This window comes from Pagrus pagrus (genome assembly GCF_965226575.1).
Source record: "Pagrus pagrus genome assembly, chromosome: 5".
In the NCBI taxonomy this organism is placed as follows: domain Eukaryota; kingdom Metazoa; phylum Chordata; class Actinopteri; order Spariformes; family Sparidae; genus Pagrus; species Pagrus pagrus.
Window position 1 is genome coordinate 33406810 of NC_140189.1, and position 71000 is coordinate 33477809.

Consider the following 71000-nt stretch of genomic DNA (forward strand, 5'->3'; position numbering starts at 1 on the left):
AAGTCATTGAAGTACATAAACTTACTGCAAGGGGACAAGGCTGCACATAAAGCTGCAGCAATCCTGAGTCCATTTTAACGTCTGTGGTGTGTTTTCCTGTTCCTGTGGTCTGATGTGTTATTTCACGATGCACTCGTTTGCACAAAGGTTTTGCATAATTTTGAAAATATACTGTAGCTGCGTTCTCATTGTTGACGCTACCACAAGATGGTGCTGAAACAAGACATTTTCAAATCCACCAAGTAATACCAAAATCCAAATGGATTGAACGAAGCAGTTTATCTTTAAGATCACTGTATCACCCAATAAGATGCCATAAATTAGCACCAGACAGCAGAAACACATCTCAATTATTCGGCGATAATACTTGCAGAAAATGAGTTTAAGCCAGCTACATTAGCATGTCAACGTCCAGTTATTATTAATAAGCATGTTATGTCGTAATATGTTAAAATGCTGAATGGTCATATCCAACAGTAATCCTGCTGACAAACCGACCAACAGACAAACAAACGGACACAGGTATCACAGGTATATCCAGGCATCCAGTGGAGACTCCAGGAAGCCGTTCTGCAACAAGCCACGAAGGCTGTTTCCTCCTGGTTTCAGTCTTTGTGCAAAGCTAAGTGAACTCTTGGCTCTATCTTCAAGCCTAATGGACAGATCAAAGTGGTATTTACCTTCTCATGTAACTCCGAGTGAGAATAAGCATTTTTACCAAAATGTTGAACTACTCCTTGAAGACCTGACCTTTAATCTGAGTAAGAATCTAACAAACAGCAAAGCTGCACAATTTTCATCCAACAAACAACTTGTTTTTTTCTGGTGCGCAGGAAGTCTTACAGCCCAACATGGCTGCAAATGTGGAGGAAAAACTTTGTGTCTTGTTAATTTGCTGTTTGTAAAGACATGAAGACAAAATCTATGTAGTGAAGTAGGACTATATAGCGACAGTGTTGAGTTGTCACTAACAGTGTAACTACAGATACATCAGAGCACCTCTGGTTTTGACTTGAGTTGCAGTTTGATGTGAGATCAAATATAGGACTGTAATAGCAGCGAATTCAACATCAAATACCGATACAGGCCATCTGTCACTCTCTCTTAAACACATATATGCTAAAATACTATGTGCACACTGACACATGAGCCTCTTGTCAAGGTGAAGCTTTAATCCAAAGGGATTTGACATGTGCAGCTGCAGAAAAAAGAAAATGCAGTTTTATTATGTTAGACTTTGTTTATATCTCATTTCAAATACAAGGTGGCTTTTTCCTTTTAGCAGCAGAGGGAGAAAATCAATAGGCAGAATAATGATGCTGTTGTCTCTACTGCTTCCACGCCTTTACATTCACTGTCATCAATTTACGACACAGCCTTTAGACCTCAACCTCGGTTTTTATTCATCTGCTCTCTTATTTATTTGTAACAGCTGCAGGTGTGGGGGCGAGAAAACATGTGTGCGCAGCGTTTGTGTGATGTGCATGTGTGTGTGTGTGTACTAGAGTTGTAGAAGCCAGGAAGTGTACTGTAGTAGAGACAGGAAGAAGAAGAAGAAGAAGCTATTGCAAAAGTAGAGAGGAGGAAGAAGAAAGAGAGGAGGTATTGAGAGAGATCTCAGGAGAAGGTAAAGCGTTTTTTGGGCTGGGGGAGGATTTCCTGACAGGCCTCGTCAGCTCACTACACAGCTGTGAGAAGGAACGGGGGGAAAAAGGGCTTTGGTTGCAGAGGTTGGCTAGTGGTCCTTCTGCTCGCCAGCCTGCATAATGATGGGAAAAGAGGAAATGTTCTTACTCCGAGCCGAAGATAAAAGGATTTGTAAGGGTATGTAAGTACAGAAGAGGAGTCGAGAGAGCGATCAATAATTAATTTACTTTCAACAGTCAAGGGCAATTAACACGCTTTTTTGCCCATTACCCGTCTAAAAGGGCCGACTCTGTGGCTCTAGCCCCTAATCTCGCTGACCATTGTCGCAATCGAGGATTACACAGCTAACAAATCGATGCACACACACACACACAAACACACACACACAGACATGGAAAACACGCACTCCTCTTAACGCTGGAGACTTGGATTAGAGGCCGTTTTGTATAGTTACAAATGTCGAACATGCAGGATTTTGGAGCATTAACCTCCGTCCAGAAGAACAGGACGGTCGAGCGAGTCGCTGTTTGTTTTACAAAACAGTGTTGTGCCTCCATTATCCATCACGAAAATGCGATTGCAAAAAATGTAATGGCATATCAATATCTGATTTGTCCTGAATATGTAGAGCAGAACGCTAAGGGTCTCTGTGGTGCAGACACATTTTTCTGGGATGTTTTACATTTGTTACACCGGCAGCATGGTGGGAGAGATTTTTCAAAAGAAGGTGAAAATTCATTTCTTTGTTCCCTTAAATTGTTTGAGTTTTCCAGAAGAATGAATCTTTATGTTCTTTATAACCTATCAGAGGCATATACGTATAGGCATATATGTTGCCCCCCCTGGTGAAAGTGTCTACACACTCGGTGTGTATGCATCTCGAATTACGATCCTTCATATTTCAATAATGTCCTGAATTCTGAAATATTTGTCCTCTGAGATCATCATCCTAAGCTCTCGCAGCCAGTGAATGATTTTCGAGATAGAAATCTTCACTCCACTCACTCCACTGCGTTCATCAGCACTTCTCATATAGAATATGTTGCCAGGGAAACACCATTTACGCATGATGAGCTGACCTCAGAGGCGAGATCAAACTCTGCATAAGAAGCATATTTGAGCAGCTTATCCTGCCCCAGTATTACCTGATGTAAATGTGTTGCAGAATTTTATATATATATATTTTTTTTCAAACTGGGTCAGAAAAACCCAACTTGTCCAGGGACGCAGGCTCAGAGATGGATGATACCCAAAGCTTTGGGGAATAGATTCAACATAGGCCGGATTGTGGAGCTGTGACACCAGTGATTACTGCTGAACCGGCAGCAGGCAAAGCTCATTTAACTAAGTTACTGCCAGGGGATCTTTTTCCTGCCCAAATTGAACATGTGTACCAAAAATGACGAAGGGGGGAGGATGAGAGCTTTTTTTTTTTTTTAAAGCAACTCACTTTCACACGCACACATTGCTGTTTCACCAGATGGGTCAGAGGAAGAAGCTGCCAGGAGCAGGCAGGAGTTCACTGTCTTGCCCAAGGACAAATCAGCATGGATGGAAACATTGCTTTGTGGATCACTATAATATAATATGGATGAATCTCTGTTTATCTTTCCTGTATAATACGAACCTGAGGATGTTTGTTTTATAGCCAAACTATCTTTTACCCATTTTACAGTCTCATTCCTTCCCTCGGAGACTAATCAGATTTTGTTACTATTAATTACTGGCTGCTGTAAATGGAGGGAGGCCATTTATTACTGGTGGCTCTTTTTTTAAATAAACAAAAACCGGTGCCATCACATTTCTTTACAGTCCATTAATCATACACAAAATGCAAAAGCAAGCACAAAAACTGACAAAAACCCTGAAGATGATGTTGTGGACCGAACGTGAAAGTAGATTTGTAGTATTTAAAGATGACTTGTGGTTCGTTGAAAATGTTTAAAATAATTAAGAAAGGATTTAGCGGCAGGCTCAATAAAGAAGCTGCTTATATGCTCCGTTTAGTCGAGATCCATAAAGGCTTTGCCCTGACCTGCTTTTGATCTGCTGACATTTTGCAGGCTGACTCATAGCCTTTTTCACTTCGCACTTCACTCGTATGTGATATTTTGTTTCTTTCTGTCTCACAGGTTGTAGCATGATGGTTGTCTGCAGCCTGCTGATTGTGATGCTGCTTTCCTGGTGAGTTCTCTTGACTAATGCATTATTGAATCGATGCAACTGCCATGTCAAGCAGCAGTAACTTGCAAAAACAAGGTTCTTGAACCAAAAAACAAAATTGTTGATGAGAAAATGTCAAATATATAGTGAACTGATAGACAGATATGGGAACAACAATATTTCTTGTGATGAAGCACACAGACAAATTAAGAATATTATTATTATAACCAGTATTTACGTTTGTTGTTCAGCAGCGACCTCTAGCGGCGATGGTAATGATTACGGCAGAAAAGGAGGAAGTGAGGAGAAGCAGGAGGCTGAGGGTGGATGGTCGAGTTAAACAAACACAGGACTGTCGTTCAGGAGACAGCTGTTCCTGTCCAGCGTGAAACCAGAAGTCAACAGTGAGCTCTTTTAACTTATGAACGTAGTGAAGTAACGTCACATACTTACTTAGGTAAAGGTACTTTTTGTTTCTTGTTTCTTCCTGAACCTAACCGACCTGCGACTGTACAGCGAAGGTCCAGTACATGCGTCGCTGTTCTGAGAATGATGATATATGTTGTTTTTGAAGATGCTGACGATCGACCTCGTCGGTCGTTCTGGTGTGAGGATGTGTTTCATTCTTGTCATGCCCGTGCACGTAGTAATAGGTTTCTCTCTTAAGCAGATTTTTTTATTCCAATAATGATACTTATGTTTCCGAAATCAAGTCTAAAAAGAAAAACATTGAATAGCAGCTGGATATTTTAGTCCGTGACAGCAGCGTAGGCGCAGCAGCTGTCTGCCTGTAGATTACATCACTTTAGTAGAAGACGGCCATCGAGGACGAGCCTACTGTACTCTCACACTACAACTCAGTGAACTGCTAAATAAATTAGCTTACAGTGGTCGCTCACTTCATTGAGCAATGTCATTTTGCAAGTACTGATACACATAGTGCTTTTTTTTCCTTTTTTTAGTTGGTGCAGGGTCCAGGCAGCTTACTGGGGCTGCCACCAGTGTGTGGATTACAGACGTATTAGCGTTTGCCATTTTGCAGTCTGTTCACAGAGGAGGCTGGGAAACCTGCGACAGAACACAGAACCATATTTTAACACACTGGATTTACTTGTGATTAAAAAAATATTCAGCGTTTGTCAACCAAGAATGGTGAGAGACAGTCTAAAGCCATAACTGGTGAATCACCGTCAATATCTTGTCAGCTGCTCATTAGGTTCACACCCGTCCGTCCATTAAAATCCATGAAGTCCAGTCTTATATTTTTATGATAAACTGCTGGACATAACCTCCTCGGCATAAGTAACAATTCAGTGCGACATCGGTAAGTACTCGAAAGAGTGGGGATCTCATGGACAACACTGACAGCAGTAGCAGAAGTTGAGCCTTGTTTGGGTTGTAAAATGCTTCTGCATACTTGAACAATGTTCTGTTTGAAGCAATTCTGAGTGTCAATATGAGCAACAGCCCCTAATCCCAGTGTTGGCTGCTTGTAGACCCTTCAGCCGTCCCGTTTCCAATGAGTCAAGACAAAATTACATTTATTTGCAAAGCTGTCTCCATCAAACAAGTTTGTCACAAAGTGGTTTACAGAACAAAAGCCAAATGCCAAAAATCAATCAATCCAATCGTCATCATTACTGTTTTGCTGCGGTGACTTTTGTCATCTCTAATGTGTTTGTTTGACTTTTGATTTAAAGGACTAGTGTGTACGATTTAGTGGCATTTTGTCTTTTGGCTCACCCTCCTTTATGCTGGATGTTAAGAACCTGAAAGGCCCTCTCTAGAGTCAGTGTTTGGTTTGTCCTTTCTGGGCTACCGTAGCACCATGGCGATGCAACATGGCACTCATATTTCATTTCCCTCCCTAAATCCCCCTAAATTCTACACACTTATTAGATTTAGGTGTCTCCAGGAATACCAGTAAAGTCGACTGGCTTTTTCGCAGTTATTGTGCACAGCAATCCTCCGCGCTGTCGCTGCTCAGCCAACCAGTCACATATATCAAAAATAGCTCAGACAGTTGTCTCAGGTAAAGGTTGGAGGATGTAATGAGTCCACATGCACACTCATAACTGAACCCTTTTCCAATTAAAAGCCTGAATACTAAAGTAGTTATTTGCTTATATTTTTAAAGCATGATTCAGAGCTTTGCCCGGTTCGTGTTTCAGTTCATTGGTAATTCAGATGTTGTTTGTTTTGTTTTCAGACTCACATGTCGAAGGTCACCAGATGTCATAACTCAGATGCCGTGTTAACAAAACACGGGGCGCTGGCAGACTGATGTTATGTAAACATGTTTATGACAGTAATGAATTAATCAAACCATACGGACGTAATTTAAATATCGGTTGACAGTGATTAAGATAGTAATCCATGTTCATGTAAACATCTTTTTATATATGAAATAAATATAAATATTCATGAGTCACTACTAAAAATGGAACTCGTATGCAGCCTTCTGCTTGTTAAACTCATTTCAGAAAAGCTGTGGGTGCACACATGTGGGTGTCTGCGTGATATCAAGCCCCCCACTCATCAAATGAGTGGATTCCTTCTTCTGATTCAGACAGAAAGATGACAAGATTATTACTGACTCAGAGATACGGTCCACAGCGCCACGGATAAGAGCCTACCAACTGAGCCCGGCTTAGACTCCTCAGAGGCAGCCGCTGGTGAGGTGCTGCGAACGAGGAATAGTTAAGTGACACGTCTGTCATGAAACACAGAGGGAATCGGCACCTCCTGCAGATGGAAGGAACTATCTGCAACCTCTTGTGCCGCAGCCTCGTCCAGAGTGGTGTCATGTCCCCGGGTTTATAACTCCTGCACTTGTGCATAGAAGGTGGTACGAAAACATCAGTCAAGTGCACGGCTTGACTCTCCCTGTCCCCTTTGTGTGCCGTACAGGGGCTGGTGAGCAGGAGGTTGACAGTTGCCTAAGGCGATAGGGGGGGAATTGTAATGTGGATTTTTTCTATTTTTCTTTTTTTTCTTTTTTTTTTTTTTTGGTGATGGGTGGGTATATAAATAAATAAGACACACAGCTGCTATTTACAGATATCTTCTTTCCCTAGTGTGTGCAACAGACACACTCAGCGGAATCCAAATTCTCTCTACCAAAGCAGGAAGTGGAGGGTTGAAGGAGTGGAGGCTGCCGTCAAGAGTGAAGCTTTACTGCCTCCCAGTGGAAGAAGAGAGAATCACCACTGTCACAGTCACACTGGAGCTTTGGTTTGCTCTATGAAATATTATCTGTGGGAGCAAAGGTATGATGGATGGATGGATGGATGGATGGATGGATGGATGGATAGATAGCCCTTTCATGCATGAATTATTAAATCAAAATCATGCCGTTAACTTTTTTCTGATGTATTTTATTTTGAAGGAGTTAGGCCTTGGCATGCACCAAGAAATGTTAATTAACAAATGAAAATGGCTGACTGACGTGCTCTGGTGCTTTCTACAGTAGACTGATACTGGCATCGTTCAGCTGACATGGTGCTGAAGTCGTGGATGTGATTCATGTGGATGAGCGTTACTTGGTCGTTCAACATTATTGTTCATTTTATGAAGAGTATTTTCATAATTTCGGATGTGTGCGAGCCCCGGCTGTGGCCTTTTGATGCACCCTTATGCAATTTTTTCCCCACCGTAATTATCTTCTCTGACCTCATGCTGACCTCCTTCATTACATTGCCTTAAACCGCTTATGTTGAAGGCCATTTAGAAAATGTCTTTTCATTTGAGGCTTTATGTTCCCACCACTTTTCGACACAAAGTGAAAGCGGTTAAATCCTTTTATCAGAAAACCAGTCAGGTATTTTTTTTTTACTAAATAAGGGATGTTAGGAATACTTAAATAGAAATAATAATGTTCTTTTTTTGTGACAGAAAATATGCACCAAAGGATAAATTCTGCCTATTGAACCTTTATTTAGATCTGAATCTGACTGGAATTTAATAAAGCTATTCAAGTGAAAATTATATCACAATTTTAATAAAACATACAAAATAAGGCTGAATCGAAAAAGGCAGAATTTACCCTTACATCCACTAGAGAGGAGAGAAAATAAATGTAGCAGAAACATATTGATATTTTTTAATCTATTTTTTAACCTGTCTGGTTTCTGATTTAAGACGATTTAACATTTATCCCAGACGTATTTGGTGCATCTCCTCTTCCCTCTGCCATTTTGAATGTATGACGCCATAACTCAAAATGACAGAGATACAAAGATAATGTATTTATTTGGTTATTATTTACAGGAACAGTGCACAGCCTCTCAGCTGCTCCAGAGTTAGCTATAAGCCAATTTACATCTGGAGTCACTGGCCAAGAGACCGAGACAACATCTCTGTAATAATTAAATGGGATTGTGGACAAGGTTTTGGGGATCCGCCTCCTGGTGATCGGCACATGGTACTCCAGCTTACATAATTAAAAGTGCGTGCATGCATGAAAGGGATAGATAGAGATGGTTTTTCTGATTTTGTTGGGAAAAGAACTGAAAGGTGTGCAGAGCCCTGACCTCAGCCTTCAAACACCTTTGGGATAATTCAAAATGCAGACTGCATGCTGGGCCTTATCGCCGGACATCAGTTCCTATCTCTAGTAATGTTCTTGTCACTGAATGGGAGCAAATTCCAGCAGCCAGGTTCCAAAGTCTGAAAAGCCTAAAACTAGAAGAGTGGAGGCTGTTGTAGCAGCTTCCTGATGCCTCTGGTTTTGTGTTCAGATATTTAGTAATCACTTAACATACGCAGGTACGAGCCTGACTAAGACGACCTGGGTCGTGGAGAAGTGGCGTTACATGGTGCAGCATTCCAGCTTATGTAAGCTTCTGTATGCATGGCAGCCAGTTATGATTCATATAATTCACTTAGCATGCACATGTGGGGAAATAAATTCATATACGGTACAGGCCTATACTTAGATTGCTTGGTGAGCGTGGGCTTTGATCCATGCAACAGCCAACATGCTCGTAAACAGACGTCTTATCAAAGCCTCCTTTGATTCTGTGGCCAGTGAACCTAAGGCTACTCGTTTTAGGTCACACTTACAAGCAGCATTAGATGAGTGGAAACTGATGAATTCATTAAGTCAGTCCTCTGTTTGAACCCAATTTTGAGGCACTTTGACCTCATTCTTAATATTCCCATGTGACCTTCTACGCTACCCGCTGCATCATTGATAACCTGCATATGAATTAATTACTTAAACCAACACAATGTAACTTGTAACTATATGCTTTCTTCTGTAACTTCTGTAACTCCATGTTGATGTCAGATCACAATGAGCAAAAACAAACTGGCTGCAGATATTTAATAAAAGATTGTTGATATAAAAATGCTTCAAATACTCAACCAATCAAAAAATGTTATGCATCGCAAGTCCTTCACCTGAAGTTCCTGTACTTTTGGAAAGTACTAACCTCCAGGAGGGTAAAATAATGTGAGAGAGTTCCTCCAAAGGTTGTCATGATCCTGTTTTTGTTGTTCTCTTATTTCCTGTTTTATTTTGAAATTGTGCCCTCATGTGTCGTGTGTTGCTTTTCAGTTCCTCCCTCTGTGATTTTCCCTCCTCCCAGTGTTTTTCCGTTCCTTTCCCTCACCTGTCCTTTCCCCGCCTCCCTCCACCTGCAGCTCATCCCCTCGTTAGTGTGTCTGTATATAGTCTTTGTGCTCCTCTTGTCTTTGTCAGTTCGTTTTCTCCTGTGTGTCCCAGTGTTTCAGCCCAGCTTCCTCCAGTGCTATGTAGCGTTTCTCAGTTTGACCTGATGGTATGTACTAGTTTTTTGTTCCTTGTGTTTTCATTGATTTGTACTTTGCTTTTGTTGCTACTTTGTGTTTTAGTCTTTTTGACTCATTTCTGGTTTTCCTGGATTCTTGTTTTTTGTGTATCATTCAGCTTTTGTTTAATAAAGCTCTCCTTTAGTTCCTGAATCCTGTCTGCCTCCTGCGTGTCTCTGCATTTGGGTCCTACCCTTCTCTCGTAGTTGTAACGAAGGTTCCTATAGTCCCCAGGGGAAAGTTCCTGCAGGGGCGACATGGATTTTGAGTGAATGGGCCTGTATTAAAACTACATGTATTTTGATATATTTTTGTAACCTTAAAGCAACATTATGTAGAAATTGGCATTTTTGTGTGATTTGGTGCCCCCCCCCCCCCCCCCCCACCACAGTTTTTGAGTGTGCCACTGTTGTAAATACAAATCCCAGGTCTGCAACTATGTGTCAGGTGCTAACTACAAACAAAACTCATTACATCGTAACAATGTTATGTGTTGAAAACTTGTATGTTGAAGTAAACATGTATGTAACACTGTGATCCAACTCCTCACTGAAGGTACATAGTGCAGAAACAAGTGATGGGAGGGCAGAGTGGCTGAGACAGACACCATTCACTCTGTTACAGACACTATACCATCAAAATGATCCTGAAGCTGTTATTTTAAGGTAAAAGAAAGTTACATAATGTTGCTTTAAGAGAGAGCACATTAATGTTGTTTCTGACAATTACAGGTATCGGCTCAAATTATCTCTTCCATCTGTCAGGACATCAGGTTCAACAAATCCACTACTCGGATGTCAGCTGTTACCACTACAAGGTAGTAATCAGTGCAACAGGACCAAGGAAGGAAAGCAGGTTTTGCATAAATCAATACTTAACGCCGCCGCCAATAGATGATTGCGATCAGGCTGCATCACCGTTTTAATGAAGACTTTGAAATGGCGGGCGGAATCAAAGAAGAGAGTCTTCTTAATGGTGGAATAACAACTACAAGATTATTTAATAATTAGCCAGAATGTGATCAAATTTGCATCAGTTTTTACATCTCTTTGATGCAATAAATGAAATGTATGCTTGTTCTGTATGAGCTATATTATCAGGGAGGAAAATAATTAAATTATCCATCAGGAGATGTTATTACATTATCGGGCAGTTAATTACATTAACATATTTTATCACATTCTGTACTCATCATCTAGAGCGACTATAAATCTGGCACGTAATTGCTTTGCGCAGTGCACACACGTACACACACACACGCACACACGCACTTACAATAAATGGACAAATAATCTCACTGACCCAGGAGGACATCTGAAAACATCTGAGGCCTGAAGGATTTACTGTACCTGCGGTGAGTTAATTTACTTGTGCTCGGTTTACAGCTGAAAAGAGGAGAATAAAAATACAGCAGAAGTAAATCCAGCAGGCAAGGTTTACTCCACCCACACCATGTTGGATTGGTCTTACAGTTGACCTTTTATTAACAAAATGCCCAGTACCAATTAATCTTTCCTTATAAAGTTTACAGGCTATATAAGAGCGGGATATCCCTGAATTTAAAGAAAACAGCTGGCATCATGTGCACATAAAATATATATTTGCATCAAGTTTATTACTGAAAAATATCACATGAATGAAAAGACATAAAAACTGTAAGAGTCTGAGCTCGCTGCCATGATTGGAAAACTTGTAGTCATGTCTTTGTAAAGTTGTGTCCGGCTGAGTCCAACCATCGTGGAGCGGTTGCTGTTGAATCACAGAACGAACACGCACGCACGCACGCACACACACACACTACAACCTCCAACTTCCTGAAACAATCATGAATTGACAATTAAAAAAAAAACAACAAAAAACTTTGTCACACAAACTGAGTGTCTAAGTGAGTTTCTTTCAAATTGAGTAAAAAACCAAACATTTATATTATTCGTGGCGTTATCTTAAAGTGCCTCCCTGTAACATTTTGTTCACTTTACATATATTAATCACTTTTTTATTGGCCGTATGTGAGCAGATGTTAATGTAACTTTTAAAAATTAGACCTATCCCGTCTCTCTCGGCTGCCTGTGGACGATTTGACAAGAGGTCATATTCTGCTTTTTGAGTTTCTGCCTTTCCGTTATTGTGTTATGTAGTATTTTTGTGCAAGTTAAAGGTCTGCAAAGTGAAAAAGCCCAAAGTCCACGCCAAAGAAAACACTGTTCCTGCACTGCCTGAAACACCTGGTTTGGAGTCGAGCCTTTACCTGCGTAACTTGTATAAAATTTAATACACTCCTGGAGTCTTGTTTAAGATCTTGTCTGTTATCTTTCCATCTGCTATTTTCTTTTGCTTTTTCTGCGGCGTCAGATGCAGACAAAATGTTTGGATTACCTTCAGCTGTTCGGTTTGAATCTCCAGCAGCAACACAACTAAACAAAGGCTGCTTGTTGTGTTTTGCATTGTGAGGTAAACTCTTCACCTTGCAACCTCTGGAGACATTTCTGTGGCTCTCTTCTAATTTCCTCCTAGTTGTCTCCAGTGTGAAAGTGTGCCTTGATTGATTGTGTCAATTACAGGAGCTTATTTCAAAGGAGCGGGAGGGGCTGTGTTGCTGCTGTTGCTCTCAAGTAATAGTCAATGGATGTCATAGATTACTTAAAGCTCTTTTAAGTCTAGCTGCAGTTTGTATAGCCTATTAAAAATACGGACCAACTGGGACATAAATTACTGAGGCTACAGCTGCTACAGAAATCCTTTTATCTACAAGGAAGCAGACAAAAAATCTGAACACAAATAAACACACGGTCAGTGCAACTAGAACATTGTGATTAATGTACAGCATTATGCATCAATCAACCTTCACTCCATTTCACACAACATTTTATTTTTATGTGTTTTTACAGATGGAACATTTTTTTTCACTAGTTCTCAATTCATGAAAGTTCTCAAGAGAATGTAGACTCAGAGACTTAGACAAAAATTGAAATAAGTATTTCTTTTCTGAAAAGATTTTTTTTCTGAAAAGCAACTTTCTGAAAAAAGTTATTTAAGAAAAAAGAAATCAGAAGAAAATATTTTTTCTGAAAAGAAAGATTCAATATAAAAGAAGTTTCATGTGTGACACCAAGTGGAAAAACACATTTCTAGAGATTTTTTTCCGGAGAATGTGTTTTCATGTGTGAAAAAGTTATTTTTGTGAAAAAACTTATTTTTAGTTGCAGATTATGTTGTTTGTTGTGTTGGCCTTGTTCTCCCTCTGAAGCAAAATAAATGCTACTTTGAACGTGGCTCCTCTGTGACACTGGCTTTCTTTTGGGGGTGGAAAGAACTGGGAGACACAAATCATGGTATGTCTTGGGTTCCCCTAGACCAGTGGTGTGACGGGGGGTAAAAGTCAGGATTTTCAGAAGAATTTTAAAAAAGTCAGAATTTGGGGGGAGGTTAGAATTTTGAAGAGAAACTTTTTGGGGGTAATAATTTTCTGAAAAGTAACTTTTTCGGAAAAGTAACTTTTTCTGGAAAGTAACTTTTTTTGAAAAGTAACTTTTTTTGAAGAGTTACTTTTTCTGAAAAGTAACTTTCTGAAAAAAAGTTATTTTAAATAAAAGAAATTCAGGGAAATGCATCAGGTTGGACCTGCTGATTGGCTTGCTCAGCTTGATTGCTGACACAGGATTGGTCAGAGGGAGGAGAGGAGCCCTTTTTGAACCGCCAGCTGACTGCAATCTCCATCTCCACCAACCTTCCACTTCCAACATGGACCAGTGTCTAGTCTGACTCGTGTTCTGTTTGTGATGTATACTGAATAAACTGATTAAACCGATGTAGGAGTTGGGTAAGATTTTGTCTTTTGTGTATATTTCTGATGTGTGGCAGGAAGTTAGGGGTAAACGGATTATGTTGTTTGTTGTGTTGGCCTTGTTCTCCCTCTGAAGCAAAATAAATGCTACTTTGAACGTGGCTCCTCTGTGACACTGGCTTTCTTTTGGGGGTGGAAAGAATGGGGAGACACAAATCATGGTATGTCTTGGGTTCCCCTAGACCATTGGTGTGACGGGGGGAAAAAAGTCAGGATTTTCAGAAGAATTTTTAAAAAAGTCAGAATTTGGGGGGAAGTTAGAATTTTGAAGAGAAACTTTTTGGGGGTAATAAAAGTTGGAAATTTAAGAGTTTGAAACCAAAGTTGGAATTTTTTTTATTCTGAAAAGTAACTTTTTCTGAAAAGTAACTTTTTCTGGAAAGTAACTTTCTGAAAAGTAACTTTTTTTGAAAAGTAACTTTTTCTGAAAAGTAACTTTTTTTGGAGAGTAACTTTTTCTGAAAAGTAACTTTCTGAAAAAAAGTTATTTTAGATAAAAGAAATTCAGGGAAATGCTTCAGGTTGGACCTGCTGATCGGCTTGCTCAGCTTGATTGCTGACACAGGATTGGTCAGAGGGAGGAGAGGAGCCCTTTTTGAACCGCCAGCTGACTGCAATCTCCATCTCCACCAACCTTCCACTTCCAACATGGACCAGTGTCTAGTCTGACTCGTGTTCTGTTTGTGATGTATACTGAATAAACTGATTAAACCGATGTAGGAGTTGGGTAAGATTTTGTCTTTTGTGTATATTTCCGATGTGTGGCAGGAAGTTAGGGGTAAACGGATTATGTTGTTTGTTGTGTTGGCCTTGTTCTCCCTCTGAAGCAAAATAAATGCTACTTTGAACGTGGCTCCTCTGTGACACTGGCTTTCTTTTGGGGGTGGAAAAAATGGGGAGACACAAATCATGGTATGTCTTGGGTTCCCCTAGACCAGTGGTGTGACGGGGGGAAAAAAGTCAGGATTTTCAGAAGAATTTTTAAAAAAGTCAGAATTTGGGGGGAAGTTAGAATTTTGAAGAGAAACTTTTTGGGGGTAATAAAAGTTGGAAATTTAAGAGTTTGAAACCAAAGTTGGAATTTTTTTTATTCTGAAAAGTAACTTTTTCTGAAAAGTAACTTTTTCTGGAAAGTAACTTTCTGAAAAGTAACTTTTTTTGAAAAGTAACTTTTTTTGAAGAGTTACTTTTTCTGAAAAGTAACTTTTTTTGGAGAGTAACTTTTTCTGAAAAGTAACTCTGAAAAAAAGTTATTTTAGATAAAAGAAATTCAGGGAAATGCTTCAGGTTGGACCTGCTGATCGGCTTGCTCAGCTTGATTGCTGACACAGGATTGGTCAGAGGGAGGAGAGGAGCCCTTTTTGAACCGCCAGCTGACTGCAATCTCCACCTCCACCAACCTTCCACTTCCAACATGGACCAGTGTCTAGTCTGACTCGTGTTCTGTTTGTGATGTATACTGAATAAACTGATTAAACCGATGTAGGAGTTGGGTAAGATTTTGTCTTTTGTGTATATTTCCGATGTGTGGCAGGAAGTTAGGGGTAAACAGATTATGTTGTTTGTTGTGTTGGCTTTGTTCTCCCTCTGAAGCAAAATAAATGCTACTTTGAACGTGGCTCCTCTGTGACACTGGCTTTCTTTTGGGGGTGGAAAAAATGGGGAGACACAAATCATGGTATGTCTTGGGTTCCCCTAGACCAGTGGTGTGACGGGGGGAAAAAAGTCAGGATTTTCAGAAGAATTTAAAAAAAGTCAGAATTTGGGGGGAAGTTAGAATTTTGAAGAGAAACTTTTTGGGGTAATTAAAGTTGGAAATTTAAGAGTTTGAAGCCAAAGTTGGAATTTTTTTTATTCTGAAAAGTAACTTTCTGGAAAGTAACTTTTTTTGAAAAGTAACTTTTTTGAAAAGTAACTTTTTTTGAAAAGTAACTTTTTCTGAAAAGTAACTTTTTCTGAAGAGTAACTTTTTTTGGAGAGTAACTTTTTCTGAAAAGTAACTTTTTTTGGAGAGTAACTTTTTCTGAAAAGTAACTTTTTTTGGAGAGTAACTTTTTCTGAAAAGTAACTTTTTCTGAAAAAAAGTTATTTTAGATAAAAGAAATTCAGGGAAATGCATCAGGTTGGACCTGCTGATCGGCTTGCTCAGCTTGATTGCTGACACAGGATTGGTCAGAGGGAGGAGAGGAGCCCTTTTTGAACCGCCAGCTGACTGCAATCTCCATACCCACCAACCTTCCACTTCCAACATGGACCAGTGTCTAGTCTGACTCGTGTTCTGTTTGTGATGTATACTGAATAAACTGATTAAACCGATGTAGGAGTTGGGTAAGATTTTGTCTTTTGTGTATATTTCCGATGTGTTGCAGGAAGTTAGGGGTAAACGGATTATGTTGTTTGTTGTGTTGGCCTTGTTCTCCCTCTGAAGCAAAATAAATGCTACTTTGAACGTGGCTCCTCTGTGACACTGGCTTTCTTTTGGGGGTGGAAAAAATGGGGAGACACAAATCATGGTATGTCTTGGGTTCCCCTAGACCAGTGGTGTGACGGGGGGAAAAAAGTCAGGATTTTCAGAAGAATTTTTAAAAAAGTCAGAATTTGGGGGGAAGTTAGAATTTTGAAGAGAAACTTTTTGGGGGTAATAAAAGTTGGAAATTTAAGAGTTTGAAACCAAAGTTGGAATTTTTTTAATTCTGAAAAGTAATTTTCTGAAAAGTAACTTTTTCGGAAGAGTAACTTTTTCTGGAAAGTAACTTTTTTTGAAGAGTTACTTTTTCTGAAAAGTAGCTTTTTTTGGAGAGTAACTTTTTCTGAAAAGTAACTTTCTGAAAAAAAGTTATTTTAAATAAAAGAAATTCAGGGAAATGCATCAGGTTGGACCTGCTGATCGGCTTGCTCAGCTTGATTGCTTGACACAGGATTTGTCAGAGGGAGGAGAGGAGCCCTTTTTGAACCGCCAGCTGACTGCAATCTCCATCTCCACCAACCTTCCACTTCCAACATGGACCAGTGTCTAGTCTGACTCGTGTTCTGTTTGTGATGTATACTGAATAAACTGATTAAACCGATGTAGGAGTTGGGTAAGATTTTGTCTTTTGTGTATATTTCTGATGTGTGGCAGGAAGCTAGGGGTAAACGGATTATGTTGTTTTTTGTGTTGGCCTTGTTCTCCCTCTGAAGCAAAATAAATGCTACTTTGAACGTGGCTCCTCTGTGACACTGGCTTTCTTTTGGGGGTGGAAAAAATGGGGAGACACAAATCATGGTATGTCTTGGGTTCCCCTAGACCAGTGGTGTGACAGGGGGAAAAAAGTCAGGATTTTCAGAAGAATTTTAAAAAAGTCAGAATTTGGGGGGAAGTTAGAATTTTGAAGAGAAACTTTTTGGGGGTAATAAAAGTTGGAAATTTAAGAGTTTGAAACCAAAGTTGGATTTTTTTTATTCTGAAAAGTAACTTTTTCTGGAAAGTAACTTTTTCTGAAAAGTAACTTTTTTTGAAAAGTAACTTTTTTTGAAGAGTTACTTTTTCTGAAAAGTAACTTTTTTTGGAGAGTAACTTTTCCTGAAAAGTAACTTTCTGAACAAAAGTTATTTTAGATAAAAGAAATTCAGGGAAATGCTTCAGGTTGGACCTGCTGATCGGCTTGCTCAGCTTGATTGCTGACACAGGATTGGTCAGAGGGAGGAGAGGAGCCCTTTTTGAACCGCCAGCTGACTGCAATCTCCATACCCACCAACCTTCCACTTCCAACATGGACCAGTGTCTAGTCTGACTCGTGTTCTGTTTGTGATGTATACTGAATAAACTGATTAAACCGATGTAGGAGTTGGGTAAGATTTTGTCTTTTGTGTATATTTCCGATGTGTGGCAGGAAGTTAGGGGTAAACGGATTATGTTGTTTGTTGTGTTGGCCTTGTTCTCCCTCTGAAGCAAAATAAATGCTACTTTGAACGTGGCTCCTCTGTGACACTGGCTTTCTTTTGGGGGTGGAAAAAATGGGGAGACACAAATCATGGTATGTCTTGGGTTCCCCTAGACCAGTGGTGTGACGGGGGGAAAAAAGTCAGGATTTTCAGAAGAATTTTTAAAAAAGTCAGAATTTGGGGGGAAGTTAGAATTTTGAAGAGAAACTTTTTGGGGGTAATAAAAGTTGGAAATTTAAGAGTTTGAAACCAAAGTTGGAATTTTTTTTATTCTGAAAAGTAACTTTTTCTGAAAAGTAACTTTTTCTGGAAAGTAACTTTCTGAAAAGTAACTTTTTTTGAAAAGTAACTTTTTTTGAAGAGTTACTTTTTCTGAAAAGTAACTTTTTTTGGAGAGTAACTTTTTCTGAAAAGTAACTCTGAAAAAAAGTTATTTTAGATAAAAGAAATTCAGGGAAATGCTTCAGGTTGGACCTGCTGATCGGCTTGCTCAGCTTGATTGCTGACACAGGATTGGTCAGAGGGAGGAGAGGAGCCCTTTTTGAACCGCCAGCTGACTGCAATCTCCACCTCCACCAACCTTCCACTTCCAACATGGACCAGTGTCTAGTCTGACTCGTGTTCTGTTTGTGATGTATACTGAATAAACTGATTAAACCGATGTAGGAGTTGGGTAAGATTTTGTCTTTTGTGTATATTTCCGATGTGTGGCAGGAAGTTAGGGGTAAACAGATTATGTTGTTTGTTGTGTTGGCTTTGTTCTCCCTCTGAAGCAAAATAAATGCTACTTTGAACGTGGCTCCTCTGTGACACTGGCTTTCTTTTGGGGGTGGAAAAAATGGGGAGACACAAATCATGGTATGTCTTGGGTTCCCCTAGACCAGTGGTGTGACGGGGGGAAAAAAGTCAGGATTTTCAGAAGAATTTAAAAAAAGTCAGAATTTGGGGGGAAGTTAGAATTTTGAAGAGAAACTTTTTGGGGGTAATTAAAGTTGGAAATTTAAGAGTTTGAAGCCAAAGTTGGAATTTTTTTTATTCTGAAAAGTAACTTTCTGGAAAGTAACTTTTTTTGAAAAGTAACTTTTTTGAAAAGTAACTTTTTTTGAAAAGTAACTTTTTCTGAAAAGTAACTTTTTCTGAAAAGTAACTTTTTTTGGAGAGTAACTTTTTCTGAAAAGTAACTTTTTTTGAAGAGTTACTTTTTCTGAAAAGTAGCTTTTTTTGGAGAGTAACTTTTTCTGAAAAGTAACTTTCTGAAAAAAAGTTATTTTAAATAAAAGAAATTCAGGGAAATGCATCAGGTTGGACCTGCTGATCGGCTTGCTCAGCTTGATTGCTTGACACAGGATTTGTCAGAGGGAGGAGAGGAGCCCTTTTTGAACCGCCAGCTGACTGCAATCTCCATCTCCACCAACCTTCCACTTCCAACATGGACCAGTGTCTAGTCTGACTCGTGTTCTGTTTGTGATGTATACTGAATAAACTGATTAAACCGATGTAGGAGTTGGGTAAGATTTTGTCTTTTGTGTATATTTCTGATGTGTGACAGGAAGTTAGGGGTAAACGGATTATGTTGTTTTTTGTGTTGGCCTTGTTCTCCCTCTGAAGCAAAATAAATGCTACTTTGAACGTGGCTCCTCTGTGACACTGGCTTTCTTTTGGGGGTGGAAAAAATGGGGAGACACAAATCATGGTATGTCTTGGGTTCCCCTAGACCAGTGGTGTGACAGGGGGAAAAAAGTCAGGATTTTCAGAAGAATTTTAAAAAAGTCAGAATTTGGGGGGAAGTTAGAATTTTGAAGAGAAACTTTTTGGGGGTAATAAAAGTTGGAAATTTAAGAGTTTGAAACCAAAGTTGGATTTTTTTTATTCTGAAAAGTAACTTTTTCTGGAAAGTAACTTTTTCTGAAAAGTAACTTTTTTTGAAAAGTAACTTTTTTTGAAGAGTTACTTTTTCTGAAAAGTAACTTTTTTTGGAGAGTAACTTTTCCTGAAAAGTAACTTTCTGAAAAAAAGTTATTTTAGATAAAAGAAATTCAGGGAAATGCATCAGGTTGGACCTGCTGATTGGCTTGCTCAACTTGATTGCTGACACAGGATTGGTCAGAGGGAGGAGAGGAGCCCTTTTTGAACCGCCAGCTGACTGCAATCTCCATCTCCACCAACCTTCCACTTCCAACATGGACCAGTGTCTAGTCTGACTCGTGTTCTGTTTGTGATGTATACTGAATAAACTGATTAAACCGATGTAGGAGTTGGGTAAGATTTTGTCTTTTGTGTATATTTCTGATGTGTGGCAGGAAGTTAGGGGTAAACGGATTATGTTGTTTGTTGTGTTGGCCTTGTTCTCCCTCTGAAGCAAAATAAATGCTACTTTGAACGTGGCTCCTCTGTGACACTGGCTTTCTTTTGGGGGTGGAAAGAATGGGGAGACACAAATCATGGTATGTCTTGGGTTCCCCTAGACCAGTGGTGTGACAGGGGGAAAAAAGTCAGGATTTTCAGAAGAATTTTAAAAAAGTCAGAATTTGGGGGGAAGTTAGAATTTTGAAGAGAAACTTTTTGGGGGTAATAAAAGTTGGAAATTTAAGAGTTTGAAGCCAAAGTTGGAATTTTTTTTATTCTGAAAAGTAACTTTCTGGAAAGTAACTTTTTTTGAAAAGTAACTTTTTTGAAAAGTAACTTTTTCTGAAAAGTAACTTTTTCTGAAAAGTAACTTTTTTTGGAGAGTAACTTTTTCTGAAAAAAAGTTATTTTAAATAAAAGAAATTCAGGGAAATGCATCAGGTTGGACCTGCTGATTGGCTTGCTCAGCTTGATTGCTGACACAGGATTGGTCAGAGGGAGGAGAGGAGCCCTTTTTGAACCGCCAGCTGACTGCAATCTCCATCTCCACCAACCTTCCACTTCCAACATGGACCAGTGTCTAGTCTGACTCGTGTTCTGTTTGTGATGTATACTGAATAAACTGATTAAACCGATGTAAGAGTTGGGTAAGATTTTGTCTTTTGTGTGTATTTCTGATGTGTGGCAGGAAGTTAGGGGTAAACAGATTATGTTGTTTGTTGTGTTGGCCTTGTTCTCCCTCTGAAGCAAAATAAATGCTACTTTGAACGTGGCTCCTCTGTGACACTGGCTTTCTTTTGGGGGTGGAAAGAATGGGGAGACACAAATCATGGTATGTCTTGGGTTCCCCTAGACCAGTGGTGTGACGGGGGGAAAAAAGTCAGGATTTTCAGAAGAATTTTTAAAAAAGTCAGAATTTGGGGGGAAGTTAGAATTTTGAAGAGAAACTTTTTGGGGGTAATAAAAGTTGGAAATTTAAGAGTTTGAAACCAAAGTTGGAATTTTTTTTATTCTGAAAAGTAACTTTTTCTGAAAAGTAACTTTTTCTGGAAAGTAACTTTTTCTGAAAAGTATTTTTTTCTGAAAAATAACTTTTTTGGAAAAGTAACTTTTTGAAAAAAAGTTATTTTAAATAAAAGAAATTCAGGGAAATGCATCAGGTTGGACCTGCTGATTGGCTTGCTCAGCTTGATTGCTGACACAGGATTGGTCAAGAGGGAGGAGAGGAGCCCTTTTTGAACCGCCAGCTGACTGCAATCTCCATCTCCACCAACCTTCCACTTCCAACATGGACCAGTGTCTAGTCTGACTCGTGTTCTGTTTGTGATGTATACTGAATAAACTGATTAAACCGATGTAGGAGTTGGGTAAGATTTTGTCTTTTGTGTGTATTTCTGATGTGTGGCAGGAAGTTAGGGGTAAACGGATTATGTTGTTTGTTGTGTTGGCCTTGTTCTCCCTCTGAAGCAAAATAAATGCTACTTTGAACGTGGCTCCTCTGTGACACTGGCTTTCTTTTGGGGGTGGAAAGAATGGGGAGACACAAATCATGGTATGTCTTGGGTTCCCCTAGACCAGTGGTGTGACGGGGGAAAAAAGTCAGCATTTTCAGAAGAATTTTTAAAAAAGTCAGAATTTGGGGGAAGTTAGAATTTTGAAGAGAAACTTTTTGGGGGTAATAAAAGTTGGAAATTTAAGAGTTTGAAACCAAAGTTGGATTTTTTTTTATTCTGAAAAGTAACTTTTTCTGAAAAGTAACTTTTTCTGAAAAGTAACTTTTTTTGAAAAGTAACTTTGTTTGAAGAGTTACTTTTTCTGAAAAGTAGCTTTTTTTGGAGAGTAACTTTTTCTGAAAAGTAACTTTCTGAAAAAAAGTTATTTTAGATAAAAGAAATTCAGGGAAATGCATCAGGTTGGACCTGCTGGTTGGCTTGCTCAGCTTGATTGCTGACACAGGATTGGTCAGAGGGAGGAGAGGAGCCCTTTTTGAACCGCCAGCTGACTGCAATCTCCATCTCCACCAACCTTCCACTTCCAACATGGACCAGTGTCTAGTCTGACTCGTGTTTTGTTTGTGATGTGTACTGAATAAACTGATTAAACCGATGTAGGAGTTGGGTAAGATTTTGTCTTTTGTTTATATTTCTGATTTGTGGCAGGAAGTTAGGGGTAAACGGATTATGTTGTTTGTTGTGTTGGCCTTGTTCTCCCTCTGAAGCAAAATAAATGCTACTTTGAACGTGGCTCCTCTGTGACACTGGCTTTCTTTTGGGGGTGGAAAGAATGGGGAGACACAAATCATGGTATGTCTTGGGTTCCCCTAGACCAGTGGTGTGACAGGGGGAAAAAAGTCAGGATTTTCAGAAGAATTTTTAAAAAAGTCAGAATTTGGGGGGGAAGTTAGAATTTTGAAGAGAAACTTTTTGGGGGTAATAAAAGTTGGAAATTTAAGAGTTTGAAACCAAAGTTGGAATTTTTTTTATTCTGAAAAGTAACTTTTTCGGAAAAGTAACTTTTTCTGAAGAGAAAAATTTCGAGGAAAAAAAAGTGAATTTTGGGGGGAATGTCAGAATTTTGAGGAGAAACTGTTAGGGGGGAATAAAAGTCAGAGTTTTGAGAGAAATTTGAAACAAAAGTTGGAATTTTCAGAAAAAGTTTAGGGAAAAGTCAAAATTTGATGGGAAAAAGTCAGAACTTTCAGAAAACGTTCAAAAAAAGGCAGACTTCTCAGAAAAGTTGAAAAAAGTCAGAATTTTTGTTTTTATTTCAAAGTGTTGCCTTTAGTCAAACACCTCATAGAAAGAGAACACACCTCACTTCACACTAAATGTTTATTTACAATCCATCTTTCGTACATTTACTGCCTAGAAATATGGGGCAGGCTGTAACATTCAAGGCACAGTTGAATCCTCCAGACAATGCACATTTGTTCATGCCACAAACAAAATGAAATTTGGAATGTAAATAATGACAATGTAAACTATCAAAGCAGTAGAACAAAAGGCATTTAAAATGAACAAGTAAACTTTTTTTACTGGATATTATGGCTTCAGCAGAAAATATACAAACCCAAAAATATGTATATTTGGAAAATATCACTGGTATCTTTCTGTGCTCAAAATTCTAGGGACATATGTGTAAGAGATAAAGTAAACTAACAGCTCCGACATGAATGGCAAAAAATGTACATACTTTATAATTTTGCTCAAGCAGCACCATGTATGATTAACAAAGCATCCTTCATCCATTTTGATGTAAATCTTTTAGTTTACTCTTGAGTGACAATGAAGTTGATGTCAAAATCTTTTCACCAATTCTCAAAACAGGAGACAGTAGACTCAGAGACTCAGAATATGGATCTCAGCAAAAAATTCATGTGTGGAACAGTGAAAAAAAAATTTCTGGAGAATTTTTTTCCAAAAATGTTTCAAGAGAATTTTGTATGAAACGTAATGTTTTTCTTTTAATGAAAAAATCCAGGAGTCTTCTTCTTGTGTGAAACGAAATTAAGTTTCATGTGTGAAGCTGAGTGGAATATTTTCGTTTCTGAATTTTTTTTCATGTCTCAAGTCAGAAAAACAGGAGTGTGTTTTTACAGATGGAAAAAATTAAGGAACTTAGGATGATCCTGGCAAATTTTCACAGAAATTAACTTTAGACACAATATGAAGCACCACCAGCATCTTTAAATATATATTCTGCTTCTGAGAATGGTAAACATCTCAATTTTAACTCTTCACATAAAATTGCACAAGCTGCTTGACAAGAAACTTAGCAGTTCAAACCAAGACTTCCCATTTGTAACACTGGCAATAAAGAATTTATCAAACTGAAATACAACTGCAGAAAAGGTTCCTATGAGAACAAAGGTTTCTATCAGTTTGTTAGTTCTGATCTCTTCACTTGTGGGTTATATCACATTGCATGGTTAACAATTAGACCATGCAATACATTTTTACTGTGAACTGACTTGGATGTACAATACTAACAGAACACTACAGCTTGTACCAAAGTAGAAAATGTTTTACTTTCTTTTCTTGCCTTTAATGTTAAGTACTTTAAGAAAAACGTAAGCGGTGGATAAATTAATAAATTCACAAATATGCAACCGCATTTAAAAATGAAATCAGGGCATCAAAACATCTTTTACTCATCTTCAGCCCTCCACCACAAAAACAAAGTTATAAAGTCCTCAAATGATGGTGCTACATTGTAACTGCACATACTCTCACCAGAAACAAAAGCATTGGTGAAGTGTTAACAAACATGTAAATCCACTAACAACGATTTAAAGTGGAGATAAAACGGTTTCCTTTTTGTTTGCCTGTCTGTTACATTCATAGAAAAATCACAAAAAATCTCTGCTGGCAACAGAAAAAGCACGGATGATGATTCTGGTTTATGGTCCTCAGGCAACAAACTTGTTCTTGGTTGTGGAGCTGCTCTTTATGGCCGTGTCTGCATGTGACTGATATCCGATGATCACTTTTGGCGGAACGCCTAATCTCTCTTTATACACACGCCTACAGAGGCAGGGAAAGAAAAAAGACGTGTAAAGCACATTAGCAAATGCTAAAAGAAAACATTTTTAAACCTTCATATGTGACAAACGACACAAGAAGCCCTACAAAGACAGGCATGTATAATAAATTATCTCTATTCTCCTTCAGTAGCACAGAGGTTGTCCACTGATGCTGTATCTTCAGACATATTTTGCTCAACAGGGATTTCCTGCACAGCACTGAAATACAGAATTATTAGGGCCTAAATCCTTGGCGTGTAACTTTCTGTGTGTAGTGTAACAATCTCTTCAAAGTCCTAATACGGACAACTACACTGTGTTTATGAGCTAAAAGAGAAATTATTTCTTTGTTACTACAGAAGATTCTGAAGTACAGTTTCACCAATTCATCTACACAAGGCATTTTGTTGAAGCAGTCATATGCGCTGTTTAATGTAGTCTCAAAGGTTGAATTTAATCTTGAAATGTCAACTTTATTCTCAACATTGACTGTATTCACACAATTGTATTTAAACTTTATTCTCAACTTTTTTCTTGAAGTGCATAATGACAAAAAACCTCATTTTTTCTCCTCACCCCTGGCCCTAATACTCTTCCATACTGACACCCTTAAATATGACACTGGGGTTTTCTTTCTTTCCAGCTCTTGAACTAACTGGGTATCTATCACTGTAAAAGGAGTGTAAAATTCAAGTAGCTCATTTCAGCTACAGGGGTTTAAATACTCGTAAGTAAAAGTTACACACAACATTTGTACATGTGTAAAAAGGGCTATTGGCACGTTCATCAATATGTTTGAGTTACCCTATGTGTGTGATGGCTTCTTTGTTTTCGTAGTCCGTGGTCCATATTGCGATTTTGTCTCCTTTGGCTCGGACGTTAATGACGGCTCCACAAACGTCGTCACTGTGGTCGTCAAAGGCTTCACCGATAAGACACAAGAGCTGCAGGAAAAACAGACATTATTTCCAAATGCCTTGAAATTGGGGAGCAGTTCCTTTTTAATGGCAGACATTTTGACTTCTCACAGGAGGAAAAGCACAGGTGTTACTCTTAACAATGACTCAAGTTTCCCAGGAAGCCATGACAGGCCACAGTGTGCCAGCATGCACTCTGGAAAATGACAGCATCTTTCACAGAAGATCATGCTGAGCTCGGTGTGTGGATTGACAGAGGTGTACTGCTGTGTAGGAGCGCCTCCTCCAGTCTTCTTCATTTATTTATTTTTTCCTTTTGGCTGCAAGTAATGTCAAAGCAATTTCATTGTGCTTTTTTTATACCAACATTATCTTACAACAGACAGATTGAAACATTAAACCCCTGTACGTTACAAGATATGAAAGTATCGCCTTGAATTCTGTTTTTGTAATTATTTTGCATCTGCTCCAAAGTGTGTAAGACACTGTGGGGGTTACAGCTGAAAGAATAAGACTAAGCTTGTCACAAATGCCATAAAAATAAATCTCAGCAACACTTTACTGTAATGGAATAAACGTATGTAGTTAAAGTCAGCTCTACTCGTGCCCTAATGATGGGGCCGTGATATTATAAGCCTATTAATTTACATATTCGCACAGTTGATTTTTTCTGACAGCTGTAACTGTGCTGCTGTCAGCCTGGATTATGTGTTTAACTTATTTTTCTATTCGTCTAATATATAGCTTGCTTTTTGTTTGTAACATATTCCAGTCTGCTGCCAGTAGTAGTCCATATTTGCGAGTATTCATACACTGAAATCACCTCCCCTTTGTCATTTTGTTTTTCTTGTCATTTATTCACCTTTTGTGCTGGGAAATAAGAAAAAAACCTTTAAAAGCAACTGCTTCAAAAGCACCTTTAGCCTGCTATACAACAACCTACTCAATAATATGCATTTATATAGCCTTACAAATGGATTGCAGGGATGTCACAAGCCAGTAGCTCACAACAGATAAACACCGGCCACTGCCACCATTGAATTTCAGTTAACTTGCTGATAGGGGGCGATATTGGTGCATCCCTAGATAAGACATAAAAAGGTATCACTGAAGTAATCAATACTCGACAGGACTGAACATACCGTCTCCAACCAGAACCGATCCAGGTCTGCTTTACGCTGCTGCTTGGACAGAGTTATCAGCCAGCGGCCACCTCGTCGATTCTGTTCATCCTCCCACATCGGCTCAATCCCATCCTGCATCCAAATAAAGGTCAAAGTTTACAACACTATAAATATTCCACGATGAACGAAGGCTTTAATTTGTAAGTTTCCCCTTTAGATCACGACCAAAGGTAATTAAGTCCTCAAGTTCTGTTGTTCCTCTAAAAGCATAAACTGAATTAAAAAATTAATCTGCAGATCATTGCAACAGTCAAGAAACAGCTGGTCTTTTTAAATATGCATTTGGTAACCATGTCTGCATGTAAATGTGGCAACTGCAGTAGCATCTGACAGCAGGAACTTGTCACCACCACAATGCATTACAAGATGCCACCTTTCCATCCTCTGTTCCCAACTACGTAACATTATTTATGACAGATGAGATCCAGTTTCAGTTGTGACTGATGCTCATAACTAATCCTTTATAGGCTCATTGTGGCCACTGGAGAAGATGAAGTGAAGTGAAGTGCAGCCTGACTTGGTGCAAGTATCTGGAAAAAACTATGTTTTGATTCTCCCTACCCAATGAACACATGTATCACTGATGATGGAGGCTCACAAATCAGCAAAACTCAGATGAATGAATTACCAACAAGGCCATGAAAGTCCAAGTTTGCCAGTCTTGGTTCCTTTGTAGTTCGACAGTGAGGGCTATGAACTGACCGGAATTATAAAACACAGAAAGAAAATTGTATTTCATTTTGGTTCTGTGAGGCACAGGAAGCTCAGTTTGCTGGTTTGTAGTCCATTTGAGGGCTCAGCCACACACACGTCATTGTTACTGATTGAGACTTGACTTCACAGGTCATGCGAAGCCATGATGCGACATGCCTTTGCCACCGGATGTCACAGTTTTATTTGCCCCTTCGCTCGCATAGAATGAAGTGAACTGCATTGTTAATTCCTTGAACGTGCGAGAGTGCACCAACGTTGTCCTGTCCCCCTAAATTAATGTGATTATCTATTAACATGGGAAGTTGAGACAATTCAGAGTTTTTAGTGGGTATAATTATACATTGTCGAAAGACAGTTATAAGAGCACTCTTACCTTGAAGAGCGAGTAGTCACAGCCAGACAGCAAGTTACTTGATAGCTGAATGTGATTGTATAATCTGTAAAAGATGGAGGATATTTTATGTAAAAGTATGTTACAGAAAACCTTTAAGCAGCATAACTTCACACATCACCAACGACTGCCAGTAGGACTGAAGATGTAGGAAAACGTTGTTTGGTACACACCCAAACATCATTATTTTAATTTAAATTATGACGCAAAAATGATCATTTCCATTCACCGTAATCATGAATAGCTCTGATGTTGTGCAATTCTACATCTTTTAATGCAGACATGTGCAGCATATAGCGATAATAAACTTACGCCCAGAAGTCTTCCACAGTGTCAAATTTGGAGATGAGACGAAGATTAGATTGCCATGTTTTGCTTTTGTCGTTCTTGAAAAACCAAAGAGCCCACCTGCAAATCAAAGAAGGGTTAGACTGACAGCATGCTTTCCCTCATTTGTCATGTTGCTCATTAACAACTTGTTTCACTGGAGGAGATGTGCAGAGTCACAATAAAACTACTGAACCTGATATAAGGGCGAGATCATCCTGCTCAAACCCTAACGCCTTTTGAGTGTCTTAACTGATAAGACAAATATCATGTGACCAATAACTCTTCAATGTCCCATCATTAAAAATCTGAACTGTATTAATGCACTTGTTCATCATGTTTTCTGCATGATAACTTTTTGACTCTACTTGCTGGGGTAAAAGGAGTGAAACTAGACTTACTTGTTCTGTAATGGATGCTTGATGTACGATTCAGGACTCACAATCTTTTGAATGATTGCATTGTTTTGTTTCTTCTGAGGATTTGCCGCAACTGAAGAGGACACCTAGGAAACACAACGGTACAAAGACGCATTGAAACTTTCAGAGAATTGTCAATAAAAATGTTTCTAATGTGCCATCTGTGATGACAGCTGCTGGCACCGTTATGCTGCATTTAATCATCTAACTTGTCTTTAGTTTTATTGTCGTAATTGAAATTTTGAAAAAAAAAATGTTATGTATATGAGAGTATATGAGAGTGGATAGGAGGGCTGTAAATAATGATTATTTTCACTGTTGAGTAAACCTGTTTGGGCTATAAAATGTGAAAAAAGGCAATCAGTGTTTCCTTACACCATAGATGAAACCCTCAAAACATCTGGTTTGTTCAATTTACTGATGGAGTAAAGAAAACCAAAAATATTGACATTTAAGAGGCTGAAATGAGGATTTTTCCTAAAAAAAATTAAACCATTTAATCGATTCTCAAAATAGTGGGTGATTTGTTTAATAATTAACGGATTACCTGCTGCAGCTTTATGGGGTATTTAAGTAGTTTTAAAGGAGGAATGTGCATTTTTTTGTATCGTTTACTTTTGTTGTGTGTTCTTCTGTATTACTTCACTGCTTCTGTGCATTTTGGATGAAATGGATTTTGATAAAGTACATTTGATTTGTTTTGACCCTTATCCATGAGGCCGATATTAAAATCTTGAGTTTGCCTTTGTGTTGCGGTCTTTGGACAATCTTAAACTATTTTTGCATATAACTTGACTAAATTTGGCCACGCCATCCCACCCACCAAATGTAACAGGGACACATTAGGATTCATAAACCAACCATGCTCAGACCTAGTTTCATAATATTCATCCAGGTAGAACAACATCAATATTAAAACCATTCCTTGGTCCCTCGTCAATCAATATAAAATCTACAGCCAGAAATCTTGGTGTCATATTTGATTCCCAACTGAACTTTGAACCACGTCAGTAATCTCATTACTTCCATCTAAGAAACATTAATAAATTTAAATCAGTGCCGTTTTCCTAACTTAGAAAGGCTCATTGAAAACTTTGTTTTTCATGCCTCGACTTTTGAAATGCACTCTAGAAGTCAATCCTCTGTGGCTCGGCTTCAGTATTATTTTAACACAGACTAATCGTAGGTCCCCACGTTACTCCTATTCTCTCCTCCCTTCACTGGCTGCCTGTTAAATTCAGGATTTATTTTAAGATAACTTTTAAAGCCCAACACGGTCTGGCGCCCAGTTACATTACTGAACTATTGACTCCCTACGCTGCAAATCAAATCGCAACCTAAGATCATCCAACCTACCCTTGCTGGACGAACGTGGGTCAAGGCCGGTGACCGAGGGCGAACAGGGTTTAACTATCAGAGCTCCAAGACCAGGAAAAACACACTCCCTGTTTTGGAGGTCATTGCTTAAAACATATTTCTTTTGTATAGGAAAGCCTTTTTTATTGCTGATCTGTAAATTTTACATGTATTCTAGTGTTTTACTTTTTATTCATTCTTATCCATTTCAATTCAAAACTATATTGTGGACTCACGGTCCGGATAAAAGACATTGCTTAAAATAAATGACTTACAAACTCACAATAAAAGAGCTTTTAAATCTCTTAAAAACAGTAACATTGTTGCCTTACAAAGACACAGCTGACTAACTGGAACTGGTGGCGTGAAGTGCTAAACCTTATATCTGCAATAAAACCAGGATGATTTTATTTTCAGACACATTGAAGGTGGCAAATAAATTTATACATAAGATTTCTTAAAACAGATTGGAAAGTACCGACTCCTGCAGCAATGAACTTTAAAACACTATGGTGGCCTGTGTTTTTAATGTTTTATCTTAATACATTCTCTGAAGCACTTTTCACCTGCCAATCTTAACTTGTCTTTTATTCTCACGTGTCCTGTGAACCCTATTTGAACTTGTATTTCATGTGAAGCACTTTGTAACCTTGCTGCGATGAGTAAAGTTACTGTTATTAGCTCAACATGCAGCTCAGGACAGCAGCAGGTCTTAGCTCGCATGTGTTGCACGTCTGTCGCTGCAGCGGTAAAACAAAGCGTCGCCCCCGCTGCTAGCTCACGGTTAGCTAGCTGTCTGCGGAGGTCGGCACCGGGTTGTGGAGCGACGCTTGGAGGCGGCTGACATTCATCCGAGCATCAGAGTTAGTTAGTTAGTTAGTGTCAGGGTACCGACCCGAGTGTCCGCTCCGTCAACACCGCGCTTTCACCCGGTGTCAGTCCCCGAGGTCACCGCACTTCACAGCGGTTAACACAAACGTCCTCACCGGCGTCGGGTGTGAGGAGCGACTGTGTTCATCTTCAGTCAGTGTTGTCCTGTTACCTGCCGGAGGTGGACAACAGGGACGTCTACACAACTACTGGAGATGTCTGTCTCAACAACCCGTCGTTGTGTTTCATCGTTCATGTTTTCACAGGGGATAAAAGCAAACCAGCGCTGAGGGACTCGGGCAGCGGTGTGTCGCTGTGCACTCACCACCAGAGCGGTCGCCATCTTCTGGAAATCACGCTCAACTTTTCTGTCGACCGTTAAAATAGTGACTGTGATTGGGCCATCTGGTACTATCACATCGCGCATGCGCAAGAGGATGAAGCGCACGTTGATCCAGGGTTTGTTTGGGACTCAAATGACCATAATCACTAATCAATAATTAAAAAAGTCCCACCTTTATCTGAGGAAGTCATCTGCAATTGTCCTTGAAGTGATAAGAAAAGATCACATGAATTAAATTACATGAACTCAAATCAAAATCAAATCAATTTTATTTACATAGGCCAAAAATCACAGTCACAGTGCCTCAGTGGGGTTTACAGTCTGTACAGTGAACAACACCCTCTGTTCTCAGACCCTCGAATAAAGTGAGGAGAAACTTTCCATATTAAAAAAACCAAAAAACCTTTAACGGGGAAAAAAAGATGGAAGAAACCTCAGGAGGTGCCACAGAGGAGGGATCCCTGTCCCGGGACAGACATGCAAGATGTTTCATGTACAGACCAGAACAACAACATCACAGTTTACATATTTCATAGCTAGATTGCCTGATGCAAGTCAGTTATATAAAATATATGAGAGGAGTGTGGACCTGGTGACCTGGAAAACAACAGGCCACGCGAGATAATTAGCAACAAAACCCATCAGAACATAAAAAGATTTAAATTTCACAGAAGTACAGATATAAGGAGATAGTAAAACAGAAGAGAGCAATGATCCATGGGAGCCCAGGGTGATGACGATCCAGACCTCTCAATGTGTGAGGCAGCGGGAGCCAGGAGGGAGAGAGAGGCTCCCGGGGGCCGTGGTCCAGCAGAGAGGAGCCTGAATGAAAAGAGAGGAGGAGGAGAAAGCTAGAGAGAGAGGAGAGCGAGAGTAATAGTCCATCATACTTGTGACCGTTATCTGGACATTTCTTTAGTGGTTTTCAGAAGTATTCATGTAAAGCAAGAGATTATTAATAAACTGAATTATCCCCATCTTTTACCAATATAGCTGATAATACTCAGGAGATCAGGTTGACTTATTTAGCCCTTGATCAAAGTCACAGTCTAAAACATTATCACACTAGACTCGAAAACATCAAAGTCACTTTTTTTAGATTGTAAAACCTAACGAGCACACAGATGAGATGATACGGATTCAAAAGTCCACGACAAGCCACAAAACCAGTGACAGTTTACTTCGGCAAAAGACATTAATATCTTTTGTTACTTAACATACACTACTCAAAATTATGGATATTGGGATATGGGTGCATGAACCCTAACTCCATGTTCCCAAGGCCGTGAGACGCTTGAACTCATCCTCAACACTCCACTGCCAATTTATTTCTTTTTTTAAATGTAGCAGGACATACGAACTTTAAACATCATTTTGTTTTTTAAACACTTGTTTAAAAATTTTGAATCGTGTATATTAAATCTGTATGAATGACAATAGTTAGGAATGCAGGCAGCTAATAAGAGCTTGTGGATTATTGCACTGCACTGCTAAAAGATACTGCAAAAACATACAGTAAGATTCAACAGTCATGCTGAGTCAGATGACGTTGAGATGTTTGTGGGTGATTATGATTATCTTTAAGACAGGATGAAGCTTGTGATCTAATCAGGCTGTGGTATGCTATCGCACAGTTTGTGATGACTTTATCAAAAGTCAAATAGAAGTGCAATATATACCGAAAGTATACAAGTCTTTTTAACTGGCATATTTGTTTGTAAAATGTGTATTTATTCTCATTATTTATCACATTTGTTTATGTTTTGTGATATTCAGTGTCTGTCACAATATGTGCATTTAGTATGAACGTGGTATTGCATAATGTAGCTGTTATGTAATATGATTAGATGCTGTTATCGTGCTTTGAGGTCTTGGAACAGTGAATAAACAGGACTGACAGACTCATTGTTGACTGACGTTTCAAAAAACTTTAATGACTTTTTGCTTCAGGCAGTTAAACTGCTGGTGTTCTAATGCTTAAACTTATGAACAAGTGCAGAGAGAAACATTAAGTGCTGCTGCAACTACGGAAGGAGATTGTTTAAAGGCCGGATGTGAAAGAGGTCGTGATTCAGGCACTTCAGAAGGTCAGCACTGTGCGGATACTGCAATGAGAAAAAACACAGTAATTAAGAGAACTATAGTCAATAGAGCAGCAGAAAATAATTAAATGAAAAGGGCTATAGAAACAAATGAAACTGGAGCAAACGTGTGTTATGCAGACTGGATAATTAAGATGTTTTTCTCACCTCTTTCCGGCGTGCATGAGCTCAAATCCCTCACTGATCTTCTCAAAGGGCAGCGTGTGGGTCACAAACTCGTCCACCTTCAGCTTCTTACTCATGTATTCTTCCACCAGTTTGGGAACGCTCTCCACACTCTTCCAACCTGGAGTTGATTATCAAAACCAGTTTAACAACTTGCATTTTTTACTTAGCCTGTTTGAATGGCACTGCTGTTTCAGCAAAATGCCTTCTGCACTGGTGAGACACTTATTCTCAACCCAATAAAGATAAATAGCTGCTCAGCTGTTACCTGGTAGAAATGTTGAGGTATTTCACATGCTGCAATTTAAAACAGCTTAGTCCTTATACAGCTGATCAATGATCACCACAAGGCTGATAAAAAAACACTACATATACATGCATTTTCATTAGAAAGCAATTTTTTTGTATAGATAATTTGGACTCAGTCGTTGCAAAGGTTGAGCTACATTTAAATTAAAATCTAGTAGAATATAAACTTAAATGACCCATAATTAGGGGTAATTTTGGTTTGGTAATTTGAAAGGTTTTAAACTTGCAGAAAGTTGGAAATGCGGTCAGACCACATAATGCTCTTCGTGACAAGTCATTTTCTAACACAGACAGTCACCTCCAAAGGCTGTGCCCCTCCACACTCGGCCTGTCACCAGCTGGAATGGTCTGGTCGAGATCTCCTGTCCAGCTCCGGCGACACCGATGATGACACTTTCACCCCATCCTTTGTGGCATGCCTCCAGAGCAGCTCTCTGAAATAATAACATGCTCATTTCTGAAAGCTATTTTGCATGCAGCTTGTGCCACCCGTTGAATTCACTGAATACTACGTGCCTCTGCACCGGCTCTACTGCCTACGTCTAACGATCAACCTGGATGATGAATGAACACATTCTGACAGTCTTTTATATGTTGTTTACTTCCATTTCTGTAAGATGATCCGATCACAAAGTCTCACCATGATTTGCACATTTCCGATGCACTCGAAAGAATAGTCCACACCCCCGTCAGTCATCTCCACCAGAACCTCCTGGACGGGCTTGCTGTGGTCCTTGGGGTTCACAAACTCGGTGGCTCCAAACTCCTTGGCTGTCTCGAACTTGGCAGGGTTGATGTCTACACCAATTATCCTGGTTGCCCCAGCAACCTTGCAGCCCATAATAACAGCCAAGCCAACAGCTCCAAGGCCAAAAACAGCACATGTAGAACCGGGCTCGACCTGAATGTGCACGAGGAAGAACGGCAACGTGAGAATTCAAGTATCACTGAAATATTCTGCATTCAGCAAATCTGTGACAGAACTTAAAAGTCGGCTCGTCACATTTAATAATACAAATATCAGAGTTGGATTTTCTTGTATTATTATATTGCAATTTCTCTGTTTTTAATATATTCAAGTACCAGGGACGATAAAGGAGACAAAAACTTGGAAGCGCACACCGTAATTATGGGATTCATGTCAAGCTTTCTGAATAGATGCCAGCAAATGTTTTTTAATTTTCTGGTGAGTTGTTAGCACGTCAGAAACTGACATTTTTGGGTCAAAATAACGTCACAACAAAAACATGAGAAAACAACAACAACTTGAAGAGAGACCCCTTTGGCAACAGCTCATTTCACATTATATCTTGCATGAGTAATAAGGGTGACCCATTTCAGAGTGAATCCTGCGAACAATGAGACAAATTTCCTCTCTTTGCATTCTGTCCTCTGGGCGACAAACTTGTTCTGACTAACAAGCTTTAAAAAATAAAATGTGTCACAATTATCCAACAGCAGTTTTCTCACTTTTGACAGAAAGTCAGGGAATAATGCTCCTTGTTTATGATGCGGTCTTATAAGCCTTGCTCCACCAAAGCACTTTCGGTATCGCAGCCAGTATGTCACCTGCAATCATCATACACATATCCAAGATCTGTTTTGTGTTTCCACCGCACACATTACTCTTAATGAAGGCCAGGCTTTGGGGGCAAGCTCTTTCACTTTTCCCATCAGTTGGGAAACAACGGGGGAGGCTTGTGTCGTCTCGCCTCATGAGAAAACTGCACATTACTGCAAGACTGACCACATATACAAACTGCTGACCTCGGTTGTCCTCTGTTCTGCTCGCATTCACTGCCTTTTTATTGTTGCTCTTTCTCAGCCTCAACCACGCACTCGCACACTCCCTACGCACAGCACACACTGATGTGTACATTTTTCTCTGAGTATGTGGTTGTTTATACCGACAAGTAAACACGTTTTGTTTGAGAAAAGGCAGCAAGAAGTTGGGAAATCTTCTATCAGGGTGCAGACGACAAGATGACTCTGGTTGTTCTGACTGACCAAACTGTAGTCTGCAGTGGACTCATTCATGTTTTGATGAAGGAAACGCAAAAATTACTGTTCTGAAGTGTAAAGAACTGAACTGGACTGGAGTACTTGGAGGTAATTGGCTATAGCACAGCATGGCCTACAGCCTGTGGTACCCACCTTGGCAGTATTAAGAGCGGCACCGTAACCTGTAGAGATGCCACATCCAAGAAGGCACACTTTATCCATTGGGGCCTTCTCGTTCACCTTGGCTAGAGAGATGTCGGCCACTACGGTGTACTCCGAGAAGGTGCTGGTCCCCATGAAGTGAAACACTTGCTTTCCTTTGCAGGTGAAGCGTGAGGTCTTGTCGGGGAGCAGGCCCTGGCCCTGGGTAATTCTGCAGGGTGCAACCAAAGAGAAAAGTTGATTTCTTTTCATCAATGAATGATGAAACGTAATTGCTGTGTACTTCAGCGGAGGGCAGGTGGACGCTCAAACTGATGATGACTGAGCTGTGATTTGTTTGAGGTGTAGTGCACGAGGCTGTGAGTTCAACTATTAAAGTCACAAATAAATAAATAAAATTAAGTAAATTAGTCACAGTTTTACCTAATTTTCTGGCAGAGGTTGGTCTTGGGATTTTTGCAGAATTTGCATTCACCACACTGTGGCACATACAACGGGATGACAGTATCGCCTTGGAGAAGAGGGGGAATTGTAAATAATTAGAAATCATGCGAGACATATTCGCTAAAGCATTCAGATGTTTAAATTCAAATATCTTGTCCGGCTGCTTCGTACCTGGCTTGAATTTGGTGACACCCTCACCAACGCTCTCCACTGTTCCAGCACCCTCGTGGCCCAAGATGACGGGGAAAAGCCCCTCGGGGTCGCTGCCACTCAGAGTGTAGGCATCCGTGTGACACACCCCTGTGGCAAAGAGCTGAGAGGCACAGAGTCATTTCAGTATCAGTCCGACACAGCTGCTACATGCAAGAAGTAAGTCTGTCTGTTAAAACTTTGGGCTGTGTGTGATCCTTCCAGGGGAGATTGTAGGTTCTAGGCTTCTCATGCTGATAAAACAGGTCGCTAAAAGGAAATACTAAGCTAAACTAAAGCTAAAGGGCTACACAATATGATAAAAAATATATATATTGCAGTTAATTCAACAGATTGCGATATGATTCATGATTACTGGGAATGATATTTATTGGTCACAAACATTAAAATCCTGATGATGTGACATTTGTTGGGGTCTGTGCCAAACAAACATGTTTTCTTACATCTGGATAACAAGATTTGCAGACCAGAGCATCTTTACAGCTCGACGGTACTTCATTATAATCCTGCTTCTGTGACTTTAGTATTGCACATATCGATATTCCCAATAAATTTATTGATGAAACCTTAAAAAAGGAGCCTTCTCACTCACTGAGCTGGACATCTAAATGTCGGAGGGGGGTTCTCATGTAAAAAGTGGGATGCAATGGTTTGGATTACCTTGATGCGAACTTCATGGGCCTTGGGTGGGGCCACCTCCACCTCCTCAATGGAAAGAGGCTTCCCAGGTTCCCAGGCTACAGCTGCCTTGCACTTGATCACCTGAGGGCAGAGTACAGCACTGAGTGGAGTGAGTGCAGCCAGGCGTTGACTGGCTGTTTGCAGTGTGTGGCAGCTCCAGCTGGTTGCATGGGGCAGTTGCACTTTGAACTGTCCGAGCTCATGCAAAGCCCTCAGAGTTGTTCTGCTTTAATACATTTAACCCTGTGCAGCTTTTTTTCCAGTTGTTGCAGGTGTAACAGAGACGTGGCTACGACTTCTCCTCCACTTAAACTAGTGGTGACTGTTTTTAATCACTGTCTTAACTTACCAGCATTAAATATGTCCCTCGGGACACATATTACAGCTACTCACTCAGACCACAGGCGGCTGACTGACCCGATTAAGTAAGCGTTACTGATTATTTGTACTTGTTCATTCAACGCATGTGTGTGTGTGTGTGTGTGTGTGTTGCACGTCAGCTGGGAGAAACCTTGTTCATCTGTCTTACAGCTGAAGTGTATGTCGCCGTTACGACACATAAATGTAGAATAATGCAGTTAAAGCAACGCATTTCTAACAGTTGTGGCGCTTTTTGATGGGACGTGTACTCACTTTTCCAGCTGTCTCCATGTTGGTTTCCTCAGCAGAGCGGGGAGGGGGCGGAGCGTAACCGGAAAGGAGTTAATGATCCGGACCAATCAGAAACGAGAACGAGCAAGGGGACGCGTGACGTAGGCACGTAGCTTAATTTTTAATTATTTTTTTTTGTAATTATTTTTGAGTCTATTTCATGTTTGTATCGCATTAAAGCCCAGAATCAAAAGAGCACTGGCGTCATAAATGTTTTTAAAAAATCTCACAGCAACTTTATTTTTTTATGTAGCGGATATAAATACTAACATGTGGAAGTGAAAGCTTTCTTAGCCTTAAAAAAGAAGTGTGACAACATAAATGACAGCTGACCAACACTGTCCCCTGACACAGACTGAGTTGGTCTTAAGGTGGATAAGTGAAACTAAAACAACACCTATTCAATTATTTGTATATATACTGAATGTGGGCTGGTGATAGTAATGTTTTCGGGTTTTTTTTTAAATGGGTCAGAGGATTAATTTTGTAAATTTCAATGCAGATATTACTCATTCAAAAATATCAAATATTGTATTTCACAAAAAAATTTAATAATTTGGTTTAATTCTTCAAAACACAAAATAGAAATTCTGATGTCACAGAATACACAATCAAATAACTAATTTTGAGTTGTGTTTATCGTCTTCGCCCTCATTAAATGTTGCAGAATCTATAAATATGAAAAATACTTCATCCATTTAAAAATGTTAACGACTGGACACAAGATGTCTCGTACTTCACTGAAAGGTCCAGTACTTACTCGCAGGGTAGGCAAGTTTCCCATCACCTTTGCATGTTGGATCATGATATGCTTCTGTTTTGATGAAACTCAGATTTAAAGGTGAAACCGTGTTGCTGCAGGCATCGTTCTGCACAACATAGAGTGCATACCTCAGTGAAATAAAACAAGCGGAGCACATTGTGGAGGGGATGGGCGCCAATAAATCTTCATGTTTTGACCTCTCCTGACACATCACTTGCTTCACAGTGTTTTTTTCCTATTCTAAGTAATGCCCTCGGGGAAAAACACACCTTAGGATGCCGTTCTAGTACCGATACCTGAGAGATGAAATCCATGACACAGTTACAAAGCACCCTTTAATCAAGGTCTTCAACAAAAATGTGACAATATCCTGTTTAAGATTTTACAAACTATGGGTATTAAAATGTTTTCAACTAATAGCATAAAAGTCTGATTTACCACACATGTTCCCATATCTCAGGAAATTAACACATTGAGGTCTGTGAATGCATCTTTTGAAATCTTATAAGTATAAACATCTGTCATGGCCTAACATTTTAACACAGTCAGCGCAGGATAATGACAATGCCTATTCACAAAGGGACCCAGTAATCCTCCCAGACAGGCAGAAAAGGTCCTCGTTACATTACAAACAAGCATATGAACCTTTTAAATACAAATCATGGAGATCCATCACTCATTCAAAACTGGTACAAAAATAAAACAAAAAGAGAAAATCCACTCAAGTTCTACAAAGTGAGGCAATGTCCATATTCTGAGTCCATCAGGCCAGCCACTGTTATAAAACGCAGCCTTTGTTACTTGTGTGGCAGAAGACTGGAATGGGACGGTCACACCAGAGCACCACAGTCAGATCATCTCCCACCTACAGGCAAACAACAAAAAATTAGTTTAAACCTTTAAACGTGGAAAGAACAAGAACAATTTGTAGAAGACTGAAAAAGGACCAACCTCTGAATCCACGTCCACCACCACCACCTCCTCTTCCTCCTCTGAAGCCTCCACCACGTCCACCTCCGAACCCTCCACCACGGCCGCCAAATCCTCCACCGCGACCACCTCCACCTCTGCCACCTCGAAAACCGCCTGGGAAAAACAAATAGAAGCAAAACAGTATTAACTTCGGAAACACTGAGCTTTTTAAGTTTGACAGCTAACGCTAGAATAAGCATGACCCGGTGTGATGAGCTACACATTGATAAACAATAGGAGACAGGATTTATTAAAATGAGACAAAGTTAGATGCCTCACCTCCGCGACCACCGCCTCTACCCCCGCCTCGGCCTCCTCTTGGCGGACCTTTCTCTCCTGGCGGCCTGGGGAGGAATCTCTGCAGCGGGAGGAGCTTCATCGGATCTATATAAAACTAAAGAGGCATCGCAAAATTATATACAGTGTAACACACAGAGGCACTGAAATGTTTGCAAGGATTAAAATGAACCATTTCTAAAATGTCAATGTCTGTTTTACCTTCTGCATTTTCTTAAACGACGATGCCTTCATATTATCAGACAGTTTGACTGAAAAATACTGCACGGGTGGGTTAAGGAATCAACAGGATTTTGAGCAGCAACAATTACACTTAATCCAGACAAACTGACCTTTATTTTTATTAAACCACAAGATGTTTCTGAGGTCCAGAGACTGAACTACAACAGAAAGGATACAAAGTCGCGGAGCTGGCCGAATATCTCATCCACCTTCCCGATCTGCTCCTTGTTTTCCAAGTACACTGGAGCGTTGAAGTAGGGAACTTTGTTTTCTTCTGTTGTACACTTGCACACAATGTCATCTTCACATGGATGCACGAACTCTCCCAGTGCTGTACAGTGGAAACACAATGAACCACAGTTAGTTGTGTGAAAAAGCTGTTTTGGCAGACAAAACAAACAAAATGAAGAAGTTGGCAAAGAAGGAATTCTGAGAAACCCTGAAGGTATAAACACAATGAGGACCGTGTGTACATGTTAGTCTTATGATTGCATGATGGTAACTCAAATAATGTAATTTCACAAGTTTCCAGTTCCCCATTTCGCATCTGTTTTTTTTAAATGTCACATTCACATCACAAGGTGTGTATTGAAAGGTGTTGGTGTGGCGATATTTCCAGGCAGGGTACTGGTGATTACGGTCATTTTCCTGACCACACAATTAAGTGTTTAGTGGCAAGTTTGGTTACTGGAAGTGTTTTCGACCTTTGCAAGCTGCTCCCCCCACTGACTGCATCTAGTTAACTCACTCTGCCCTGTCAAAATAAAAGCAACTTAGTAAAGTTTTGTCACAAAGAAATTCAGTCTTAGAGTTTTAATATTTACAATATCAATGAGGTAACAATACGTACTCTGAAATATCTATTTTCCATAGCTGTTCTCAGAAGAAAATGAGGTCCCCAGAGCACTGTTTGAAGCTAGAAAGGTGGCAGGGTCCGCCACATATAAACAAAGTAAAACATCAGTGCAGTTGTGTTGTCCTTTAAAGTCAGTTTGTGTATCAGTCAATGGAGATCTCTCTCTTCTTCCCTAAACTACACACTGCGCCTTTAATCACACAGCTCAGTCACCAGCCTCAGCTTCTGCAACACATTTTCCCAACATCACAGGTTAGTGACTCGTTTCTTACCGACAACATATTCTGGAGGACCGTAGTCTTGTCTGAATCCACCTCTGCCTCCACCCCGTCCGAAACCTCCACCTCTGCCGCCTCCGAATCCTCCACCACCTCTGCCTCCTCCAAATCCACCACCTCTGCCTCCACCACCTCGGTTAAATCCTCCGCCACCACCTCGGTTAAATCCTCCACCTCGTCCTCCTCCTCCTCTGAAAGACATTTTCTCTTCAAGTCGTCTGTAAAACAAAACACGTGAGAGGAGAATCAGTCAGGACTGTGGTCGTGAATGTGAGCTAACCCCGTGGCAGCGCTACACAAGTTAAGCTAACATGCTAGCTCGCTTAAAACAATTAAAACCCCCCAAATTCAGCCTCATTTACGTCCATAAACAAACACGTCGTGTCTTCTCTTCGGTATTTAAACGCTGACAAGTCTTCAACACTTTCTACACACAGTTAAAGCAAATTACTCACAACTTTAGACCCGCGAGCTGCAGCTATTTACTCCAACGGACGTCCATGCGATGACAACACGTGTGGGGACGGGCTGCCGTAAAGCTGCTCTCCGGTGTCGGCAAGTGTCGTAAACTCCGAGTCTCTATCGCGCACACATCATGTTTAAAGCACAAGCTGTGGAGCTGGTGACTCATCCGGACCAGAAGATAACAGGCTCGGGCACTTTGGCCTGTCACTCCCCGGTGTTCAGATATCTGTGTGTGACTTCTTCATTCACGCGTTTGTAAATATACAGAAAATATAAGTACTTTGTTTTAAATGCAGGTGGTTGAAAGTAAGAAATACCAGACAGCGATGACAACAGCCGGACAGGTAAGGAACAAACAAAAAAAAAACACGTTTTGTTTGCTTTATGAATAGTTTCACTGTGTTTGTTTGTGTAGTTCTGAGTCTATTTTGACTTTTCAACATCCAGTCTGGATCCATGTATGCGCCTCTCACGCGCGTAAATTGGGATTACTGGCTGTATAAACAGACAGCGGCCGCACCCTGCTCAACTTTCCTCCATGACGCGTCCTCGCATTAAAACGGGTTTAAAAAAAAAAAAAAGAAAAAGAAAAACAACACCATGTTGCTCCCAGTCGAGCTCTGTGCGCAGGTTCAGTATCTCTTGTTCCCGTCTCAGGTGATAACATGCAAAGCAGCTATCGCATGGGAGCCTGGGAAGCCTCTGAGCATCGAGGATGTGGAGGTGGCCCCGCCGAAGGCTCATGAAGTCCGCATCAAGGTCAGCTGCTCATCCAAAATCCGTCTGTCTGTACTGCAACAATAATATATTTATATATATTAAAAAAGTGTATTATTTCCTACTCTGGCTGGGCACTTGTGAAGCTACATTGGAGACTCTACAGGGTCAACAGGTGTTGTGTTTTTAAGCCGTAGGCTACTCATCTGGAGTTGATTTAATCAGTGGCAGATTAACCAACGCTAACTCAGACTCTCATTACATAAAGTGAACATTTCTTCAAGTTGTCATTCTTTCAGCATACAGGTGTTAAAGAGGAACATCTTCATTGACTGATTATTTTTTTTATGTCTAAACAAACTAAATAAACAAACTGACCTCAGAGGACAACACAACTGCATACTGTTTCACTTTGTTTATGTGTGGCGGACCCTGCCACCTCATTCGGACCCTATTTTCCTCTGAGAACAGCTTGTTTATTCACTTATGGAAAAAAAAATCAGTATTTCTGTATTGTATTATTACCTCCTGTCGTATCGTAAGTATAACATTTACTCTCCAAAACTACTTTTAATGTTAAGAAGAGGCATTAGACTTCCTCTGTCCCTGTTGGTTGTTCTTGAAATGACGAATAATCATGAACCACTTCCTCAGACAGCTCCCTACATATTTGTGCAGATTGTTACCACAGGTGTGTGCCACACAGACAATGAATACCTGTATGAGACGGAGCAGAGGATGAAGTTTAGACCGTTCCCACTGATTCTTGGCCACGAAGGAGCAGGGATAGTGGAGAGCGTCGGTCCAGAAGTCACCAAATTCTCACCGGGTAAACACTACTGTCCACGACAAACGAGCTGACATGTTGGTTTTTTTTAATTCCTCTTTTTTGGTTGTTTTTTTTTCATCTCTGACTGAAATAGTTTGTCTGTTTTATTTGTTGCTTCCTCAGGTGAACAAGTCATTCCTCTTTTTCTGCCCCAGTGTGAGGAATGTGAACGATGCCGGAGTCCTAAGACGAATCAGTGCAGGAAGAACTGGTGATTTGATAACCATGTGTTTACACACACACAAACACACCCGCATACCTTTGCAATATTTTCATTCCTTACCTGTGGAAAAACTCCCACTCAAGTAAAGTACAGAAGTACTGGCAGCTACATGTACTGAAAGTATCACTAGTAAAAAAAAAAAAAAGACTTCTGTGACTGAAACATTATTATGTAGGACATTAGCAGCTGACCTGCAGTGTTTTGCAGCTGGCCGGCAGTTAATCTATAACAGGACAGACTATAATTGAAACCATATGAGAAGAAGGGGGGGAAATGACTCTTTGGTGGAACTGCCAACAACTTTGTACACATCTGAAACCAGATGCTTTTTTTATGAAAGGCCACAAACCAAAAAGCTGTAGAACAACTCATTTAAAGGAGACAGATTACGCTCATTTTCAGGTTCAGGCTTATTATGTTTTGTTTTTTTAATGTCATTTAAATGTCATTTAATCAGAAAAGTTCCTATAGCTGTCAGACAAATGTAGAGGAGTAAGAGGTAAATGATTGCCTTAAGAAAAGTAATGAAGTAAAAGTACAGAATAGTATAACATTTAAATATTCAACTCTAGTACAAGTTAAAAAATATACAAAAATTCAATATTTGAGTAAATATGGGTTGTTTATTTTCGACTGTGATTTCAGTGTCTTTAACTACTGTTTGTTTAATTCTCAGGGCAAATACACAAGTGGGTGTGTTGGCTGATGGCACAAGCAGGATATCATGCAAGGGCCAGCAAGTGTACCAGTTCCTGGGCGTCAGCTCTTTCTCCCAGTACACCGTGGTTCCCGACACCTCACTCGCAAAGATAAATCCCAGTGCGCCGCTGGACAAAGTGTTTCTCCTCGGCTGTGGTGTCTCCACTGGTTATGGTGCCGCTGTTAAAACAGGCAAGGTAAGAGGGTGAAGATCTATCGGACACTCTCAGTCATAAATCAACTCTGATGTGAGCTCTGACTGTTGTGTGAAGAACCCGTCCTTACAGATTTATCTACAAACATGAGCATTTGATCTCATCATAGTAAAACTGATTTACCATTTGAAGGATGACGTCTGAGTTGTAACTTGTGTTTGACATTTTCCTAAGATGCTGCCTGGTGATGTTAACAGTGGTTGTGGCAGAGCTGAAGTTATTTATTTCCAGTGTTTAACACGAGCGCCACATAATCGTACTTGAGACACTTGAGGAGTCACATAATTCACCCTGCTGATTTTTTTTTTGCATCAAGATCTTTGCATTATTCCCTAAGAAATTAAATGTTTGAATGAATGAATTTGTACAATTCATTTTATTTAATCAGCACTTTTAAAATCAGGCTTGAGAAACCCTTGACATACTTAAATAAAAGCCAATAAGGCTTGAAAACCTGATTAATTAAAATCAAGCTTAGGTAAGAATTAAATGTGCCAATACAAGGCGATTAAATAATAATAATAATAATAATAATAATAATAATACTTGTATAATGGATATATTTTGAAGAATGAAGTCAAAATGTATTGTCTAAAAATGGATCTCTACAGACGTATCTTAAAACAGTATTTGTTTGACTGACTTCTGTATTTGGATCCAGGTTGAAAAAGATTCTGTGTGTGCCGTGTTCGGGCTCGGAGCCGTGGGACTGGCTGCCGTCATGGGCTGTAAGGCTGCTCAGGCGAAAACGATCATCGGGGTTGATGTCAACCCTGCCAAGTTTGAGAAAGCCTTGTTGCTTGGAGCCACTCAGTGCGTCAACCCCAACGACCACAGCCCAAAGTCCATCCAGGAGGTCGTGGTGGAGTTGTCAAAGGGAGGAGTGGACTACGCTCTGGAGTGTGTCGGAAGTCCAGCTATCATGGTAAAGTATAAAAGAGTGACGCTTTTATTCAGTAAGAAGTATCAATTGAGATAACCGGTGTTTTTGTCGTTCTAGACTGCAGCGCTCGAGTCTACAATAGATGCCTGGGGCGTCTGTGTGATCGCCGGGTGGACGGAGACAGAATCAATGAACGTCGCGGTTGAAAAGATCCTGATGGGACGCACCTTGAAGGGGACTTACTTTGGAGGTGACCTTAATTTTACAAGGCCTGTTAGTTCAAAAATGACCCGCCAAAATGCTTCTGTAGCAATTTATGGAAATTCACGTGAACATTTGACAAGAAGTTAAACTTAAAATCCAGTTTATCATTGTTCAAGTACAGATCCACCCGTGATTATAAAGAAGAGCGCGTTAAGTCACCTGTTACATTTCTGAGCCTCATTTGATTTTAGACTTTGAGAAAATCTGAACTAAAACAACATCATGTGGCTTTAAGTATTGATGTGGTTATTATTGATTAGAGTATTGATAGTTGAAATACTTATCACAGAGAGTTTGAATACACAAGCAAGAGAAAACCAATGAATGTTTTACAGTTTTGTTTTATTAATGGCATTAAAAGAAAGTAATCGGTTGTCAAAATTGTGGTCAGTACACAAATTAGTTGATGGTTCCAGCTGGAGTAAAGGCTTAATTTCTTATTGTTCAACAGGTATACAAGGATAATTTCACTGAGAACAGGGAGGTAGCTCATAGTAGCCTCAAGCTAACTAGCCCAGAGCGCAATACAGTCGTGCATGTTGCATGTTAAGTGAGGCAAGAGGCCTAAGTATCTAACAGGACAGTAACTAACTATAGGCTCACAAATGATTGAAAGTTACAAGTCTGGCGCTGTTTTATGATCAAACATGGAACACAGGAAGTCACTAAATGAAGCAGGCGATGACTCAGGCTGAAGTAAAGTGGGTCCAAGTGCTAACATCTGATGCATGGAACAACAAAGAGTTATTATGTCTAACGTCAGCACTTACAGGCTCATTAACGTCCGTCCGCTGTGTTGTGGTTCTTCTAAAGGTTGGAAGAGTGTGCAGGACGTGCCGAAGCTGGTGGACGCCTACATGAACAAAACCCTGAAGCTGGACGAGTTCATCACCCACAACCTCCCGCTGGATCAGATCAATCAGGCCTTTGACTCTTTGAAAAATGGGACAAGGTAAGAGCTGATATACCTGTGGCTCCTGGTTATTAATCTTTAACTTTCTTACCAATCTATCACACAATTCTCTGTTCAAGCATGTCAAAACAACCTTTTTTGATAAAACACAAAAAGCACCAACACATTTCTCACGCGATGATAAGAGCATTCTTTAGTAGTGAGTATATTGACCCAGCAGTGGTTTGTGGTTTGTCTTTGCAAAAATACATGTGCTCCTTTTTTTAAAATATTTAAATAGTATTCCCACTAATCCACAGAGAGCTGATATCAAAAGGACATTTATTGTGGGAAAGAACTCGATTCAACTCGGAAAAATATCAAGAATTTTTAGAGATCCAGGATCAATATCTGCCCGGCAAATTATCTGAGGGATATTGGGAATCTTGTATTAATTGCTTTTTATCAGTATCTGTGAAATTTCATCCGATAAATATGGATGAAAATACAAAGACAAATTGCTTTCATGGACTTAACAAGCGTGGTATCGACACACTCCCGTACAGTAGGTGGCGGTATTCACCTTTATACTGGCTTGTGATCTGCAAATATTCTGCAGGGGCTCAGAGAGGAGGGGGAAGTCTAAGTTTTGTTCGAGCTGTGGCATATTAGACCTTCTATCATTGCTTACTACATCTTAGCTTTTCTTACTCTCATGTGTGCATAAACTTCAGGTTACAAACGACTTTTTAAGATACAAAAGTGTGAAATTATTAACAGTCCAAAACCAGAAGTTATACATTTATCAATTGTAGAAGTTAAAGGTGAGCAGCAAAACTGTTTCTGATTATTTTCCGTTTCCGTCGACAAATCGATTAATTGTCTTATTGTTGCAGTTCTATTTTTTTATTCTCGCGGTGTCTGTGTGACTTCAGTTGTCCTCATAAATTTTCTTTTTTTCTTTTCTTTTAGCATCCGTACTGCGATCAGTCTGTGGCCACAGGCTCCACCTGAAGCGGCTACCTCATAAGACGACGGACTGAAATTCTGTCATTTAATGATATTCTGCTTACAGCTCTGCCGTGTATTTTCCTGAAATGTTAATCAAATCACCTGTATTCATACAGCCCAAAATCATAATCACATCGCCTCAATGGGCTTTACAATCTGTACAGCGAACGACAGCCTCTGTCCTCAGACCCTCGATTCAAGTGAGGAGAAACTTTCAATGTTGAGGAAAAAAAAATCTTTTAACAGGGTAAAAAAAAAAGATGGAAGAGCCACAGAGGAGGATCCTCTGCCAGGACGGACAGACATGCAATAGATGTCACATGTACAGAAAAAAACAACAAAATCACAGTTTACAAGTTGCAATGACAGAATATCTGATACATATTATAGCATATGTAAAGCAGAGGACAAGGAGACAACTGAGCAGGACGAGGCATCGCCAAGTGAAGAGGCATCAAGTTTTACAGAAATACAGATATAAGGAGATGATCCAGCGTGAATGCTGCTTTTCGTATATCAACACTTCAAATGATTCCCTTGCTTCACTTTGTAGTAAATGACCTCATTATCCACTAGATGGCAGTCTTATGCCATGTAAAAGCTTCTATACTTGTATCCATGAATACAGCTGACTTTATAAAGACTATCAGCAAAGAATTGTGTTTTCTTTCAGATTAAATGTTGTTTTTTCTTGTTTATTTCAGACTTGATCAAAAGGAAGAAGTGTTCAGTGCACTTGTGTAAAATGACACTGAATATAATTATATATAAATATATTCAGCATTTGCCGTAACATCAAGACAAATTATCTCTACATCTCAATGTCAAACTTGGCAGCTACTGTGATTCTGGTTCTGATATCAATGTGAAGTGATACTTGGAATTAAATACTCTTGTATAGAAGACACAGGAACTAAATGGCTGAATCTGTCATCAGCCATAGAGAAGTATCTGCTTCATGTGGTCAGGCTTACCAGATTTCATCCTTGGTAATATTATATATTGATTTAAAAGGGAGACGAGGAGGAGGAGGAGGAGGAGGAGGAGGAGGACAGTTGTGGGCTGTCAGGACAGAAGACAAAAGGTTGTTTGGGGAATGCCTCTCGGTGAAGAGCTGAAATAGCTGTTGAAGGAATTTGTTTTGCTGAAGTTCCGGTCAGATCACATGAACACCGTTTGGCAGCTTCTGCTTTTCCATCTTTATTTAAAATGGAAAATAAATTGGTCGCTTCTGCCTGCAATCAATCACAGATTATCCAGCTGAGACCCCCCCACCACTCCTCCTCTGAAACAATCTCTAACTAAAGAAAGTTTTTGATCAAAAGAAAGAGGAAGACGAGTTCTGGCAGGTGGTTCTAGTGGCTCGGCTCTCTCATCAATAAAAAGCTGGACATGTCACAGATTTATAAGGCCTTCTTGGGGACATGTGTCTGAATGTCTGCCTCATGTGGGAAAACTATCCAAAGCGACGACCATAAGTCTCCTACCTTTTTTTTCCCCTTCTCTTTGTGCTTGAACTCTACAACCTCCAGAATTGTCACAGCATTTTGCAACTGATACCGGGAGGACATGCTATCCCTATTACAACCGCAGCATTGTGCACATTTTTGAAAGTCTTTACTGTCCATCTTGTCATGTTTCACATACATCTGTGCAACATTTGTGACGATATCTACTGGATAAGGAAACTCTGGCACGGAGCTGAACAGCGAGCATTTACAAACGGGGAAATTATATTTACATTTTTATTCCCATGTTCTTTTTTTCTTTCCCTCTTTCTGTCATCACTTCGCTGCAACAACTCCGTCAGACCCGAGTCTTCAGGAAGATAATTGACAAACAACAGAAATGCCAGATGAGGTAAATGCCATCACACAAATAAAGGCATGTCTGGGAAAAAAAAATGTCAAAAAGTGCTGCCATGCCTTTCACAATATTTAGATTGGGATCAAGAGATTTTCTCTTATTTATTAAGCTGTATTCCTGTGTGACAGACAGACAGACGATGGCACATTAAATATGACGAGAACGTAAAAGTAGGTGGGAAACACCCTACTATAACAAATAGAGTGTGTTTGGTAAAATCAACAGAAAATATAATACACCAATATCCATTTATAGACATGTAACAATTACAATTAGGGTACATATTGTAGTTATATCCACCAGGAACCATAAATCATAATATTTGGTCTAAAAATCACAAGAAAACTACAGAAAGGACTAAAACACATTGGAGTTTGTTTATAGGGTCTATCATCCGTGACAATAAAGGCATTTTCATTAAGTGCCTTATGATTTTTATGATATTTATGTCACATGTATCTCTCTCCAAATAGCACCACTACAAAACCTAATCTGGGTCCAGGAGGAGCTCCAACCCCTGAACCCTGATTCATATTATTTGTGTTTGCTCTTTATCTTCATATTATGATTTTATATCACACAGGAGTTATAGAAAAAGAAAGGAGTCAGTATATGTTCTCCAGTACTGGATGTCCATTAATAATAGAGAGCCATCTGTTATGTATTTGTTTAGCTTTACCTGATGTCATTCACGCTCACTTTGGCATTCTGGCTTCTTATCGCAGTGAAAACACCTGTGATGTGATGAGATGAGAATGTGTTTGCTTCAGTTATCTGAAGACTTTGTTTCTCACGTTCTTTTGACCCAATCACCAATATGAATGTTGGCAAAGTAGGTTTCTGCAAAACCACACGCAAACGTACTGTCATCAGCACGAAAAATGTTTGGTTGGAGGTGGAAAAGATCATATTTTGGTTTAAAATACCTGTTTTGGTCACCACAAACACGGCTGGAGAAGTCAGAAATTGTGCTGAGGTTTCCTTAAAAATATCTAGCGGGGTCACACTTGTTGGAACCCAGACTTGAGCTGTGGTCACTGGCTTGTCACAGTGTTGACACTAATGAGCCGTTTCCACAGGAGACATTTTGAAATGAACGATGGCTGAATTCCATTTAGCAGCTTCTGTTTCAGGGTCCTCCTGTGCTGCCTCACTCTTACTGTTACTACGACATTTTAATCAGTCACAACTGCAATTTTTTTACTATGAAAAGTCAAAATGTCTGCTGTAAAGAAAAAGCCTGCTAGATATAGGAACACAGTCGATCTTAATCAGCTGTTATGTTTATTCTCCCTCCCAGTTTAAGCACATTTATATTCTGTGCATTTATGAAATTATATAACTGAGCTGTCAAACACTTTTTTGTAGCCTTGTTGGTCTGAATTTATCGTGAACATCATAAAACATAAAAACACCATTAAAAAAAACCTACTGTATTAACATCTCTGAGAAACAAGGAAGAGGGGGAAGCCCGACTGACAGAGACACTGAGTAAGACAGAGAGATCGAGCGATGGATATACTGTATAGCCCCCACGGCTATGGAAGAACGGCCCACTTAAGTCACTAAAGACTGCCAATGTGAGGCCCCTGTTTTATCAGCAAATCCTGGCCATTATACGACTAATGCCAGGCACTGCCTGTGACATCCCCAGCCTTTCTTTGACACGGTTAGCTTTAGCTTCTGTGTCAGTGGAATATACCCAGCTTCACTTGAGGACAGCACAGTACAGTGTGTTGGAGGGGCAACTAGTTTTCCGCTGCATTAGTGCACTGTGAGGTGACAAATCTGACACAGTAGGGAGTTGTTATCAACCGGAAGATTGTTTTAGCTCCGACAGTTTAATATTTTCACAAGCGGAATAGCTGTCATATCTTGATATCAAAGCATTCTGACATCGTAAATGCCCTTAAATGGGTTAGAAACACTAAACATGTTGTACAATTTAAGTTTTTAAAGGATCATGCTTTTAAAAAATATTTTCCTTTCCTTGAGTGTTTTATAAATGTTCTTGTGCATGAAACTTCTGGAAAGTTAAAAAGGTCAAAGTTCGCACCAACAGAAGCTCCCACAGAAAACACTGCCTTTGCGTTGCATACGGTGCCACTTCCATGTTGGTGGAAAAGAGACAACACGCTACTTTTCCAAAATCCTAAATGATTTATTTTTTTTGGCACTGCCCTTTAATATAATACAAAAGGCTATGATGCACTTCAATGATGCACTTCAGAGGCCTTGTTGTAACACAATACCAGGGTAATGACCGTATCATGCTCCTCTCATTGAGCCATGATGTAGCTTATGTTTTGTATTTTGTAACCTGTCCATCATATTGTGTCAGTGTTTCATACTTTAGTTGCAACAGAAATAGACAACAAAGACCAAGATTAGACAGACCACACATGGCTATTACAAAAGAGAGACTCACACACACTGACACACACACACACAAAGGGCTGTATGCGTGACAGCTCTAAGCTTTTGTTGTGTTTTGTCTGACAGCAGCAGTAAAGTAGTAATTGAGAGATTAGCTCTAAGGTGCTATCAAGACACTCCTTTGTTTGGTCTCTCCCTCATTGGTCACAGAATATTTCTAGCATGCGTGGGAAGGAGTCATGCACTCAGACAGTTTGTGGAGTTTGCCTCATTTTAACTTCTTTTGAATCAGACATGAATGCCCTGTTTCCAAAAATAGCGTCCGTAGCTGGTAAATTTCACACCTTGATTGTCAGATTACAGAACTGCAGATGAGTTCACGCCCCTGTCTTTAATCATTATTGTCATCAAAGTAAAAAAAATGAATGTAGCACCATAAACAAGGTGCTTTAACTGTATCTCAGAACATTTGACCTCGTGGGCTTGACAGAACTCATCCACGACAAACTTGGACTTTTTCCCCCCCACTGTGCCAGCACTGAGTCAACAGAGTCATTTCATGTGGTTATGGGCTGGAGGTGGGTGGAGATATTTCTCTCAGACCCAGTGTGTTTACCCCCTAATCCCTGAGAAGAAGTTCACAAGCGTGAGGAAAGTACTGGGAGATTTAGCCACCTACCTCCCAAACCTGCTCAGTTTACCGCTCCCCTGTTTTCCACAGCCACACGGGAGCTCAGGTAATTCCTGGGAATGTTTGGGAAGGTTTTATCGTGTGTGTGGCTGTAAGAAAATAATTGGTATAAAATTGCAGCTTGTGTCCTGATGAAACAATCTACAATAGTCTATTCACTATACAATGTGTGCACGTTCGTAAGGAATGTCCTCTACTGCTGTTATTTCTTTATTACTATAAAACTGGCAGCTGCGTGGAGACTTCTATACAAATAACATTATTAAAAGAAAATGCAGACGCAGCGAGCAGCAGTGCAGATTGTAAATGTTAGGTCGTTCTACTATTTCGATGCCTGACAGCAAACACATCCATGGCAGCAAATTTAGACTTGAGAAGCTGCCAGAGGAGCTGCAGCCCTGTACATGTGAGCCTGTAGCAAATCAATGTCGTGCCTTTCTGAGCGATGAACAGACTTTTGAACTGTGTTCGTGAAGCAACCGGAAGCCAAGAGATTGATATTAAAAGTGATAATAAAATTGGGGTCATGTAGTCTGCTCTCTTACTCTCAGTTAACAGATTTGTAGCTGCGCTTTCGAACAGATTAAGTGAAGACAAATCACTCCCGTTGGATTTACGGTGGACAGAAACGGTTTGATTTAGGGACGCACGATTCAGAGGCAAAAATCTAATATCAACTTTGGAGGGGACAAATACAGGAAGTCTGCTAATGAACACGTTGTCACCTTGTCAACCACTAGCTAACATAAAGAGTTCAGTCCAGAGAAAATTAAGACTTGTGACAATTATTAATGTGTCTTTACCGTACGCAGCAGCAGAGGTAAAGAAATCTCTAATATATCTGTTGTTTGAACTATTTACTGGAGGTCAGCCACCACAACAGACTCCCACACATGTACTGTTCCTACATGTAAGCAGACCTACAGCACTACTTTGGTGTTATTATTATCATAGAAAGTACATAATTGTGTTTACAATGACATATTGATAGGCACGCCATCGGCATCGGCTGAGTTAAATATTGTGTTAAGTTAAATATTTGTTAAATATCTGCGTCGACCCAACACCTGAAAACATCGCTTGTTTGATTCTGTTACCTCTCGTACTTCTACATCATCATAATCATTGTCACGATTATTATAATGATAAATACAAGCAGGATAAACTACCACATGTTGCTATGACAACCAATTAAATGCGTGTCTGCTGCTCTGCTCATATTAAATTGCTGTGGATGAGAGTGAGATCTAAACGTCTATAATGTAAATTAAATCTAAAAGTTTCATCGTATAACAATGAATAATAGTACTTCTGACTTTGCACCACTAAGAAAAACGTCTTTGCACTTGTGTGACTTGGCCCTGAGAGACGACGGTGCCGACTCCTCGGTTGCTTCAGTGTATCTGCTCCGTCACATTTCTGTCCCGCCTGATAAATATCTTCCAGCGTGGCTTCGAATGAGTCTCAAGGTTGTGGCAGGACGAGAAGGATCCGAGTGAGTGTGCGGTGAATCACAGTTACCTTGTTGCCCCGCCACAGTGAAGCACATCACTCTGTTTTTCTCCTGACGACTCACCGCTGTCCAAAGATGAGGCTCTGAAAAACCATCGTGTCCTGGCCCGCTGCCAGGCCACAAAAAGGATTGGGCCGGTCCCAAAAAATACACTTCGAAAACTGAACACAGTTGAAACAATTTTCTTTGGCTGGTAATCGTGGTGAAAAGAAAAGAAACCTGAAATGATCCATTGTAGGTGCCCGGACCCATTACTCATTCTCAAGCATCCCACAGTTTTCAATTATACATTGGCAGGCAGGACTGAAGGGAGTAATGCCGAATGTACATTTACGTATAATTTAAAGTGTGTAGCTGGAGCTGGAGGCCCGTTTGTGATCGGAGAGCCTTATTGGCTACAAAAATACAGATGAAAGGAAACTCAGTACTCAAGTATGATTGTAAAAGTAACTGAGTAGATTACACAGTGTCATAATTAAGTACGAGTGGAATGACAGACCTGGAAAAATACTGTCTTCATTACATTAATCTGAGTAGATGTCATTAGTTAGTTCCACACCTGCTTTTCACTAAAGTTGAATTTACTATAAATTTGCTAACGATGGTTATTATAAAGTGTTCCCTAATATACAATATAATATAATATGTGTATAACTGTGACATTGAACGAATACTAAGGAGCACAAGGTGCCGTTACATTGTTTGCAGTGTGCTTGGTGAGTAAGTAAGTTATTGGATTCATCGTTTTGTTCCATGCACGTGTAGTTATTTGTCATTTTGTGATCCAAATGTTTATTTCCCGCAGTGTGACCCCCTCCCATCCCTCTGCTAATCTTCTCTTAGAGGAGCAGCAGAAATCCTGAATGCCTTTGGGAAGTTAGTTTTTTAAGAAGGTTCACATTGTAAGGTCAACTTTGCTGCCAGCAGAACACACAGATTTAAACTTTAGCAACGGATTTAACATCAAATATGTAATCCCAACCGGGGAGGTTTGGACATGGACAATATTCCCACAACCTCACACTGGGAAAGCCAACAGTTCGCCGCCATCGCCTCGACTACGTCGCTTTACCAAAAGTCTCTCCGTCGCCCCTCGTCTTAGCTGCAGTCTCTGCGTGCTGCGTGTTTGCCTATACTTCCCAAATCCCTGAGAGCAAACAGGAGCATGGGCAGATTAGCTTAATATCATCCTTGGAACTAAATACACAAAAGTGAAATGTCATTCGAGTCCCAGGGTATCGTCAAAATAAGAAAGTCAAACCGGGGCTGCCATGATAGATAGAGTGCAAAGGGCATCGTGTCAATCCAAAAATAATTACAAATCTATCTATCTATCTATCTATCTATCTATCTATCTGTCTATCTATCTATCTACCTATCTATCTATCTATCTATCTATCTACCTATCTATCTATCTGACAGATGCATTCCCCATAATGAGATTAAAACCAAAAGAAAACAAGTCAAAATGGATCTCATCAATAATCTGGCTACTTCTTTGTGGATGCCATGTGAGTCTTGAAGAAAAGGCAAATGACTTGGAATGAGAGCTAAAGCTAATAAGCAGGCCATCGCTAATCTCTTAAACAAACCTCCTCTCTCCCTATGTGGCCTTCTTTCTTGCATTATAAATAATGTATAATTTGCCCCCCCCGCTCCACACACACACACACACACACACACACACACACACACACACACACACACACACACACACACACACACACACTCTTATACAGATACACACACACAACACTCCCCCTCAATGTCTCCTTTGACTTCTGAGTTGCCGGTAGAGTTCAATCTGGTCCCTCCCCCAACCTTATTGGTTTACTTTAATTAGTGATATTGAAGGCAGGGGCAAATGAGGAGGGGTGGTGGTGGTGGTGGTGGTGGTGGTGTTGGTGGGGGTGGGAGGGGGAGGATTGGGGGGGTGGCGTAAATACTGAAAACAAACAAGAGAGCTGAATGGGAGGATGGCGGCGGGTTGCAGTCCCGATGCCGCTGCGCAGACGGAAGGGGACACATGGTGTAAGCAAACACTCGTAATTGCATTAGATTCCCCTGGCACATGGGTAATCTAGCCTCCCCTCTCTCCCCCCCACCATCCATCCAAGAACACAACAGGACACATCTCCCGCTTCTTCTGGCTCTCTTTGTCACTCTCTCTCCTCCACAAATTATTAATGTAAAACCCACAGCAGTCATTGATCATTCAGCAGGCATGATACAGGACTAATTATCATTTAGGGGACTGAGGTGTGGAGTGTCAGTGAGTGTGTGCTCACAGATTCACTCTGCTTGAGAAAATGCAGCGTGGGCGTGTGTTTGAATGCAAGTACAATTGTGTGTGTGTGTGTGTGTGTGTGTGCACGTGTGGCAGCGTGCATCCCATTAAACAGTTGTCCTGTTTGATATTTCATTCCTCAGCCCACATGTCTGGAGAGTATGAGCAAACACATTTGCTTGAATGGGATGTTCCCTGAGCAAACGCCGAAAATCTGGCCTTGATATGAATATCAGTGACAGTCAATGATAATTGGGACGGGAGGTTGTTGTTGCTGCTGCTTATTGAGATGTCCAGCACACACACACCTTATAAAGTGACATTCATGGCCTGATGTGATTTTTATAACAATGATTTGGCACTGACTTCTCTTCAGGCGCCCGCTGACCGCCCTTTACTTCGGGCAGAAAAGCGTCTGCCGTGTCTGTAAGAACAACGAGCGCCACTAGATGGTGTTGTGATATCCACCATGACCAAGATCCACACATCCACATTATAAATACCCCGAGCTTATACTATCAAATCTTTTTAAAACATTTGTTTGCCACAGCAAATACGCAGAACTTTTTAGAGTTAGTACAACAAAAAAGACCAGATTGCCATGTTTACTTGAATTCAGCTTGTTAATCAAAACTATATTCAAGTGCTTATGTGCTCTGTATTTTGACAGAACTCGAGCTTTACATCGACATTTTCCAGATATTCCTTTTGTATTTTTCAGCATTAAATAACTACTCTTAACGAGACTAGTTTAAGTAACTGACAAATCCTAAAGTGCGAACGCTGAAGCGTCAGAGCTGCAGCGTCTTGACGATAGGTAACAAATAATCCTCCGTCCGTGTCGAATAAACTCAATCTTTTTTTTGCATAGCGCAGGCACAGCTAATTCACCGTCAGTGAGTGAAGCTGGTGCCAGGGAGGCCGAGTCAGGTCAGCCACACAAGCATTAATGAAAAGGACGGTGGAGGAGGAAGAGTCTCAGATCTCTGATGGTATTTAGCGGATATGTGAGGCTTTGAGGGAAAGCCGCAGTGCCAGAGGGTTTAAATTTGTGTGGCCCCGGGGCCAGTGCAACAGAAAATAAACAATGCCTCTCAGTGATTAGGACTTTATTAAGGCGCACAGAGTCCCCAGCCTAGATAGGGTTTATGTTTGAGGAGTGGGCCCAGCAGTACTTTGATCATCTTCACCGGTCAGAAATGATGATATTCTGCCTCCAGAACTCATCAGACGGCTGCTTCAGTGACAAACTGCCTTTATTCATGAGAAATAAACTGAGAAGGCCTCGTGACACAACGTAAGAGGGCTTCATCGTTTAAAGCCGACTGATTATGTTTGTGTTATTAGCTCCGGAGTGCACACAATTAGCTTCCATTGACCTCCCCTATAATCACTACCATTCGGATTAAGAACTACTACCCACACAAAATGCCTGATCTCTAATGACTGACAAACAAACAACCAGGAGAAGATGGCGGGCCGGGTGGGGGGGAGCACCGGGAACACCCACCTAGATGCTTTTAAAGTAAAATCCCTAAGCCCTGGACACCCCAACAAGGTCTGTCATGTCTAACCTGGCTCCTCACCTGTTTGGGAGCAGCCAAATAGCCCACGGTAATCCCTCATCCCCCGGGGCACTGGAGGCAGATTTACCCACCCCAGAGCTCTGTTCTGCCCTGACAAGTTGGTGTACTGCAGGGGCCTTCAGGACACCCACAGCCACCGGTCTGCGTTCGCTTCAGGGGATTTATCTCAACCAAAGACGACTGTAGAAGCTGTGAACGGAGAATAAACTTAAATGAAGGAACGTTAAAGGCAATAAGCAGCTTTATCTGTTAGGCTACACAGCACAGAGGCTTGATAACAGATAAATAAATACATAAAATCCACAAGTGGAGGGAAAATACAGATCACTGTTTTACTACAACTCTACTGAAAAGAAAAACTTCAGAGGTATCGGCATTAAAATGTACTTTGACTATAAAAACTACAACAACATTATGGGGAATAGCCCCAATTAGTGTTATATAATTACATTTTTGGGTTTATTTTTTATCATCATCAAGCCCGACCGATTTATCTGTTGGGTGATATTATCGGCCTATCACAGATATATCGGTTTCAGCGTATGTGTTGTCGATATCAGCCGATACTTACAGTTTTATATATTATATTATAGTTTTAAAGAACATCAGTGTAGAAAACGATGCTTGGGGTTATTTGAAGTGAAGTTTACTGTTTTATTGCACTGACAGTACCATTTATATCCCATTACATATTTGTTTGATAGCCACATTTTTAACTCCCTAATATCTGTATCTGCTTATCAGTTGGGCTCTACATTATTATAGATCTAATGTTGTAGTTTCACTACTTTTTAAATACTTGTTATACTGTTTAATCTACATACCATGCATTGTATTTCATAAACTGATCATATGTTTTGTTTGTTAGTCTGAAAAGTAGCTGTGAAGTAAACGTGGGAGAACAACAAGTAGAACATTTTGCTGTAAAATGTGGTGTGGTAGCACATTAAGTAGCATTAAAGTCAAAATACAAGTGAAGTTCAAGTACCTCAAAATCAAACTTTACAGTACTTGAGTACATGTACTTAGTTACTGAGACTGAGCTGGAAAAAAGTCACATTAAATTAAAGGTAACCATGTTTCATTAAGAGCAAAGGAGGCTTTTTATGTTTCAATACATCTATTTATTGAGCAGATGCAGCATTATTGTGGCTGTAGGCCTACATGAAAAAACAACATTTCACTGCTGTGTGTTCCTTCCTCCTCTCGGCTCATTAAGAAAGCAGGTTTAACTGCTGCAGAGCTCAGTGGCAGAGGGATCAGCACTCCAACCGCTAATTGGGCTGTTTCAAGGAGAGCTTCACCTGGAAAATGTTGCTTAATGATCAGTCGCAGCATCGCTCTTTGTAACGCGGTTGATATTTGGAGACATGAAGGGCGAGATCTGCCTGATCTGCTTCTTTTAGTTATAATCTACCTGCTCTGCAGACGTGCTGAGAGCATCACATGACAGTGTTTCACAAATCCAACAACAGGAATACCAAGAAAAACAATCAGCTCTGGTTTTTTGCAAAATCTAAGTTCATAATGTGTCTGAGTTGTGAGTTGTGACTTCATGTCCTGTGGATGCAGTAGAGGTGAAGCTCCACTAGGGGGAGCAGTGTTGCACAAAATGATGTGTCTGACTAAGTTTGAAGACAAAGAAGCTGAAAAGTCCAACAGATCAAACAAGGAGGCATTTTACTTCTGCCAGAATAATATTCAGGGATTGATGATTATTTTACTGTGTACTTTTGTTACATGCCACATCAGCTACCTGCTGCTGTTATAGTAACACATGACAATATCACAATTATATAATAACAATTAAACCATAGTTGGAGGATCTTTCAAGGACTTTTAGTATATTTTCAGACAGTAGTAGTGTTGATTAAAGCTACATGTACATAGTTTCTATTGACAAAAAATAAGCTTTTGTGTCGAACCGCTTTATTAATGTTGTACATCTGTGTGTGATATGGAGAATACAGTTATAGACATGTACAGCATTAATACAGTTAACATTTTCTTCCACATTTCACAGATCATACAACATAAACACAATGTATTTCAAAAAGTACTAACTCAGTACTGACTAGCTCTCATTAAGACGATAGGTTTATTGACCAAAGCGTAACATGTTTCTGTCTCTTCGTCTTCACACAGTTATTATCCGTATTATGACGATCAGATTTCACTAAGTTAAACTCGTAAATGAAAGTGTAAATGCATAAAGGACATGTGGCTGCAGGTGCTTAAATGTTGATGGATGTTTTTGATAGTTATGTCTCAGTGATGTGTTATCTGCCTTCATTTAATTGCTATATGCGTGTTTTAAGCCTGTAACATTGAAACTGTGCTGCTGCCCGTCTTGAAAAACAGATTTTTATTGACAATGAGACTTTTTTTTCTGGTTAAATAGAAATAAAAATGTAGAAATTCAGTTTTAGTTTTTAAAGTTGATGTTAAAGTTGACAGATTTGAACAAAGGATTAATCAAATATTTAATATCTATTACTTAAAAAAAAATCCATTTGTATCTTATAAATGACTTTCTTTTGTTTTCTAAATACTCCAATCATGTTCTGTAATTTATTTTCACATCGATCAGTTATGTTGCGTCGTGCTCGCTCACATGAGTCGTGTCCACAGAAACACTGCAGGGTTCACATTAACTGTCAGGATGCTGTGAAACTCGGAGCCATTGCTCTTCCTCTTATCTGCCAACTGTAACCACATTAATCATGTGGCTGCATTCAAGCTTTTAAATATTATCCGAACCTTCATGTTCACAATTTGTTTGAATGGAGCGCCTCTGCTCAGATAAGAAATGGAAATTAGAGCAGCATTAAATGGAGCCTGTTGAATTCGCTACAGTAGAAGCTATTTATCTTGATTAGCATGAAGAGATTGTGGGCTCCTCCATAATACTTTATCTTTTCAAAGGCCTTTTTCTGCTCTGTACTCGTGCGTGCGCCCGTGCGAGTCGATGCATGTGCAGAAACACTGTTGAAGTGGAATTTCAGCTGACTTTGTTTTGTTCATACCATGTGTGAAATTGATTTCCTTTCAAAGATTCTCCCCTCGCTCTTAAGTTCATTTCGACATTTTGTTTGTTTTGATCCGAATCCCTAAAATCCCTCTCACTCTGCTAAGAGTAAAACAACTTATTAACTTAAAAACAATAATTTCCCAGGAGCTTCCCTCGCGGACGCTTTTTTGCCAAGATATTTTCTCTCATCCACAATATTTCTTTGAGCCTTAATTAACAGAACGAGGATTTAGTGTCCTCCAATCACTCAGAGGACAAGTTTGAACCCGTGCAGCTCTCCAAATGAAAATGAGTAAGTTTTAACTGGGACCCAAAACATTTGAGCTTAATTAAAACACCCTCGCAGCCAGAAACTCATCATGGTGTAACATTTTTAAAACTGAATACTGCATGCGTGTGTGTGTGTCTGCATCAGAGATGAGTTCTGTGTCCTGACCGTATATGATCAGCGTATTATGTCCTCTGTGTGCTTATAGAATAAGATTTGATCGAAGCTTTGTGCCCATATTGAATCTTTTTAAATGAGATGTTATAATATTATTCATCCTCAAAGTGTTTCCTTCATAAATTAATGTTTGGCAGCACCAGAAGACCCTTAAACAGCATTTAGACCCTGAAATAACAGTAAAACTCTTCATGTAAATCCCTGCAGGGTTCTCAACTCCTCAGGCCGAGGTCGTGACCTCAACTGTTTAATGGTGGAGGAGAAAATGGGAAACCTTCTTCAATTTACAAATGATTTATATGAATAATTATATTAAAATCCAATGACTGTTTAGCTGAAGTTGTATTTCTATATGTTATTATGTAGCCTGTGTATTTATTATCTATTAACAGGCAGTTGTCAGGCCAAAGTTCAACAGCACAGTAGATCTAGAAAATCTGATAAAGGCATAAAACAGAATTTAGAAAATAATTTGAATATATTCGATTTGATCGTCATCTTTTCAGTTCCAGATAAATAGTTTAGACAACATAGTTTAAATGTCCGGTGTGCAGGATTCAGGGGGATTCAGGCGCAGATATGCAGCTTTGCACTTTGCTTTGAAGTGCTTTTTGTTCAAGATATCTTATTCAAACCTTTACTTAAGCCTCAAAAAGCATTTAGGTTTCCCTCATTTGCAACGATGTTACACTTATAATTTTGCTCTTTGGTTGTTTTACAGAACGACTTGAATCCTGTATCTTTAATGTCATTATGTTTAAATCCGTGTTTAATCACCTGAAACTTACAATTCTCGTGTTTTGGTCAACAGAATGAGCTTTTTATATCTTCAGAGCGAGCGGGTCGTCTTTCATAAAGTCCGCCATGTTGCACCGCCATGTTTCTACAGTAGCCCAGGATGGACAAACCAAACAGTGGCTCCAGAGAGAGCTAACGTGTCTTATGTATTTATATGTATTTTTAGCAGCCACCATAGGGGGACGGTGAGACGAGGGGTTGAGTTCATTGCAGAGTCTCGTGCACTAGATTGTGAAATTGTGACCTTTTGGGTCCGCGCCTCGGTCCGAGCCACAACAACGATACCAAACCAAAGCGCTGGTATGAGACGACCTGGAACTGACTCTCAAAAAATCTACGATATTTGTCCAAAACCAAACATTTGAGACCAGCTCTTGTACATTTGCTTCACTTCTAAGTCGAAGCAGGTTCATGGCAAAGCTGTCTTGCCTAAGTTACGACCTTGAGTGAATTATGTCTCCCCTGTCTGGTAAAGATGTGCTTAAAAAGTAGTCAGTGGAAAACACATCGTAAAATTTTAAGACATCAAGGCACGAGTGCAAGGATAGCACGATAAATCTCCGATCTCTTTCTCAGGATCCATTCGCTCACCATATGAATCCTTCTGTCAGGTGCAGACCTCACGGCAGGTGTGTGGATATACCTTAAAAAATGTGTGTTTATCTACAATAAACTCTGAATTAAACAATTAAGTTTTAAGGAGCAGACAGTTCTGAAGGGCGTCACAGAGGAAACTTCAGAGGGTTGAAATCCAGAGAAAAAAAAGCCTCGTTTTTTATTTCACAGCTGCAGCGAAGCAGCAGACGGATTTAAGAGAGTGTGTGCATGTTTCAACTTTATTTCAGTTAAACCTGGGGAGATTACCTTATTGTCTTTCTCATTTACAAGAGAGGCCTAACAAAATTGCAGTCAAAATCACATAAGCACTGAGCTGAAAATTGCCTCAGCGAGCAACAACAAGCCGGCAGGTGACAAATCTGAATAGATCTTGGACAAACAAAATATACACAAATCTTTATTTGGTTTGCTTAAAAGAAATCACGCTTATTGCTTTGTGCTCTGAATGCTCAAAATATAAAGAATACTCATAAAGTTTCTGTAAAGTTAGAGCTCATTTTTGTGCTCATTGTTTGTACAAACTGCAGATTTTGCCCATGTTGACACTATTCCAGGGGGTTTCCAGCGATCTTTGACTGGTGCACGTGATTACATGGAGAGGTAAGAGCGGATCAACCTTCAAAGAACCGAGCCTGTCGTTGTGTATAATTAGGATAATCTGAGGGGTTTCAGTTTGAATCTGAACCTTTTCAGCTTTCTTGTTGTCATGCGGAGGTGGCGTCTGAGTCAACAGACAACAACTTCACCAATTAAATTCCCAGAAAATCTAAAGCTGCTGTGATAAAACAAAGCAATTAAGAGATTTTAGTTTTTAAAACCAATATTTTAAATGTTTGTTCTGCAGGCTCTCAGTTTAAGGTAATTAATTGGATTTGATACAAAGCAGAGTAAAAGCATTCTGTGTCTCTTAATTACACTAAGTGGGACTTTAATGAGTCCAAAGCTGGCTGAAACCTCGACATGAAGACATCGTTTGGTAAAACATCAACATGGATGGACTTTAATAGCAGTGCAAGCTAGAAAAAACTAGGTTTAACAAAAGCAGCTTTGTAATGAAGCCTCTGCAAGCCGAGCCATCGTGAGCCGTCGCTCTTCAGCTGTGTGAACGCTTTTGAATCAAACTTGGCTCAACAGAAAATCACTGGATTCATCTCTGAGCTGCAATAAAATATTTAAAGCAACATTATTACAACTATTTTACATTAAAACAACAGATCAAATGATTTTAATTGTACACTGACATTGATTTCTTTTATTCTCACTCTGTGACAAGATGCCCGTTCTTGCAGGAAACTAGCTTGGTATTCTCAGCACATTATGGCAGAAGCAAAGAGACTGAAAAGGACCTTGATGGAGGAAGCTTAAAAGAGAAAAGGAGTGACAGAACAACAGGAAAGAGTAAGGCTTTCAGCCTTCACCGCTCTTGCAGACTCGCAGACTTTGCAGGTGCACTCCCAGGAAGTCTGCACATGGTGAGGGCGCTCCAAACCCACATTTCATCCAGTCCACAAGCAGCCTCAGGCAGACTTTCTGCAGACTTCCAGAAAGTCTGCTTGTGATGCAGACTTCACCAAACTTCACGGATATAATTACCAACAATTCACTGCAATTTGGACAATGACTTTTGTGATGATGTGGGTCAGAAATAATATTCACCTGCATCGTGCGACAGAAATATACATTTGAACAGGCTGTGTAGGGAATAAAAATGCATTTAATTAAAATTATCTTTAGGCTTGTCTATATAGCCTCATATAGGACTATCACAGGATGTCTGACAAAAGTGAGGGCTCAGTACACAAGTCCAGAGGGGGGACATTTAGACCCAGCTTTAATCTTGGACAGGCTTTTCTTGGCTACAGGGTGAGGGTCATTCTGTACCAATCTCATGCCAAGTAAGCCCTGGAAGTTTGAAACCCTGCAAACCTGTCTCAGCTAGCATGTAGTAAATGACCCTGTCCAGTGTGTAGTATGTGATGCGATGTCATGTTGCCGTATTCGATCACACACATCGTCCACATTCAAAACCTGAGCAAGCAATGCGCATTGACTGAAAGCGCCACCAGTATATCAGCAAAACTAACACCATCAGTCATTCTTCTTATTTTTTTAAATGTTCATTTTGGTGCTGGTGTTAATCTCTAATGTTAAAATATGCAAAACATATTTGTGTAAAATCATTAAAAATGACCCTGCACATCCACACGGTTCTTTGGTTTCTGACGTTATTGTTGCCTCAGTAAATGCACCTTTAACGCTGTCCACTCAGAAACAGTTGGGGCATAATAAGGCTTTAATTAACAGTTAATCAGATAAAATAAACATGTTATATACACAATGCCCTTAAAGGAAGGCCGAGCAACAGGCAGCTCGTTACGTCTGCTCTGAACCTCTTAAGTGACCTCAGGGCTGCTGGGAGATTTCTGTGACATTTGTGGTATCACACTCCTGCTTGCCATCCTGTGCTCTTGAAGGCCTCACCACTGACTAAACATGGTGGTACCCTGACAAATTCAACACTCACTCACTCACCTACTCACTCCCCTCGCTGCTATTCCAGCGTGTAAGAATATACAACTGTCATGGCTAACAGCCAGATAGTCGGGCACTCAGCTGTTGATTGAGGGATCACTAGCGAAAATGGGATGTTGCCAGTTCTAAAAGGTGCAGAGATCGAGATAAATAGATGTGGGGCTCCTCAGCATTACGGAGGTATGTCGCCCAGCGTGCAGCCATCTGATACAAGCTTCCAAGAAACGAACCTTCTCCCCTGACGCAGTGGTATTGGAAAGAGGAAGAAGGATAGCAGCCGCCGCTTGACGACAGGTAAAAGACACAGCTGACACAAACTGTCACCCAACTCCCAGGGCACACTGGAGATCTGCTGTCAGCCATATTGGCACAGGGCGTGAGCTTGATTAGTAAAAGGAGACTTCCAAACCCCCCGCCATGCTGAGAGGTGAATGTTGCTATAATTAAGTAAACACAGGGAAATATGAATGGCCATAGAGATGTTCTTAACACTGCTGTCATCAGCCGAAGCCACGCTAAGAGGCCGAACTGCTGCTGCTCAGTCAATTCATTTCGGTTTTCTTAATAAGTGAATATACTTTATTACAGCTCTTGCGAGCGACGCACAGCTTCATTTTTCAGATTGTAAACGTAATGATCTGCACGGTGTCTAATGAGCTCTGGCACTCGACCGACCACTGTTGCTCTGGACGTTTTAGTATTTGTTTGGCAACAGCTCCGCTCTCTCAACAGGGCACTTAATCAGCCGTAGATCCCTCTGAGGCACAATAGCATTGTTGAGCTAGCTCTCTTAGCCCACAGGGACCCAAGTCGACATTTGCTTTGAACTGGGGCGACCCTCACAACACACTTGCAGAGGTAATCTGAGGTGATGGATGTTGCAGGCACGTTGCCTTCAAAGGACGCTATTCTGATACACGCCAATGTTTTCCATTTTGAGTTTGGCAATATCTTGCATCTTTATTTTTGTCAATGTTAGAAACCCTCTGACATGATGTTTACAGTCTTTTAGTAATACTATCTCTCTAAGCATCACGAGCCTGTGTATACATAGAAGGTACTAAAAAGAAAAAAATCCCATCTCGAACCAGTTTTAGCTTTCTTCTTAAAGAAGGATTGTCGTCTTGTCAAATTCATAGCTACTTAAAACATATCACCAGAACAACTGCTAACTGCTGCAAACTGTAACTATGATTAGCTGGTTAGCTCAGTTAGCTGTGCAGCTAGCAGTCAAGACCAGAGTTCGTACTAACAGGGATGTGTTGATGTTTACACCGCTATCACAGGAGCTTTGGGACTGTATGGGCTGGGGCTAGCTGGTTAGCATGCTAACTGCAGTAGATATGTCTGTAACAAAATAGCCTACATAAACATCATGAGGTCAAAACTGTTATTTCTTCTTAATTATTTTAGCAATTTTTAAAACATATTCTTATATACTGCACCTTTAATATACAAGTATGTGGAAAAATATGAATATGTCTTTATCCTCTTCCTCAATATTCAGTCAGCAGGAAATGCATTAAATTACTAAAGTAGAATTTTCTCAAAATGCTGTCACTGAGTGTTTGTTCGCCAAAGTGAAATCTATTTGTGTTTTAAATATTGCCAAGTGAACTGCTTTAACCGGGCAATGCATTAAGAAAAATGTGTAAGAATATAATGAACAACACAACATACAAACAACAAATAGTTCATAGCCTTTATCAGAAGCTGAAGGTACCAGGCACTGTTATTATTATAACTATTGCAACAATGTAATTTTTGAACATGAAACAAGAAAAATTGTAATTTTGTGTACAGCTCCTCCATCTGTATTGTCTGTTATTGTCATTAATATGTATTATACCCTTTGGGGATCCAAACTGGGGAAATGGGAACTCAAACTTTGGACCCGAGACGGTTTCAAAATGAGTCTCTCAAACTAAATCCTAAAGATACAATGTACCTTGATTCCACTGGAATAAAAGCTTCTATTTGTGGCGGGTCTGTCAGATTAAAACGTTGTTTTCCTGGATTCAAAGTTTATCTTTAACACGTTACAGAGAAATGTGCTTGGCATACCATCCTCGCAGTCCAATTGCAGAAGTGCTGAAGGTTTTCCAGTGCGGCTGGGTGAATTTGCAGATGGATTCAATGAAAGTCTGCTGTCTACAAACTCAAAGAGTGACTGAGATGAGACGTCGCACCTGTGAGTGTTTGTGTGTCTGAGCACATGTGCGTCTATCTGTCTGTATACACAATAATATATGTGCATTTTAAATCATTGCTATGAAAGAAATTGCACATAAACTGTTTGGTTTGTAATATTTGAAACGGTGAACTTACACTTTGTACTGTATGTTGGCCCGCGACAAATTATCATTAAAATCACCCACTTATCTGACATCATCAGCTAAATGTGAACAGGCTGTTAAGACGAGGGAATGTGAAATAGACTCACGTCTGTCTGCACGACTCGATCCTCACAGCAGGCTAAGTGTCAATCCAGAGCAAACATCTTGGGCAGGTGTACCGAGAGCCAAAAATCCATCGTCAGCTCAGCGGAGGCTGCGTGGCTCTGTGCTGCTGCTCAGCTGTACAGTCTGGAGCAGAAATGGAGGCACGATCACATAAACGCCCGAACAATAAAATGGCCTTATTGTTTCGATGATATCATACAACAATACGCTGTGTTTGTGTTTGTCGGTTTGTTTTGTACTCAGATATTGACCCGCTGGCCTCTTTATGTGTTACACCTGTACAGTCTAATACAATCAAATACAGCAGCTTTTCCATGTCTACCTTTACACAGCTCATCATTTTTCAGTTTTTTATTTTATGGGCGCACGGGGAATTCTCCCGGTTGAAGTCTGAGAGTTGTAAAGACTTACAGACTGTGATGAATCAGATCTTTAATACATGTGGCACGGAGGGAAGACACAAGCACAGCGTCCTAACTCTAAAGCTTTCCTCCACTTACAGTATATACTGTCAGGTAACATCAGTGCAGACCTCCTGACAAGGCTGGCTTCATCAGTCACACACGCAGGCGTGAGCATGTCTTCACCTGAATAATGGCCCTTTAATGTGACGTTAAGACACTGACTTTCATTTGACCTCCTCCCAACAACCACACACACATCACCGACTCTCTCCTAAATTTAAAAGTTAAGTTCTCAGGTTCCCCCTTTTTGACGTGTCAACACAATATATCTATATAATTAATTATAAAGTGTCATTTATTAACGATTAGTTGAAAAGTATTTAGATTAACATTCTCCATTTTACAGAAACAGCTCTCAGATTATTGTGGTCCAGTTCAACAGCACCGCTGCAACTACAACCCAACAACAAACATGTAGTTTAATGAACAGTCAGAACTCAACAGAACTACATTACATGGTACAGGTGTACCTAATGAAATGTACGTTTTATTGTAAGTTAAGCTATATTTTGTATATATGTAATAAAAAACAAAAACACAAAAAAAACACATGTTGCTTCACCCACCGTGCACAAAAAATAATTTGTTGTTTATGGAAATTAAATATTTAAAAATATTCTTGAATATATATTAAAAGTATATATTTTAGATTTGTATTCATTTTTAAATGTTGTAAATGAATTTTTCTCATTTTATAGGTACAGAGGGAATTGTTTTGATGATTTATTTATTTATTTAGTAAAAAAAAGATTAACGTACATTTTTTTAAAAATCTGATACAATGTGAACAATAAAAGTTAAATTACTATCAGCTCCCTTGACACAGCTCAGCTTTAAATGTAGAGTACAAACATTATCAAGTGTATGTTTTTCATAATACATCCTGTTAATCACTAACACAAATATAGTTCATAACTTTCTATTGTCTTAAATTTTGATGGCAGGTGAATATTTGATGTATTATTTTATATATATTTTCTTTTGATATTCGTTTCTGTGTAACACGGGCGCTCTCAAAATATCACCTTGTGACGATCCTGTCAGATTTTACAGTCTTTGTTAAAGACGAAACAAGAGCGAGAGTCACGTTTTGTTATTGTAACAAATAGTGAAGTTTGTTTTTAAGACGTATTTGCAGGTTTAAAGGAATAAATCACATCGCCGGTGCCAGACGTACAACTATGGAAATATTTGGCTCCTGATTTGTGAAACAAAATGGCTTCTTCTTTTCCTCACAGTAAATACAGAAAAGAAACCTCAAAACAAAACAGTCGAGAGGATAACCATTGATCCCCATCTAAGCCACGCTCAATCACACTTAAACGGGGCGGCTCTTCCTACCAGAGGAACCAGCACAAACCTTTAAGTCGACAGCTAATGCCCGGTTTAGTCCTCTCTCTCTCTCTCTTTCTTTCCCTCCTCAAAACTGCCATGCTACAACTTAATACGAGCCGAGCTCACGCTGGGCGGCTGGGAGGTGCTATCGAGGCCTGACTCCACACACTCAGCCTTTGCCTTTGCTCTCCATTTTGTTGTCGCCATTCTTCATCTCACCCCCTTCCAATTTCTCTTTTGCGGGTCACCGAAGCCCGGGACAAAGTGTGTCTGCCCCACCTCCTGATCCTCGGACGCCAACGCCGAGACCGCCACGCCACACACAATGCTAGAAGATGACATTTCCTCACCCCCGAGGCCACCCCCCCCTCCCTCGTCACCCCTAATCCAATCAGCAAGGCCTGAGTTTTTCTAATATACTGGTGGTCTCATACTCTGACTTTATCCCTGCAGCTGTGCTGGACCGCTCATTGGCAAGATTAGGGCCTCCTCAGCTCCTCTGATCATGTATTTCAATATGAATGGGACCAATAAGGGGGTGGATTATGGCTTAGTTACTTTGGAAATCCAAGGCCCCCCTTTGATGCCCCCGGGTTTGAACAGCAATGGCAGAACCCTGCCTGGTCGGCATGGCGTGGCGGCAACGCCACCTGGCAGTCAAATGTTTGCTCATATGCGCTCATTAAACAACAGCACACTGGCAGTGTGGGTACTGACTGCGGGCCCGATGGCGAGCCTTGGCCGCGACCAGATGGCGCCGTCACCAGTATGCCAGGTGGGGTTCGTCGTTGCCACTCGCGAGATGCCTCATGGACGAAGAATGGGGGGAGGTTTGGGAGGAAGAGGAGCGTGGACGCAGCGTGTTGCCAAGTAGGAAGAGAATAAACAAACACACATTGCCGTTACCTTCGCCGTTACACACACTCATTCTGCCTCGTTCACACACACAGTGGACTCACACACACTTCATAGATGCAAACATGCCTTTAATGCAGATTTATCAACCCTACATTACTGAGAAGAGGTCCCCAGTGCCCACTCAGCATCACCTGCATGTAGAAGTGCAACTGAATTTGAACTCCAGAAACATACATTCACACACTGAGGTGTCCCGAGAGCGCCGGCCCCACCGCGGCACGGCCCCTGAGGGGGTTTTTCATTAGTTATTGAGGCCTGTGTCGTCTTCTCTGCCAGCCCTCCTGCCCTCACGTCTCGGGGCCCTTTGTGTGTGAAGTGCTAGAGGTGATTAATATTTGTTTTCCCTCCTCTGTGGGAGAGGAAGACCCAGCTGATCCACTGTGACCCCTCCTTAATCCCCAGCGGGTCGAGCCGGTCTCTGCGTTTCCTTGCCTCTTCTTTTGGGTTTTTTTTTACCTTTGAGGGTGCCTACCCAGTGCGAACACTCATGTCGGACCTGAGGATCACACAAAACCCAGGCTATTTAATGCTCACCTCGAGTTTAGAGCTGAGCCACGATGACAAGTTTCTTTACGAGGGTCAGTGAGATTTTATTTGCCGTGTCCGTCCTCCATGAAATGGCGCTTATAAATATTGCTGCCAGGACAGGTGATGTTGAGTTTGACATTTAGATTTACTAAAAAAAAACACAGACAGACCGGACCGGGACAGCTTCTGCATCACGTGCACATTTCTTGCAAAACAGCAGGATGTTTATCTTGAAGTTTTCTAAAATACACGTCTCAGTGTCGGGTTCAAAAATAGACTTGGGTGTCAAATTTTGGAGCTACAGCCACTAAATGGCCTCCTGCATCTCTGCGCCCCTGGTAGTTTGGACAGTTTGGACCGGTGAAGGAAGTGTCTTCCTTATAGAAAATTGTTGGACATCCTGAATGAATTGGGCTGAGATGGCCAGGTTGAGGGGTTTTGGGGCTTTGTTGAGGCCAGTGGAGAGGGTGTCTTGAAGG

At 40.2% G+C, this 71000-nt stretch overlaps 4 protein-coding genes and 1 long non-coding RNA gene across 7 annotated transcripts; 2 read left to right on the forward strand and 3 right to left on the reverse strand.

Moving 5' to 3' along the window:
* The first annotated feature begins 9520 nt into the window (after positions 1-9520).
* LOC311257150 lies at positions 9521-10743 on the forward strand. Its single transcript, XR_014622586.1, has 3 exons — positions 9521-9593; positions 10159-10268; positions 10368-10743. It is a non-coding gene; the product is annotated as an uncharacterized lncRNA (long non-coding RNA).
* An 11787-nt stretch (positions 10744-22530) lies between these two features.
* eif4ea (eukaryotic translation initiation factor 4ea) lies at positions 22531-30812 on the reverse strand. 2 transcript variants are annotated; one of them, XM_084352589.1, is made up of 7 exons: positions 30743-30812; positions 28174-28277; positions 27758-27853; positions 27428-27491; positions 26299-26412; positions 25044-25183; positions 22531-24240 (listed from the first exon to the last, which is right to left on the reverse strand). In XM_084352589.1, exons 1-7 carry the CDS (start codon positions 30758-30760, stop codon positions 24126-24128), a joined length of 651 nt encoding a protein of 216 aa, XP_084208715.1. In that variant the 5' UTR covers positions 30761-30812; the 3' UTR covers positions 22531-24125. The 2 variants fall into 2 exon arrangements, with proteins under 2 accessions (XP_084208715.1, XP_084208714.1); XM_084352588.1 differs by lacking the exon at positions 30743-30812 and adding an exon at positions 30590-30722.
* Positions 30813-32673: 1861 nt separating this feature from the next.
* On the reverse strand, positions 32674-37500 carry LOC311257234 (alcohol dehydrogenase class-3). Its single transcript, XM_084352763.1, has 9 exons — positions 37468-37500; positions 36814-36915; positions 36115-36256; positions 35923-36010; positions 35491-35710; positions 33977-34237; positions 33635-33770; positions 33010-33148; positions 32674-32865 (listed from the first exon to the last, which is right to left on the reverse strand). Exons 1-9 carry the CDS (start codon positions 37483-37485, stop codon positions 32841-32843), a joined length of 1131 nt encoding a protein of 376 aa, XP_084208889.1. The 5' UTR covers positions 37486-37500; the 3' UTR covers positions 32674-32840.
* A 1064-nt stretch (positions 37501-38564) lies between these two features.
* gar1 (GAR1 homolog, ribonucleoprotein) lies at positions 38565-41424 on the reverse strand. Its single transcript, XM_084353220.1, has 7 exons — positions 41329-41424; positions 40868-41091; positions 39916-40070; positions 39719-39778; positions 39500-39614; positions 39200-39334; positions 38565-39113 (listed from the first exon to the last, which is right to left on the reverse strand). Exons 2-7 carry the CDS (start codon positions 41073-41075, stop codon positions 39103-39105), a joined length of 684 nt encoding a protein of 227 aa, XP_084209346.1. The 5' UTR covers positions 41076-41091; positions 41329-41424; the 3' UTR covers positions 38565-39102.
* A 75-nt stretch (positions 41425-41499) lies between these two features.
* On the forward strand, positions 41500-47717 carry LOC311257543 (alcohol dehydrogenase class-3-like). 2 transcript variants are annotated; one of them, XM_084353218.1, is made up of 9 exons: positions 41500-41682; positions 41996-42097; positions 42710-42884; positions 43008-43095; positions 43784-44003; positions 44683-44946; positions 45022-45154; positions 45982-46120; positions 47033-47717. In XM_084353218.1, the coding sequence occupies exons 1-9, from the start codon at positions 41629-41631 to the stop codon at positions 47088-47090; spliced, it is 1233 nt and encodes a 410-aa protein (XP_084209344.1). In that variant the 5' UTR covers positions 41500-41628; the 3' UTR covers positions 47091-47717. The 2 variants fall into 2 exon arrangements, with proteins under 2 accessions (XP_084209344.1, XP_084209345.1); XM_084353219.1 differs by having other exon boundaries at positions 42734-42884.
* Positions 47718-71000: the final 23283 nt, after the last annotated feature.

Coding starts and splice junctions, on each gene's coding strand:
- eif4ea (XM_084352588.1), bottom strand. CDS start 30,673: ATGAACGATGAAACACAACGACGGGTTGTTGAGACAGACATCTCCAGT. Junction 25,184..26,298: donor ATCGGTTCTGGTTGGAGACG/GTATGTTCAGTC, acceptor TTTTTCCTGCAG/CTCTTGTGTCTTATCGGTGA. Junction 24,241..25,043: donor GAAGCCATCACACACATAGG/GTAACTCAAACA, acceptor CTGCCTCTGTAG/GCGTGTGTATAAAGAGAGAT.
- LOC311257234 (XM_084352763.1), bottom strand. Junction 36,257..36,813: donor CCCATGAAGTTCGCATCAAG/GTAATCCAAACC, acceptor TGTGCCTCTCAG/CTCTTTGCCACAGGGGTGTG. Junction 35,711..35,922: donor AACCTCTGCCAGAAAATTAG/GTAAAACTGTGA, acceptor TGCACCCTGCAG/AATTACCCAGGGCCAGGGCC.
- gar1 (XM_084353220.1), bottom strand. CDS start 41,075: ATGTCTTTCAGAGGAGGAGGAGGACGAGGTGGAGGATTTAACCGAGGT. Junction 39,615..39,718: donor CGTTTAAGAAAATGCAGAAG/GTAAAACAGACA, acceptor ATGCCTCTTTAG/TTTTATATAGATCCGATGAA. Junction 39,335..39,499: donor TAGAGGCGGTGGTCGCGGAG/GTGAGGCATCTA, acceptor TGTTTTTCCCAG/GCGGTTTTCGAGGTGGCAGA.
- LOC311257543 (XM_084353218.1), top strand. CDS start 41,629: ATGCAGGTGGTTGAAAGTAAGAAATACCAGACAGCGATGACAACAGCC. Junction 42,098..42,709: donor CTCATGAAGTCCGCATCAAG/GTCAGCTGCTCA, acceptor CCACTTCCTCAG/ACAGCTCCCTACATATTTGT. Junction 44,004..44,682: donor CCGCTGTTAAAACAGGCAAG/GTAAGAGGGTGA, acceptor ATTTGGATCCAG/GTTGAAAAAGATTCTGTGTG.